Source organism: Ichthyophthirius multifiliis (assembly GCF_000220395.1).
Source record: "Ichthyophthirius multifiliis unplaced genomic scaffold scaff_1120509250983, whole genome shotgun sequence".
Taxonomy (NCBI): Eukaryota; Ciliophora; class Oligohymenophorea; order Hymenostomatida; genus Ichthyophthirius; species Ichthyophthirius multifiliis.
Window position 1 is genome coordinate 1 of NW_004086314.1, and position 70665 is coordinate 70665.

General features: G+C 17.7%; 15 protein-coding genes across 15 annotated transcripts, besides 99 other annotated features; 7 read left to right on the plus strand and 8 right to left on the minus strand. All coding sequences in view use genetic code 6, as the record gives it.

Moving 5' to 3' along the window:
* Positions 1 to 596: 596 nt before the first annotated feature.
* Positions 597 to 652: a microsatellite.
* Positions 601 to 656: a microsatellite.
* Positions 601 to 661: a microsatellite.
* A 59-nt stretch (positions 662 to 720) lies between these two features.
* Positions 721 to 832: a microsatellite.
* Positions 833 to 1292: 460 nt separating this feature from the next.
* Positions 1293 to 1351: a microsatellite.
* Positions 1296 to 1369: a microsatellite.
* A 145-nt stretch (positions 1370 to 1514) lies between these two features.
* Positions 1515 to 2183, plus strand: IMG5_124130 (hypothetical protein; the record flags this gene model as incomplete). Its single annotated transcript, XM_004032286.1, has 1 exon — positions 1515 to 2183. A coding segment is annotated over one exon (507 nt), but the record flags the coding sequence as incomplete, so codon positions are not given.
* Positions 2184 to 2657: 474 nt separating this feature from the next.
* Positions 2658 to 2794: a microsatellite.
* A 791-nt stretch (positions 2795 to 3585) lies between these two features.
* Positions 3586 to 3646: a microsatellite.
* Positions 3639 to 3682: a microsatellite.
* Positions 3683 to 4300: 618 nt separating this feature from the next.
* Positions 4301 to 4343: a microsatellite.
* Positions 4344 to 4486: 143 nt separating this feature from the next.
* Positions 4487 to 4545: a microsatellite.
* Positions 4546 to 4854: 309 nt separating this feature from the next.
* IMG5_124140 (hypothetical protein) lies at positions 4855 to 5415 on the minus strand (the record flags this gene model as incomplete). The annotated part of the gene is made up of 2 exons (XM_004032287.1): positions 4855 to 4895; positions 5088 to 5415. The coding sequence occupies 2 exons, from the start codon at positions 5413 to 5415 to the stop codon at positions 4855 to 4857; spliced, it is 369 nt and encodes a 122-aa protein (XP_004032335.1).
* Positions 5416 to 7072: 1657 nt separating this feature from the next.
* Positions 7073 to 7177: a microsatellite.
* Positions 7101 to 7144: a microsatellite.
* Positions 7105 to 7153: a microsatellite.
* Positions 7127 to 7213: a microsatellite.
* Positions 7127 to 7218: a microsatellite.
* Positions 7139 to 7224: a microsatellite.
* Positions 7225 to 7310: 86 nt separating this feature from the next.
* Positions 7311 to 7348: a microsatellite.
* Positions 7349 to 8001: 653 nt separating this feature from the next.
* Positions 8002 to 8061: a microsatellite.
* Positions 8006 to 8075: a microsatellite.
* Positions 8076 to 8110: 35 nt separating this feature from the next.
* Positions 8111 to 8180: a microsatellite.
* Positions 8181 to 10124: 1944 nt separating this feature from the next.
* Positions 10125 to 10207: a microsatellite.
* Positions 10131 to 10181: a microsatellite.
* Positions 10171 to 10209: a microsatellite.
* Positions 10174 to 10207: a microsatellite.
* A 358-nt stretch (positions 10210 to 10567) lies between the features above and the next one.
* Positions 10568 to 10597: a microsatellite.
* Positions 10598 to 10761: 164 nt separating this feature from the next.
* Positions 10762 to 10800: a microsatellite.
* Positions 10801 to 11905: 1105 nt separating this feature from the next.
* Positions 11906 to 11953: a microsatellite.
* Positions 11954 to 12741: 788 nt separating this feature from the next.
* Positions 12742 to 12766: a microsatellite.
* Positions 12767 to 14139: 1373 nt separating this feature from the next.
* Positions 14140 to 14166: a microsatellite.
* Positions 14167 to 14204: 38 nt separating this feature from the next.
* Positions 14205 to 14331: a microsatellite.
* Positions 14206 to 14310: a microsatellite.
* Positions 14238 to 14331: a microsatellite.
* A 618-nt stretch (positions 14332 to 14949) lies between these two features.
* Positions 14950 to 15080: a microsatellite.
* Positions 15027 to 15096: a microsatellite.
* Positions 15053 to 15097: a microsatellite.
* A 1710-nt stretch (positions 15098 to 16807) lies between these two features.
* On the plus strand, positions 16808 to 17257 carry IMG5_124150 (hypothetical protein; the record flags this gene model as incomplete). The annotated part of the gene is made up of 1 exon (XM_004032288.1): positions 16808 to 17257. Exon 1 carries the CDS (start codon positions 16976 to 16978, stop codon positions 17255 to 17257), a length of 282 nt encoding a protein of 93 aa, XP_004032336.1. The 5' UTR covers positions 16808 to 16975.
* Positions 17258 to 18854: 1597 nt separating this feature from the next.
* On the minus strand, positions 18855 to 19417 carry IMG5_124160 (hypothetical protein; the record flags this gene model as incomplete). Its single annotated transcript, XM_004032289.1, has 3 exons — positions 18855 to 18906; positions 19095 to 19308; positions 19387 to 19417. 3 exons carry the CDS (start codon positions 19415 to 19417, stop codon positions 18855 to 18857), a joined length of 297 nt encoding a protein of 98 aa, XP_004032337.1.
* Positions 19418 to 20308: 891 nt separating this feature from the next.
* Positions 20309 to 20359: a microsatellite.
* A 1413-nt stretch (positions 20360 to 21772) lies between these two features.
* Positions 21773 to 21816: a microsatellite.
* Positions 21817 to 21862: 46 nt separating this feature from the next.
* Positions 21863 to 21917: a microsatellite.
* Positions 21896 to 21927: a microsatellite.
* Positions 21928 to 21993: 66 nt separating this feature from the next.
* Positions 21994 to 22070: a microsatellite.
* Positions 22001 to 22047: a microsatellite.
* Positions 22038 to 22110: a microsatellite.
* A 66-nt stretch (positions 22111 to 22176) lies between these two features.
* Positions 22177 to 22214: a microsatellite.
* Positions 22180 to 22227: a microsatellite.
* Positions 22197 to 22300: a microsatellite.
* Positions 22200 to 22238: a microsatellite.
* Positions 22220 to 22264: a microsatellite.
* Positions 22301 to 24902: 2602 nt separating the features above from the next.
* On the minus strand, positions 24903 to 25975 carry IMG5_124170 (hypothetical protein; the record flags this gene model as incomplete). The annotated part of the gene is made up of 4 exons (XM_004032290.1): positions 24903 to 25404; positions 25441 to 25668; positions 25748 to 25856; positions 25905 to 25975. 4 exons carry the CDS (start codon positions 25973 to 25975, stop codon positions 24952 to 24954), a joined length of 861 nt encoding a protein of 286 aa, XP_004032338.1. The 3' UTR covers positions 24903 to 24951.
* Positions 25976 to 25986: 11 nt separating this feature from the next.
* Positions 25987 to 26070: a microsatellite.
* Positions 26001 to 26071: a microsatellite.
* Positions 26043 to 26090: a microsatellite.
* Positions 26091 to 26878: 788 nt separating this feature from the next.
* Positions 26879 to 26925: a microsatellite.
* Positions 26882 to 26925: a microsatellite.
* A 1645-nt stretch (positions 26926 to 28570) lies between these two features.
* Positions 28571 to 28621: a microsatellite.
* Positions 28622 to 28794: 173 nt separating this feature from the next.
* On the minus strand, positions 28795 to 30026 carry IMG5_124180 (hypothetical protein; the record flags this gene model as incomplete). Its single annotated transcript, XM_004032291.1, has 4 exons — positions 28795 to 29123; positions 29165 to 29474; positions 29561 to 29753; positions 29800 to 30026. The coding sequence occupies 4 exons, from the start codon at positions 30024 to 30026 to the stop codon at positions 28795 to 28797; spliced, it is 1059 nt and encodes a 352-aa protein (XP_004032339.1).
* A 690-nt stretch (positions 30027 to 30716) lies between these two features.
* Positions 30717 to 30985, plus strand: IMG5_124190 (protein kinase domain protein; the record flags this gene model as incomplete). The annotated part of the gene is made up of 2 exons (XM_004032292.1): positions 30717 to 30822; positions 30912 to 30985. The coding sequence occupies 2 exons, from the start codon at positions 30717 to 30719 to the stop codon at positions 30983 to 30985; spliced, it is 180 nt and encodes a 59-aa protein (XP_004032340.1).
* Positions 30986 to 33206: 2221 nt separating this feature from the next.
* Positions 33207 to 33257: a microsatellite.
* A 780-nt stretch (positions 33258 to 34037) lies between these two features.
* IMG5_124200 (nucleolar protein 10, putative) lies at positions 34038 to 35786 on the minus strand (the record flags this gene model as incomplete). Its single annotated transcript, XM_004032293.1, has 2 exons — positions 34038 to 35250; positions 35299 to 35786. 2 exons carry the CDS (start codon positions 35784 to 35786, stop codon positions 34038 to 34040), a joined length of 1701 nt encoding a protein of 566 aa, XP_004032341.1.
* A 587-nt stretch (positions 35787 to 36373) lies between these two features.
* On the plus strand, positions 36374 to 36934 carry IMG5_124210 (hypothetical protein; the record flags this gene model as incomplete). The annotated part of the gene is made up of 3 exons (XM_004032294.1): positions 36374 to 36511; positions 36563 to 36733; positions 36827 to 36934. The coding sequence occupies 3 exons, from the start codon at positions 36374 to 36376 to the stop codon at positions 36932 to 36934; spliced, it is 417 nt and encodes a 138-aa protein (XP_004032342.1).
* Positions 36935 to 36964: 30 nt separating this feature from the next.
* Positions 36965 to 37022: a microsatellite.
* Positions 37023 to 37243: 221 nt separating this feature from the next.
* Positions 37244 to 37289: a microsatellite.
* A 514-nt stretch (positions 37290 to 37803) lies between these two features.
* IMG5_124220 (hypothetical protein) lies at positions 37804 to 39220 on the plus strand. The gene has a single exon (XM_004032295.1). The coding sequence runs from the start codon at positions 38275 to 38277 to the stop codon at positions 39088 to 39090; it is 816 nt and encodes a 271-aa protein (XP_004032343.1). The 5' UTR covers positions 37804 to 38274; the 3' UTR covers positions 39091 to 39220.
* A 48-nt stretch (positions 39221 to 39268) lies between these two features.
* Positions 39269 to 39294: a microsatellite.
* Positions 39295 to 40301: 1007 nt separating this feature from the next.
* Positions 40302 to 40352: a microsatellite.
* A 605-nt stretch (positions 40353 to 40957) lies between these two features.
* Positions 40958 to 40994: a microsatellite.
* A 95-nt stretch (positions 40995 to 41089) lies between these two features.
* Positions 41090 to 41153: a microsatellite.
* Positions 41148 to 41187: a microsatellite.
* Positions 41188 to 41405: 218 nt separating this feature from the next.
* Positions 41406 to 41450: a microsatellite.
* A 48-nt stretch (positions 41451 to 41498) lies between these two features.
* Positions 41499 to 41556: a microsatellite.
* Positions 41557 to 42470: 914 nt separating this feature from the next.
* Positions 42471 to 42525: a microsatellite.
* Positions 42526 to 42616: 91 nt separating this feature from the next.
* Positions 42617 to 42674: a microsatellite.
* Positions 42675 to 43099: 425 nt separating this feature from the next.
* Positions 43100 to 43146: a microsatellite.
* Positions 43100 to 43149: a microsatellite.
* A 125-nt stretch (positions 43150 to 43274) lies between these two features.
* IMG5_124230 (hypothetical protein) lies at positions 43275 to 45520 on the minus strand (the record flags this gene model as incomplete). The annotated part of the gene is made up of 1 exon (XM_004032296.1): positions 43275 to 45520. A coding segment is annotated over one exon (2127 nt), but the record flags the coding sequence as incomplete, so codon positions are not given.
* Positions 44294 to 44359: a microsatellite.
* Positions 44347 to 44463: a microsatellite.
* Positions 44421 to 45063: a microsatellite.
* Positions 44726 to 45402: a microsatellite.
* Positions 45477 to 45540: a microsatellite.
* Positions 45497 to 45541: a microsatellite.
* A 1644-nt stretch (positions 45542 to 47185) lies between these two features.
* Positions 47186 to 47239: a microsatellite.
* An 82-nt stretch (positions 47240 to 47321) lies between these two features.
* Positions 47322 to 47411: a microsatellite.
* Positions 47324 to 47367: a microsatellite.
* Positions 47326 to 47379: a microsatellite.
* Positions 47327 to 47397: a microsatellite.
* A 3501-nt stretch (positions 47412 to 50912) lies between the features above and the next one.
* Positions 50913 to 50960: a microsatellite.
* Positions 50961 to 51477: 517 nt separating this feature from the next.
* IMG5_124240 (intraflagellar transport protein, putative) lies at positions 51478 to 56663 on the minus strand (the record flags this gene model as incomplete). Its single annotated transcript, XM_004032297.1, has 11 exons — positions 51478 to 52399; positions 52446 to 53020; positions 53065 to 53239; positions 53289 to 53892; positions 53936 to 54116; positions 54166 to 54692; positions 54742 to 54859; positions 54901 to 55646; positions 55753 to 55989; positions 56045 to 56242; positions 56627 to 56663. 11 exons carry the CDS (start codon positions 56661 to 56663, stop codon positions 51478 to 51480), a joined length of 4320 nt encoding a protein of 1439 aa, XP_004032345.1.
* Positions 53241 to 53273: a microsatellite.
* Positions 54702 to 54738: a microsatellite.
* Positions 55721 to 55747: a microsatellite.
* A 123-nt stretch (positions 56664 to 56786) lies between the features above and the next one.
* IMG5_124250 (lmbr1-like conserved region family protein, putative) lies at positions 56787 to 60289 on the plus strand (the record flags this gene model as incomplete). Its single annotated transcript, XM_004032298.1, has 6 exons — positions 56787 to 56831; positions 58045 to 58178; positions 58249 to 58529; positions 58584 to 58660; positions 58711 to 58759; positions 60222 to 60289. 6 exons carry the CDS (start codon positions 56787 to 56789, stop codon positions 60287 to 60289), a joined length of 654 nt encoding a protein of 217 aa, XP_004032346.1.
* Positions 58195 to 58239: a microsatellite.
* Positions 58195 to 58244: a microsatellite.
* A 2033-nt stretch (positions 60290 to 62322) lies between the features above and the next one.
* Positions 62323 to 62360: a microsatellite.
* A 381-nt stretch (positions 62361 to 62741) lies between these two features.
* Positions 62742 to 64543: a microsatellite.
* Positions 63407 to 64772, plus strand: IMG5_124260 (hypothetical protein). Its single transcript, XM_004032299.1, has one exon. It carries the CDS (start codon positions 63669 to 63671, stop codon positions 64209 to 64211), a length of 543 nt encoding a protein of 180 aa, XP_004032347.1. The 5' UTR covers positions 63407 to 63668; the 3' UTR covers positions 64212 to 64772.
* Positions 64773 to 64871: 99 nt separating this feature from the next.
* Positions 64872 to 64961: a microsatellite.
* Positions 64882 to 64960: a microsatellite.
* Positions 64907 to 64955: a microsatellite.
* A 330-nt stretch (positions 64962 to 65291) lies between the features above and the next one.
* Positions 65292 to 65342: a microsatellite.
* Positions 65343 to 65363: 21 nt separating this feature from the next.
* Positions 65364 to 65408: a microsatellite.
* Positions 65376 to 65431: a microsatellite.
* A 134-nt stretch (positions 65432 to 65565) lies between these two features.
* Positions 65566 to 65621: a microsatellite.
* A 374-nt stretch (positions 65622 to 65995) lies between these two features.
* Positions 65996 to 66049: a microsatellite.
* Positions 66050 to 67642: 1593 nt separating this feature from the next.
* Positions 67643 to 69189, minus strand: IMG5_124270 (isocitrate dehydrogenase, putative; the record flags this gene model as incomplete). The annotated part of the gene is made up of 3 exons (XM_004032300.1): positions 67643 to 67876; positions 67986 to 68742; positions 68790 to 69189. 3 exons carry the CDS (start codon positions 69187 to 69189, stop codon positions 67783 to 67785), a joined length of 1251 nt encoding a protein of 416 aa, XP_004032348.1. The 3' UTR covers positions 67643 to 67782.
* Positions 67667 to 67750: a microsatellite.
* Positions 67878 to 67979: a microsatellite.
* Positions 67878 to 67980: a microsatellite.
* Positions 67880 to 67979: a microsatellite.
* Positions 69190 to 70665: the final 1476 nt, after the last annotated feature.

A 70665-nucleotide genomic window follows, 5' to 3' on the forward strand; every position in this document is an offset into this window, starting at 1 on the left:
ATATAAGGATTTATCAAAAGATATAGTTTATATAATTTTTAAAGAAAAAAAACAAACAAAAAACACAAAACAAAATTTGGTTTTATAAAATAATAATTTTTATTTATTTTTTTAAAGCTTTTACTATTTATTTTATTATAAAAATATAAATAATATTTTAATAATAATTAAAAATTTTAACTTTGTATAAGAATAATTTTTTCATATTTAAAATTAGTTTATATTTTTTAATATTATATAAGAAATGTATACAAATGTTTTTATAAAGATCTTTATATTATAAAATTTTAAGATATAAATATTTTATTTTTAAAAAATAAATTGTATAAAAAAAGAATTATATTATTATATATTTATAAATGTAATACTATTTTTATTTTGATTAAATAAAGAAATTGAAAAAAGTATTAAGATTTAAAAAAATATATTTCGTTTAATATATTATAATATGAAAATAATTTATAAGTAATAAATGGAAATTTTTAAATAATTTTTAAAAATAAATTCATGATAATAAAATCTTAGTTTTTTATTTAATTAAAATTTTTTATAAAATAAATATTTTTTTTAAAAAAATAAAGAATAATAAATTATCTATATAAATAAAAAAATTGAAAAATATAAAAAATAAAATATAAAAAAATAAAAAAAATAAATTAAATTCAATATAATATAATAAAAAGAATCTTATGAATAAATAAAAGATAAATTGTAATTAAAAATAAAAATAATAAAGAATAAATAATAAAAATAATAATAATAATAATAATAATAATAATATATAATAATATTAATATTAATATTAATATTAATTATTTTAAAAATAATAATATCTTTATATTTATTATTTTAGACATATATATTTATAAAATTATTTTTATTTATCATATAATATTTAATTAAAAAAATATTCTTTACAAATTTATAATTTCTAAATTTTTATTTTATAACCAACATATACATATACTTAGTTTATTTTATATTTTTAAAATATAATAATTAGATATAATTTAATATATACTTATTTATCAGAAATTTATAAATAAAATTTCCATTATTAGATGACACTATATTTTTAAATATAATTAAACATTTATTAACCATAATTATATAAATATATTTCTTATGTTTTAAACGTACTTATTAATTTAAAAAATATTTTAATTTTTAATGCTAATATATACAGATAGGTTTGTTTTTTATATTAAAAAATAATAATACAGAAAATTTAGATTTACAATCTAGTATATTTTTTATTAATTTATAAAAAACAAAACTAATTAATTATTATTAAAAAATATACAAATAAATATAATATAAAGAAATATATATATAAATAAATAAAAAAAAAATGAATAAATATATAAATTATGCAAAAGCCTTAAAAAAAATAAAAATCGAAAAAGCTAATTTAAAAACTCTTCTTTTTAGGGATTTTCCATAAAAGAATATCCCTGAAGCATATGGAATTTTAATAAAAGCATTAAAAAATTATGAATAAATTCAAGAAATAGCTTAATAATTAAAAAAAAAAGATAAAAAATGTTCTTAAAATGTTCAAAATTTCTTCCTTTTTTGTATTTTGATTATTGAATAATTCTTTTCTGATAAAAAAAAAATACAAGGTGGTGGCTAATTAAAAAAATACATAATAGAAAACAAAGATTTTATACAAAAAATGTTAAAAATGGATTCAAATTAATCATATATTATCAAAAAGATATCTATATGCGCTTAATAGGACCTAAAAATGCTTTTTTTAATGAAAAAATACTACCAAAAGCCGAAAAAGATGACATAATACCAAATTTATATAAAATCCAATATAAAAACTATCAAGAAATAATCCAAAAAAATCCCATAAAAGACCTTTAAGAAAACAACTTAGTAATATAGAGTAAATCAAGTGCTATTCCTGCATTTTTTTTATATGAAAAATTAATAAAAAACTAAAAATAAAATAATGAAAAAATCGAAATTATAGACTGTTGTGCAGCTCCGGGAAATAAAACACTATAATTGATCGAATATATAGGAAAAAAAGGAAAAATTCTAGCTTTCGAAAAAGACGAGAAACGATTTCAAATTTTGAAAAAAAGACTTGAAATTTTTTTCAAAAACGATAATAATTTTGAATGTTTTTAATAAGATTTTTTACAAATAAAACCCGAGTATTATCCAAATGTAAAGTATATTTTATGTGATCCTTCATGTTCAGGTAGTGGAATGTTAAATCATATATATTTTGATAGTATATAGGAGGAAAAAGAAGAAAATTTAAAGGAATTCTTTATTGATAAATGTAATAAAATATACGAAAATTTAAACGGAAAGGAAAAAAATAGGGTGTTGAATTTAAGTATATTTCAAAAGGAAATTTTAAATAAAATAAAAATGTTTCCAAATTTAGAAGGTTTTGTGTATTCTACTTGTTCTATTTTTTAAATGGAAAATGAAGATGTGGTAGGAAGTTTTATTTAAGAAAATAAAAATTAGTTTAAATTAGTAGATTTATGTGAAAATTGGGATTGTAAAGGATTCTAAACAGATTTATTACTAGATGGAAATAAATGTTTAAGAGTTAATCCTTTTTAAGAAAGTTCTGATGGATTTTTTGTAGCTTTAATTAAAAAAATTAATTGAAACAAAATTATAAAATATATATATATTTATATAAAAAATTATATATATATAATTTATAATTATATAAATAAATATATATATATATTTATTTATTTATATTCATATATATATATATATTTATATGTATATATTTAAATATTTTTATATATATTCTTTTTTTTTAAATATTTAATAAAAAAAATTATATATATATTTAATATAAAAAATGAATTAAAAATTATAATATTTTCATTTATTTTCTCTTTTTTAAAAAGTTAATGAATATAAAATAAATATATTGAAACAATCTTTTTATATTATTAAAGAATTTAATTATAAATTAAATAAATTTTAAGATTTTCTTGACAAAATATCAACAAAAATTTTCATAAATTAATAGAAAAGTACAAAGCTTAAAATGTGTTAAATAATTAGAAATTTTATTTAAGCTGAACGAAATATTGAAAATAGAAAATATATTATATTAGCAAAACTAATTAATAATTATCATTTAAGAGCTTTTTATTATTTTAATAAATGGAATAATTACATGTAATATTAGAGGAAATATCCTTAAAAAGAAATTCACAAAATTTCTTTAAAAAATTATTATTTGAAATTTAAAGTAATTATTTTTAATTTTATTTATTTTATTTATATAATTAAAGATATTCGAAATATCAATAAGAAAAATAATAAAAAAATAATAGATAGGAGCTTTTTTAAAACTAAAGATTTTTTAATAATAAAAAAAAAAGAAGATTTAATAATAAATATTATCTATTTTGATACTTAATAGTATATTTAATTAAAATAAATAATAAAAAATGGCATTTGCATTTAATAAAATTAAAATTAAAAAACAAAAAAATAATAAATAATAATATGTTTAAAAATCTAATCATATTTAATTAAATATAGATTAATAAATTATCAAATCATAAGTATTTTTTATAAAAAAAAAAAAAAACATAAATATATATTAAAAAATTATGAATATATATTAACATATATAAATATATATATATAAATTTATTATATATTTATATATAAGTCTATTTATTTTTTATTTTATATTTTTTTTCATAAATTTATATTAATAAAGGCAATAGTATGTTAAAAAATTTATTTAAAATATAGAAAAACCTAATTAAAAATAACTGCATATAATATAATTTTTAAACATATGTAGTAAAGAATTAATAATTAAAATCAAAAAATTAAATAATATTTTAAAATTTGGATAAAATAAACTTATAGACTAAATTTAAATTAAAGAATTTAGTTAAAAAATTTACATTAATAAATATAAAATGAAATAAATAATGTAATTTCTATATTTGTTTGTATATTTTTATCATTTTATTAGTTATATGAAGATTTATCTTAAAAATATTAAATTAATTAATAAACTTCACAATAGAACTAAAACTAATGCATAATCCATAAAAAAAATTAAGAAAAAATTGATGATATGTATTTTTGTCAATTAAAAAATAAGTTATATGATGAATTTATTTCAAGTAAATAAATATAAAATACATCGTATATAATTATATAGCTGACGTTTTGAAAATGCTGGAAGCAATAGAAAATGAAAATATGTTATTAAAACAAAAATTATTAGAATAGGAGCAGATGAAAATCATAATATAAGATAATAAACTACCTAATAATGTATTTATAATAAATAAAAAATATATTTATTAAAAAAAAAAAAAAAGATATAAACAGATAAAAAGTAAATTAATATATATATAAAAATATTTTAAAAAAAATAAATGTATGTAATTAATAGTTTACAAAATAATGAAAATGAAAATAACAAAAATAAAATTTTAATAAATAACTTTTTAGAAGATTTTAATAAAAACAATATTAAAAATAATAATAATAATAATAATAATAATAATAATAATAATATTGAATAAAACGCTGAATAAAGACTAATCTTAGCATTTAATCTTCAAGAAAATTAATAATAAAAATCTATAAATGTTCCTTTATAATTTAAAAAGCTTATAAGAGATGGATATATAATTGAAAGAAGAAAAGTAAAAAAATAAAAAAACACAAATATATAAATAAGAATATTTAAAAAGTAAAATTAAAAGAACATGTAATAATTATTGAAATCATATTCATTCGAATAATTATATTAAACTTAAAACAGTCAATAAATCTGAAAAAATTAATAAAAAAAAAAAAAAACTTAAAATATAAAATAATATTTCATTAATATTTATAATCATAAACATATTCAATTTCATCCCCTGTATAATAAAAAAGCACACAAGCATACAATGGATCATTATCAACTATTTAAATATCTAATTTATATACTTAATCTGTTTTATTATCTTTTTAAAACTACACAAATTTTCCTATAGGATCATAATTTATTTATACAGTATCATTTTTTCCAAAATAAAAACCTTTTACCACATTATTAGCTTATGTCGTACTTGTAGACCAAGATCCGGCATTTGAGGACATCAAATAAGCTCCATGTCCTAATGCATTAAAGTTAAATCCATAATTTTTCTCAACAATTATATTTTTATGACAAACACCTATTGCAATCCAATTATTACCTCCAGCATTTCCTTATTTATTTTTAAAAGTAATTTTAATCGGTTTATTTTTAGGTAAAGGAGGTTCCATTAATGCAAATCGATAATTAGGAGTAGTTCCTATAGATTTAACTGTAAATTTATTAATTTAAGTGATTTAAGGGTGTTTTAAACTAAAAGAAAATTACATTTTTAACTATTCACCTCCTAATATATCCATATTCTATATAACTTCTTATATATATTTTTTTTAAATTTCAAAAACTTAAACTATGTTTTTTTATGTATTTTCGAATTATATCTATATATCTTTATATTAATAAACTATGTTATTTTTCAAGCTCTCAGTGGATATGTTTTCATTTTAAAATTATTCATTATTATTATTACAAACGGAAACAGGGACAAAATTAATTAATCTCATAACTGAGCTTTTTAAAACTTCTAAATCATTTCTATAATCATATATATTGTTAAAAAGCTAATTTATGGTATCTCCTTTTACACTATGTGATAAAATTTAATCTCTCATTCGAGAAAAATAACATTCCATTTATTCTTTTAAATTTTTAGTATGTTATTAAAAAATATAATTTAATTTCTCTATTTCTTTTTCTTATAATTTTTATTAGTTTTCTAATTCAACTAATAATTCATCAATGTTTAATGTCTCCAATTTTGCGGCTTTTGATGTGTTTTCTAAAGCTTAGTGTAATAAAACCTTTAATGGTTTCCATTACCCTTTTTTTTGTTCTTCTTGGCATATTACACATCCTAATATTTCTTCTTTATGTTATGTATTTAATTGAACATAATTTAATTTTTCGCCTGTATGGAAATCACCTTTTTGGCATTCTAAGTATTTCAACTATCTTGTTTCTTAGTTTAAAGAAGGATTTTATGTTTATTAGGGTTAAAATACTTATTCTTACATTTTCTATTTATTTTAAATTAGAATTATTATAAGTATTTTATTGTGTAAATATGTAGATTTATTTCTTGAAAAAAAAAAAATATTATAATATTTATTTTTGTTGAAATTATATATAAAATAAAAATAGGAAAATTAAATTTTCTCTAAAATAATATATTAAACTATTTTTTTATTTTTTTAAAATAAAAAATTATTTCTATATTAAATTTAAATATTTTTTTTTAATTGAAAAGTCTATAATTAGATATTTTATATATAATATTAAGTTTATTTCATTTCATTTTAAAAATAATTTTCATTTATAAATATCATCAAAATATATATTTTTGTTTCTATAAAATAAATTAATATTCAATTAATTATTAAAATATTTTTCATAAATTTTATTTTCAATACTTCTCATAATCCTAATACCTAAATCTTCATTTTTTGTACAAAATGGTCTCGTTTAAATAGAAATACATCCATTTAAATTCGCTAAAAGAATATCAGTTAATAATCTATCACCAATAAATCCGATTTCATGATTAAGAATTCTTTTATTCGGATTCTTTTATTTTAAAAAATTTAAAATATCATTAAAATTAAAAGGTTTTCTATTTTAAGTTAAAATACATGTCATATTTAAAATGTTTTCAATTATTTATTTTTATTCTGTATTTTTTACTGAATTAGAAATTAAAAATAAAGAATTGTTATCATATATTGATTTAACTTCATTTTATATGCAATGTTTTATTTTTTCATCATAATAATCAGGTTATAAATGTTATGTAAGTGTATTATCCTTATCAAAAATTAAATACTTTATTCCTTTTTAAAATAACTTTTCATAGTTTAATTAATCTATTCTGTTTATTTATATAATTGGAATGCATAAAAATGGACGCTTATACAAATATTTTACTAATTTATAATTTTTCATTTTTTTTTAAAAGAATTTTAAATTAAAAAAAATAAATAATATTAATAAATTAATAAAAAGATAAAAATTAAAAAATAAAATAAAATATTATAATAAATATATTAAATATAAATAAATATATATATATATAATATAAATATATATATATATATATATATATATTATTATATCCTTTTCCTTAAAAATATTATTCATTAGTATTTTTACCTTTTTTTATTTATATTTTTTTTTTAAAATAAATACTAATTGTATTTGATTAATTTAAATTAATTTGATTTTAATTAATTTAATTTTCTAATTCATTAGTATTTATATTGTATTATTTTCCTCCGTATTCATATATTTCTAATTTGAATTATTTATATGCTTAAAATGCAATATAAGCAGCAACAATATAAAATATAATTAAAAAAAAGATAATATATTTTAAATAGATATTAATTTATTTTCTGATTAAATAATTTCTTTTCCATTTTATACTAAAGTAAGTAAAAAAACTATATGCTATACAATACTAAATATACAAATAAAAACTATATAAAATAAGATTAACCATTAAGATATTTATATCCATGTTATATATAAAATTAAACATGAAAATAATTCAAATATTCCTTTTGTAACGCTTTTATATAAAAATATAAATAATAATCCGATTATTAAATGAACTATACATAGAAATTTTAATTATGTTATTTTTTTTCTAGATTAATCTTCCCTAGGTTCTATTTATTATAAATTAATACAAATCTTTAAGATTTATTAAGTAATAATAATAAAAATATATAATTAAAAATGTAATTTTATATTAATTAATTAATTTTTTTAGAAAATTAAAATTTTTACATATAATATTAAGTATATTTTTAATCTTATTTAAATAAATAAGATTGATTTTAATATTTACAATTGTATTTATTATTAATATTATTATAAAATCTTGTAAGATAAATATAAATATATATATAAATTTATATATATATATAAATATATATATGTATAAATATTGTATATAATATATTAGTAAAAATTTTCATTTAGAATTTTTATATTATATAATTATATATAATAATATTATTGATTAAATTATAAAATAATATTAATGATTTATTATAATCTTAATATTTAAATAAATATATATGTTTTAAAAAATATACATTTCATTTAAATATTATATCGTTTTAATTTTAAATTATAATAAATAAAATAAATTAATAATGATTTCATGTTAAAATGAATATGAAAAAAACTATAAACTATTAAATGAATAATCAAAGCAATTTTACGATTAATTAAAGCATTACAAAAATGTTCATTAACAAAAAAAATAAAAATTTAAAAAGATTATTTATTTATTTATTTATTGTTAAAAAAAAAAATGTAAAATAATATAGAAATACACATAAGAGAAAAATAAAAATTAATAACTTATATAAATAATATAAAAAAATTAATTTGATCTTGAATAAAATGAAAAGATAATATAACAAAACAAACAATTGATAAAAAATTTAAAATAAAATGAATCATTACATAAAAACTAAATTAAATACTTATAAGAATAATTAAAGTTATGTCAATAATGTTAAACAAAAATAATACGAAAAGAAGAATAAATAATAAAACCATAAAATAAAAATAATACAAGTCAAAATAACATAAATACAATGTAAAACATATAAATCTAATTTAATCAAAATCTTAATAATATATAATAAACTAACAATAAAGCCTAAACATAACTCTAAAAAGAAAAATCAAACTCAATTATAAGAGACTTAAGCCAAAGCTCAAATAACAATAATATTTCAATATAATATTTAAACCAAAAAACTACTAACTAAATTAAAAATCCTAACATTAGTAGTATTTATTTAAGTTATAATTCACGAAAAGTAAGCCAATAATAAATAAATATGAAAAAGCCTTTAAGTACAAGTACTTATTAGAGTAATAATTTAAATACAAAAAATGAAAATTTAAATAATAAAAGTCAAATAAAATATAATAATAACAAAGAAAATAACTTTTTTGTACTATATAGTTAAATAAACAATAGGCTTTTATAAAGTAGCGAAAATAATATTTAAAATAGCAGAACTAATAGTCAGTCAAACAGTCAAAGTTTAAACTAGAAAAAACTAAGTCTATTTTAAAATAAAAATTAAACAGAAGGAAATGAATTAAATTCTTATTTAAATGATAAAAATAATTAAAAGATATGTTCTAGAGAATTAAAATAAAATAAACTAATGAATAAAATTAAAATTTAGCCTTTAGGTAATATATATTAGAAAAGAAAATTCGAAAACTTCGAATAGTAAATAAATAATGAATCTTTTTAGCAAAAAGTGGCTATTAATAATAAATATAGTAGACTAGAAGAAGACAATGAATTCGAAGTATAAGAAGAGGAAGTAAATAAGTAAAATTTACTCGAAATTAATACATAAAATAATGTAAAATATAGCTATAAAACATATTTTTCAGAAAAAGAAAAAATATTACTTTAGCAAGGAAAAAACATTTATTAAGATAATTAAATTGAAAATTTATTAATTTCCTAAAGTGATATCAAAAGGGAAAATCATATAAATAAGTAATAAAATTAACTAAAGAAAAAAAAGAGTGATATAATATAAGAAAATAAAAATAATTATAGCATATTAAAATAATAATAAATAAAAAAGAAATGTGCTACTGAAGAAGATATAAACACTTTAAATTTAAATAAAAAATAAATTTAAAAAACATCTAATTTATATAATTAATAAAATAATGAAACGAACAATGAAATAATCAGTTTAATAGAAATGAATATATAAAATGAAGATATAAGTTAAAGAAATAGTATTACATGCGGAGATTTCCAAAATTTGGAATTAAAAATAAAAAGTAGATCAATCGCAAATTTAAATAAAGAACCAGGAAGAATGAAAAAAAATTTAGAAAAAATATAGATTTAAAATAAAATATAAATAATCCTGGAGATAAAATTTTTGAATAATTTATTATTTTCGGAATAAACGAAGAAAATATAGATAAAACAACATTTGCCAAATAAAAGTAAATATTAATATATATATATAATATATATATATATATATATATATATATTTATTTATATTTACATTTTTATTTACATTTATATTTTTTTTTCTTTAGTTTGACTTCTAAAATGTAATATAGATATCCGGAATATTAAATACTTGAAAACAATTGTGAAAACGTTTTGCCTTTTTTCGTTTTTCCTAATGGTGTAGAAACTTAGTAAATGAAAATTACAGATTCTTTATCTTAAATAAATGAAATCATGTTTGCTAACTACGATATTGAATATAATGAAAATAGTTTCACTTTTGTTGTTAAAACTGGCGATTCTTTTAAAAAAGTAAACAATTAATCTAATATATTATTAGATATTTGTAATCCTTCTAGGCTTTTATATGGAATTTGCTTTAAAATAAAGGATATAATTGATGATAATCCATCCTAAGTATAATTTATTTTAAAATATATATATATATATATATATATATATATTAAACTTATCTTTAATAAGGATTCAAAAAATAAAAAAAATGTTTTTGGGTAACTAAAAGAGCTATATGTTTTTTAACATATTATCCTTTTATAAATTTTTTCTTAGATATAATTTCTTCTATATTAAGTAATTTTTGTTTAAATAAAAAAAAATAGAAAATATGTTTTTTATTTTTTATTCCTTATTTTTTTTTTATTTTTTTCAGAAATTATTAAATAAAAGATTAATTGAAAATTCAAAGAATCAACTACCAAACCTAAAATTCTAGCCTAAAAAATAAGGACATTTTCACATAAATCAAATAAGAAAAACTAACAGAGGTATTTTTTTTTTTCTCTAATTTTATTTTATTTTTTTTAAATAAATAAAAAAAAAAAAAAAAGTTAATTTAAAAATATTATCTTGGATTTCTTAATCAATTATAAAATTTAACTACCCCAAATTTAAACTCCTATATATATATATAATATAATACCGAATTATTTTCTTACTAAATTCCTAATTAATAAAATGCACCATATATAGAAGCAGAAGGATCAAGTTCAATAATATTTTCATGTATTTAATGTGAAATGTTTGTAGAAATATACCTTAATTTAATGATAGAGCAGCATACTATTCTCGTATCATAAAATACCGCCCTTTTATCATCCGGAATTTTAATGTTTTATTCACTTTTAAAGCCTTTTAAATGGCCTCATCCAATTATAAGTATTCTTCCATTTAATTTAATGCATTTAATGGACTCTCCTGTACCTATTATGGTGGGTTTAAATATGTCAAAAAATGAAGTTTTGGAACTTGATTTACCTAATAAATACGATTAGTGTACTTTTGTATATTTAGATGAAAATCAGGTTGAAATATAAGGAAGTTTTTAAGAAATAAAAAAATCTTAATTATATAAAAGCTTAGTGGGTGATGTTTAATTTTTTTTGAGGAATTATGCCCAGTAAAAAAAGAGTTTTAAAAGGAATATTTAAGTAATTTGGATGGGAAATATTTAAAAAAGAACTGGTTATTTCTCCTAATGAAATATAGAAAAAATGCTGTCTTTAAATTATGAGTGGATTTACTAAGTTTTTATATAGATAAATTATTAATCATATACCATAATAGAATATTTTTTTAGATAATAATGTAAAATAAAACAATTATATTTTATTAAAAAATAAATAAATAGGAATTTAATTTCGAATAATTAGAATAGTATATTTATAAAAGTAGAAACGATAAAATTGAAGATGTTCTTTTATCTAAAATCATAAAAACTTAAATTTTTAGATATTATATAGAATAGTTATATGAAAATTGAATAATAATAAAAAAAAAATTAATAAAAATAAATAAAAAAAGCATATATTTTTTTTGTATAATAATAAAAATAAATATTTTTTTTATTTTTTTTATTCATGTCAATTTTTTTTATATAGAATTTAAATATTTTAAAAAAACCCGAGTATCTAAATTACTTTATTATATTTTATTTTTTAGCATTTATGCGTATTTTTAATAATTAATATCTGTTTATTATTAATTTAATTATTAATTATTAACTTATTAAATTCCATTTTATATGAAAAATAAAAAATTTAGATCTTATATTATTTATTAATACTACAAACCAAAAAATAATTAAATTTTTTTTTTAAAAAAAAAAAAAATTACCTAATCATTATTTTAAAATTGCTTTTCTTATTTATTAAAAAAATCTTTAAAATTATCAAGTAGTTACTTTTATAAAATTTAATAATATTTTAAGTTATTATTTTCTTCGGCTATATTTTCAATGTTTTTTTATAAAACCTAAATCATTTCGTTTTTTTATTTAAGTTCCATTTCCAATAAATAATTCTTGTTAGTAAGTTCCCTATTTTCGTTATTATTATTTGATTCATATGCTTATTCTAAAATACTTTCTACTTATTTACTTTTATTTTAATATTATTATTTCAAATAAGGCTAAACTTCATCTTAAAGTGAGCTTAATCTTATATTTTATTCCTTTCTGATAGTATTTTACCCTAAGTTTTCAAAAGGATCTTCTTTTTTTTTACTTTTGAAATAATTCGTTAGATTTGAAAGATTTAATGATGAATATTTTCTATGTATAGATTATAAAGAATTGCTTTTAAAATTTTAATTTTTTTTTTTTTTTTTTTTTTTTTCGTTACTCTGTTTTTAGTTTTATGAGTATCTAGATTATATGTTTTTGTAATTATTTTTTATGTACTAGTCTTTTACATCATTTCCCTTTCAAATTCTATCAATATAATTTTTGATTAATAAGGCTGTTTTTAAAAAATATATATATATATATATATTATATAGAACATCTATAATTTTTTACTATATCATATTTAGTTAGCTTTATTAAAGTCCCTTCAGGAGGTGTACATGAAAAAGGTTAATGAAAAATTGAAGTTTTTACCATATTTAATAATAATTTTGCATATAAATTTCTGTTTTATTTTTATATAATATTGCTATTTGATATATTTAATTTCTTTATCCAAATATTTATTCGAATTTGTTGATTTAAATGATATTTTTATATATATTTTTGAGCTTAGGATATGATTTCTTAAAATGATTCGTCTAGTTTATGGCTAATTTTATTAATTTTATTTTAAGTGTTATCGATTTAATTTTAATTATGTAATTCGAAGGATTACATTAAATTAAGTTTTTAATTTTAAATGCTATAACTAGTATTAATACTACTACTTTTATTATTTTTAAATGAATATGAGATTTTTCTTGAAGATAAATAATTATTAATTTTTTACTATTTTTTTTTTTTTTTTTTTTTTTTGGTAATAAATAAATATGTGGATTAATCAATTAGTTATAAAAAATAATAAAAAAATATAAAAAAAAATAGACATATGTATATATTTATTAATCATAATATAATAAAAACTAATAATGTTTCTAAAAAAAATACACCAAAAAAACTTCCGAAAACCACTAAATCATCTAAAGTGGAAAATTCCCTTTATTAAATTTCCGTTTTAGCTTAAAAAACAGACGGATCATCTGCCGCAGCATAATAATAAATTTTATACTAAGTATTTTTTTTCAATCCACTAAAATTTATATTTACAGGAACGTTATTATACACACCCATAAAACTTTAAGATATAGTATTGATATTTTTCTATAAATAATTAAAATAATTCGTTCTTATTTCTAAATGAGTCGGTTTACTTTTCGATGCGAGATCAACTAAAGCATAAATAAAGCAAATTTAATCACAAGCAATACCTATAATATCCACTTATTATAAATCTGTCTATATTTATATTTATGTGGCGTTTACAAACATAGGTGGAGTAAATTCTCCTACTTCAGGCTATCCAAAATACACTATTGTAGGAAGCCCTGTTATATTTGAAGTTGCATATTTTATAGCTTCAAATTCATTTATTCCTTTTATTTATATCTAAGGAGTTATCTTATCTTTTTCATCAGTATAAGATGGATATATGTAAAATTTCGTAACTAAAATACCACTATCATCGATTGCTTAAGTTAAAAATCTCCTTCTTCTTCTCCTTCTTCTTCTTTATAAATTACAATATTAATCAAATTAAGTTCTTAGTCTAAATATATATAATTAAATATTTATAAAAAAAAATATATATATAACAATATGTATAATATATATAATATATATATATATATATATATATATATATATATATATAAATTTATATTTATATATATATATTTTTATTTATATTTTTTCATTTATTTTATGTTATACAATGGTGCTGGAACTTTTAAATAAGATGATAAAAAACACGAAAGTCTTTAAATCATGTCTTTTTTTATAATAGATGCAAATTTTATTTCTATTGTCAAAAATTTTCCGGAATTACTTTTAGTAGTATACATTTTACTTACTGACTAACTCATTTTGTCATTTGTATTTAAACAAAATCCTGTTATATTATAAGTAGTGGAAGGTCTTAATTCTTTTACTTCTATTTCTTTTTAATTATATATATTCCCTTAATTTTCATCTTATAAAGTCATTTCTATATTTTAAAATCCATAATGATAATTATACACATCCATTATTTAAGGTTATAAAAATTTCCAAGAATTCCATATTATTTCTTAAAAAGTAACTCCTTTAGCTTCATCAGTTTATACAATATAATAAAAAGTACTTTCTTAATTACATTTAACATTCATTTTTATAGTCAAAGCTGTACTAGATATAATTTCCTAATAAATTTTAATTACTATATTATATTAATTAAAAAAATATTTACTAACTATACTATAGGTGAGTTTTATTTATTTGGAACTATTTCATAAGTGACTTAATTAGGCTTAAAAAAAAAAAAATTGTATATATAGGAGAAAATTATATATATTAAAAAAAAAAAGTAATTTATATAAAAAAACTATACAATTATATAAATGATATATAAAAAATAAATTATATATAAAAATATATATATATATATATATATATATATATATATTAAATTAACTTTCTCATAATATTTTAAAGCAGTTTCTGAAAAAGTTATCTAAACTTGTCCATTACCATTTTAATTAACACTATTTTCATTGGCTTTAACATATAAGAAATTCTATGGATTTCTCCAAGATAAAATAACACTACTTCTATTAACAAAAGCCAATCCAGCCGCCGGTTCTGAAGGTTAAGCTTAATCATAAATAAAAGCATCAATTTTAGTTTCATATACACTTTCACATTCCTTTTAATGAATTAATAAAGGCAAAGAATGTCCACTGAAAGGAATTCTTAGATGATAATTAGAAAAGAAAATATTGAATTTTTAAAACTTCAACTAAATTTTCAAAAACGGCACATTAGTATGCATATTTAAATCATCGCTTTTTTCCATTTCCAATAAAAACAAACCTGCAGACAAATCTTTACTTCCTGCTATAGAAAAAGAACTCTTTTTATACCCCAAATTTGCTTCAAGCACCCCTGGACTAGTAAAAAACTTCGTACTAGCCGAACTTATTTTAAAAGATCTCACAAAAGCCCCATAATCAGACGAAATAGCCAATTTAGAGTTAAAAATACCTATATAAGCATCTATTTTGGTAATTTCAGGTTCCTCCTTATTACTTAAAATTGAATCTATTATAGAATTATCATTATCATTGATATATTTAAGTACTATTTAGGAGGGATTTTTGATAAAAGCAATAGTTTTAATATTCCAAAAGGTTGAATGTGACCTTGCTAAGACTTCCTTTTGTGTATTTTTGGTAATAGAAAGTACCCATTTATTAATATCACAGGAGGAAGAGTCTGGATTTCTCAAGTTTTCGAGAATAAAGTAATAATTCGAGTTTGCCGATGTATCAGATTTTATAATTGGAAGCTTAATTCTATTTCCAAAACTACTACACGAATCTGAAAACAATGTCGTATTTAAATAATTATATAAATAGCACTAAGGTTTTACATTATTAATAATTCTTTCCCAGACAGAAGGAAAATCAATATAAAAGTAATTATTTTAAATTATTGTGCCTGAAGGTACTTATATTTTAAACTTATATGTTGATAATGACCTTATATATGTATTCTTTATACTTATTTATTGAACATTTATATTCTATGGGGGGGTTTAGGAAGGCGATATGTCCTAAATTTCACCATATTCTTCCAGATTATTGCTAGTGTTTCCCAAAGCTATCATTATTGTGGATGTTTCTGGATTATATTTGGCCGGCTGTTCTATTCCATGTACTATAATGTTAAAAAAGTCATTCATTTTAACATCAAAGGGCAAAGAAGTAATTTTTATTGTATAATTATCAACTAATTAGCAACTTACGAAAATATTACTCATCAAACAATATATATACTAAGAAGTAAGTTTCGGAGAATAGGTAGTAGGGAAATTAATTAAAATAAAAGAAGTCGCAGAATATAAATTTAGCCGAGAAGAAGTGATATTAAAATTAAATTAAACCGCAGAACCGTATGTATTATGTTATTTTTCCTATATATAAATATTCCTTACAGGAAATAACCTTTCGGGAAATAAATCAGATGAAAAGGAAGGAGAATTCCCGAAAAAAATAGAATTTACTTATCCCTATAAAGAAACGAAAGTCTTAATTTATTAAGGATTAAATGAAAAAGGAATACGTATTCCATCACAATAGAAGAGATATTTTTAATTTTCCTTTATTTTGAATTTCGGAATTAACCTAATTCCTTATAAATTTTATAAATTTAAAATTTCCCATTCATAAGAAATCAATATAGGCTCATTTTTCGAATTATATTTTCTTATTTGACATTATAAATTTTCTTAATTTAATAAATTGTCACTTGAAAAACCTCCCAAATCAATATTTAATTACTCATGTTAGGCCAAAATTCTGTTCACAAATTAAAACTCGAAATAAAAAGAAGAACGAGATCTTTTATTTCTAGTCTTCATTATAATGCTGGTCCCGAATACTACTTTTCCAAGTAAATCTCCAGAATTGTCATACTTTAAATCACCATCGTCATCCTAATTTGCAGAAATACTCTTATCTATAATATAATTAGTGTTCGTACTATCTTTAGAGAATAAAGTAAGGCCAAATCTACTTAATTTAGTTGCTAAATTAGACACCTTTACGCCAAAAACAGTCAATGAATATATATAACCAGCTGAATTAGTAGGACAATTACTACATTTTTCAATAATAAACTTCAATAAATTCCCATTTTAACTCACTGAGCATTTATAATTTAAATTAAAAGCCTCCGTTTTGGGATAACAAGTATTATTATATAAAAAAATTTAAAAAACACATAACGAATTTTCCAAATCTAGTCCAAACTCTGTACTAAAAGGACTTTTAAATTTCACCTAAACCATATTATTTTCCTATATAAAATTCGTACTTTAAAAAAAAAACTATATATATTCTTATTCTTTATCATTACTTAACGTTCTTTATATATTACAAACTTTTATTTCCCCACATTTCCCTATATGAAGTGCTTCTTCACTCTATTTTTCTATTCTGAGCAATCCTTCATTATTTGCCCATGAAAAATATGTTTTTTCGGGCAAAAGCCTTCCATTTTAAGCCGGAACCTATCCATTTTTTATTATTAAAACTGAATTTTTACTTATACTTCCAGAATCGAATGGGCAGTAAATTCCATATCTAAAGTTTATAGAAGAATACAAATATGAGAAAGCCAAACATCTTGAATTCGCTTATAAAAACTAAATAGTAGAAGATGATGTAAATAAGTTTCCTGAAGAACAGAAAGTAAACGCTGCCCCATTTAAATGTGCAGAATTGGCATCATTAGCCTATATAAAAGTTGGATTTATGCTCGTATGACCTATTTTTAATGAAATATCGACATTTTTTTGCCCTACTTTTAAACCAGATACAGAAGTATCCCAATCATACACTATATCAGTCAAAAAAGGAAGCAATTGGAAATCATTAGAAACTTTGTTAGGTGTAAAAATTTATGTATCCGCATTTATACTCGTCAAACTTTAAAAAAATTGATTATTTTTGATATTCTAACCCCCTGTAAGCCTATATATAGCCAAAATTGAACTCAAATCACTATCTATGGAATATAATGGAGAATTTCCTAAAGCAGCTAGATAGAGGGATATTTTTTCGGTTTATTTATTGATTAAAGTACTCACAGGGATTATTAATTCGAAACTATTATCTGGTCCAACAGGTATTTATCCAAATTTAATTTCTAATCTATCAAAATTTACATAAGATTAACTATTCGAATTATCTTTGGAAGTAAAATATTTACAACTGAAAGAAATAGACAAAGAAGAAGAACAAGAAACTTCATTTTCTTAGAAAGAGTCTTCCTAATTTTTATAAAAAGGTTAAAGATTTTTAAAAAAAAGTGCGATTTTTTAATTCGCTCCTTTTAATTCTTCCGCATTAAAATATCCAGAAACTCTTATTATAGCTGGTATTTTTTCCCCACTAACATTTCTATTACTCCCCGACCAATAATTACTGATTCCATATTTAATATTTTATAATTTTTCTAGATTAATAGTATACCCATTATATAAAAAAAGCTACTTAAAAATCGGTTAAGGACTATTTATTTTATCAAAACTGGCAATATAGAAATCCATTAAATACTAGTCAGCAAAAAAAGAAGAATGTTAAACAATTTTAGCGTTAATAATCTTAAAAAACTAGGCTTTCTTGGCATTACTTTCTTCTAACAATATCTTTAAATCATCAATATGACTTGCATAAATTTTTATTTTCAAAAACGAAGCTCTTTCCTTTTCTTTTCTAGAACAGAAAATCTTCAAGTCATTCTGTAAACCTGAATCATTACTACTTTAAACATAAGCTTTTTCGTCAATTTCTATTAATTTTTGATTTCCCAAAATTATTAAGCCAGCCTAATCTACTATAGTCCCACTGCTTGAAGTTATACTATTCGCAGCAATATTTAATGTAAAAATTAACTACTGGCTTCTATTTTCTTCCGAAACGAATCCTCCTAAAATATTCAAATCATCCGAATTTATAACCTTTTCGACATAATCAGCTGATAAAACAGTATAATCAAGCTAATTTTATCCACCTAAAACCGACCAATTTGGATTATTATCAGTAGAAATTAAAGGAACAGGATTAGAAGACACTGAAAGTGGATTTTCGAGTATTTTATTAGTGTTTATATCTACATTATATAAAGTAAGGGTTCCAAAGTTCGATTATAATGACGATGTAAACCTATCATAAGGAAAAGTTATTCTACATCCAATTGAATAATTTAAGTTTTCATACATTTTACCTATATTATCGCATATGATTTTCGAATGAGTTGGTTCTTCTAAATTATTTAAATAACATTTGACAGTCGAACCTACATAATTTGGTAAATTAAAGCTTATAGAACCTGGTAAAATGAATGTATTTTGAAAATTCGGTACTTATAATTCCAAACGAATTAAAATATCATCCACTAGAGTTTAAGAAATCTAAAAATTCCATCTAAATGCATTATATGGTATAAAACTTTACTTAGAAGACGATTATCGTAAAACTTATAAATTAAAAGGATAAAAAGAAACTGAACTACTGGAATATTCTAAACCCCATCCAAGGGATAATCTATGCACAGGAAATGTTATTTAAGAAGTTTCAAATATTGGAAGACTATCTTTTAATTCTATTATAGTATTAGTAAATCTAAGTAAAGATTTTACAATTAATTTTTATAATTTAATTATATATGTAGGGTTAGTAATTTCAACAATAAAACGGAATATTTCGTTTGTTTTTATTTACCTGTCTATATAATAAGTTATTAAATTCCTCTATTTATCCAGTTAACAAGTATATTCAATTAATTCAGGAATATAAGGACTTGATAAAGAAATTCCTGTGGAACATTATTGCGAAAAAACAAAGCCTTAATCTGAAAATGATATCTCAAAACGGGCTGAATCAGGTATTGATTGTTTAATTTAAACATCGATATATATTTACTATTAAAAATTTAATTATTTTCTTTATTGTTAATTTGTAAATATAATATTAATTTCCATTTCTGATAATGGATAACTGTGTAAATAAATGTTTCCGAAAATTGGATTTCGATCATAAATTATAGCATCAATATGAATATGTGATACTGAATAAATCTAAAAACATATAAATATATAAAAAATAAATAAATATTTATATATATATATATATATATATACATATTTATATATATACATATAATTTTTTTATAATACTTCTATTGGTTTTTTGGTACCTGGTGATTATGTTTATATATTATTTCCTGTTAAAATTAATTTCAAATAATAATATTAATCTGCTTCCAAACCTTATGGATTTCCTAAATTATCATAAAATGATATATAATATGACTTCTCTTCTTAATTTTTTCCGTTTACTATATTTAAATTAATTACCGCTAATTAATATTCATCATTTCCACATCCTACATCTCCAGACTATGCTTTGGAATACACAGCAATTAGATCTTCAGCAATATTTGCTTAAATAATATTTGAAATGCTTATATTTTCTTTTAAATGAAGCTTAAATGGGAAAACTACTTTTATGAAATCATTTTCATTTATTTAGTTTTCTAAAGAAAATGGTAATGTAATTTCAGAAACTTACCCAGCATTATTATAATCTAATTAAATATCCCACGAACTTATATGTCCTTAAAAAGATATATTTAAAAGATTTAAAAAGAAAATAATAATTATTTAAAACATATTTCTTTTATTATTTAAATATATTTTTCAATTCAATTTTTTTTACGATATTAAAAAATCTTTTAATATTTATTATTAGATATTATTTCATTAAAATAACAAAAAATAGATTTTTGTTAAATATTTTTTTTTAAAAAAAAAAAAAAAAAACATAAATTATAATATTATTATTTAGTAAAAATTTAATAAATTATAAAAATAAATAAGCATAAAAATTAATAGAATAAGGTTTGGTTTTTTTTTTTTTTTTAATAATTATTATATTAAATTTTTCCTTTTAATTAAATTATATATATTCAAAATAGATTTAATTTAAAATCTTATTATATCTTATTAATTATTCTTCTTATTATTTTATTTATTAATTTTTTTTTATATTATTACAAACTATAAAAAAAAAAAATCAATATAAATACAAAACAAAACCATTTAATATATCTAATAAAATTATTAAAAAAAAATATTTCCAATTAAAAATATTAACTAATACTTCCTTTATTAATATTAAGACTTAAGTTAATAATTATTTTATTTTTGAATAATACTTTTTGATGCAAAAATTGCAATTATAATTATTAAAACCTTTTTTTTCAAATAAAATTAAAGTATTTGCTTTTTTTTAATATAAAAATTATTAATTTTTAAAAGAATAAACTTAAATTAATTAATAATTTAATCTAAACTTTTTAATTTTTATTTTTTACAAAATTAAATAAGGAGTTTCAAATTTTTTTCATTTTTTGTTTATAATTATTTCAAACCATTTTTTTTTTTTATATGGAATTTTTAACTAATACTTTTTAAAAATACAAAGTATTATTAAGAAAATTTAAAATTTATTCACTTTTTTTATTTACAATACTGATTTAAATTAATTTTACGTAAACAAGGCATTTTAAAACAATAAAATAAAAAATATATGCTAAAATAAGAAAATATATTATAAAGAATACTTTTACTTATTTTTGTAATCAAAATAATAAACTTTAGGTTAAAATAATAATATAAAATAAATAAAAAAATAATACATAAAATCAAAAAAACATAAATCTAAAAAATACTGATTTTCAGCAATATTTTTTAAGTTTAAGATATGTAAGATAAATTTAATAGTCATATTATAAATATAATAATAAAATATTTAATTAAATAAAAATTTTAGATAAATAAAATATTTATTATTATAAAATTATATAATAAAAATTAATTTTATTAAAATATAATATAAGAAAAAATAATTTATAAAAAAAGGAGAAAAAATATCTGAAAATATAAAAATATTATTATTAAAAAAAATGTATAAATACATTTATATAAAATATATATATATAAATATTTATATATATTAAAAAATATATTTTTATATTAATATTATTTTATTATAAATATTTTTTAAGACTTAAAACAATAATATTTTATATATAATATTATAATAACACTATTCTTTCTTTCTTTTTTATAGTATATATGATTAATTTTTTTAAAAAAAATTAATATAATTTTTTTCTTTAAATATATTTATTTTGTAAAATTTTGAAAATTTTAAGTTATTTATTAAAGCATTTTATTTAAATTTTTACTATATAATGTTTTTTATTTTATACTTATATATAATTTTTATAAATCAGATTAAGTAACTATAATATCTTATTTTTTAGTAATTAATAATATTAGTAAAAATAATTTTTATATTTAAATATAAGTAAATTTTTCAATTTTATACCCTATTGTATTTAATTAATAAAATGAGTATTATTTATATTTTAAATTATTAAGTTTTTATAGATTTCCATAATTTATATATAAAATTAATTATATTTTACATTTTGATAATACTTTGACAGTTCATATATTTATAAAAGCATTATTTTTATCCTCTTAAGAAATCAATAATAAAAATATGAATTTTTAAAAATAAATACTTATATACATAGTCATTATAGACAATATTACTTATTTTATGGATTTCAATTATAAAATTGTATTCATATAATCCATTTTAATTCATAAATTATTTTGGATTAAAATATATAGAAATATTTTTTAAAATACTTTTAATCATTTGATGATGTAAAAAGCTTTATATTCCTAATTTAGTTTTTTATAAGAGATTTTATGAAATATTCATGGTGTTTGTTAATACATAAATATATATTTTTATTAATCAAATGAATTAATTGTTATATAAAGTGATTAATTAGAAAAGCTTAATAATAAAAGATTTTATTTAAAATATAAAATTATATATTTTGAGAGTATTTTTTTCTTAGTTTATAATGTATAATTTAAGTATTTTAATTAAATTAATATGGATAATAATATAAAGTTAATTATTATTATTTTTTTGAAAAGGAGAAAATTAGAAAATACAGAAAAAAAATAAAAAATAAAAAAATAATAACTACTATTATTTTATATATAAATTTTATTAAAAAAAATAATAATAATAATAAATCTAAATAATGAGTCAAAAAACAAACACAATATCATAATAAATGAAATAATTCTTACCTTAATTAAAAATATTATATAATAAAGTATTATAAACATAAATAATATTTTATAATCCAATACAAAAATATATAAATAGACAATAAAAAAAGTAGATGCAGAAGCAGAAAAGATATAAAAATTTAAAATACATAGAACAAAAGCACAAAGATAACTAGATCTATTTGCTTAACAATATGGTAAAAAAAAAAAATGAACAAAAAATTAATATTGAACATAAAAAAGATGTTCTACAAGTAGATTTAAATATCCTTTAGGAAAGACTTAAAATATTAAATTATTAATTATAGAATAACTAAACGAGGAATTTAACTAAATTAACAGAAGATGTTAATAACTTATTATAAATATTTGTTTATATATAATCCGGAAAACATATGACATTCTAAAACATCAAGAATTTTTTTTAAAACTAATAAAACATATTATAAAGCTTAAATTTTATGGATTATAGTTCTATAAATTTAAATGATATAAAATATATATGGAAAAACAGAGAGAAGATATTAAATTTAATCAAAAATAATAAATAGTTTTTAAAATTTTAACTTTTATTGGAAAATATATTGGAATGGATTTAAAATTTTTATGAAGTTATTATAAAATAAGATATTTAATATAGTATAGAAATCTAATACGAATAATCTGCGGAAAAATAAAAAAAGTATAAATAAGCATTAGATTAAGCTTAAGGATAATATAAATATTTAGTTTAATGTAAAAATAAATTAAATGAATACATTTAATAAATTTAAAATAAAAATACTTTAATTAATTAAAATTTTGCAGAAGAATTAGTAAAAAATACATATACATTTTTTTATCTATTTTTTATAAAAGACTAATTTAATATAAAGCATATTTAAAAATTATGAGAATTAAAATAATGTAAATGAAAGCAATTAACTAATAATTTATCAAGAAGATTAAATGATAATAAATTCTTAATAAAGAAAACAAGAAAATAAATCCAAAATTTCATCCAAAAAATTCAATGATAACGAAGACGATTAGACTAAAGAAAACACATAATGTAAATTACCTGAATAATTAAATAATGAATAATAAGCAATATACAAGCAAAAAACTATTGAGAAAAACTATTAATAAATAAGTATTAATAATAATAAACAATGTTAATCTTTATAAAATGAAATAGAAATTGCTAAATAAAAAATTAATAATAGAACCTATGATTAAAATAAATAACAAATCTAGAAATCGAATTCCACTTCAAGTTTAAATAATAATAATAATAATAAGTGTGAAATTATTGAAACCAAAAAGATTTTTATTAACCCTTAAAGCATAAATCAATATAATTATAAAAAGAAAAGATCTAATAGTAATAGTAATAGTTAATATCAAATAATATGTAATTAATTAATATGAACATATTAACAAAAATATATTATAATTTTTCAAATAAATCGTTTTTATTATAAGAAAAAGGTAAAGACAAATAACTTTCAATTATTTTTTAATAATTTTTGTTTTCAAAAATAAAGTTAAAAAACAAAACATTTTAATATTAATTATTTATTTTTATAATTATAAAATATTATTATTATTCATTAACCTATATATTCATATATATTATTTTCTTTTTTAATAACAACTTATTCTTCTATTAATTTTTATAAATGGACATCTATATTATTTAAGGCTCCCGTAATAAGATTTTCCTATAAATTTGGGTAAATAATATGTCTAATTTATTAATTAGAAAACATTTTTAAGCTTTAAGCTGCTTAAATAATTTATTATTCTCTTTTTAGTCTATGACTTCTATTACCAATAATATATTTTACACTTTTATCATTTCCAAATATAGCAGGTCCATGAGCAGAAAACAAATTTTCAATATCCAAACTTAAAGCTTTTTGGTAGGATTTCATTTAATCACTTAAATTCATAATGACTCCACTACTTCCTGAAAGAATAAAATCTCCACAAAAAAGAGTCTTTTCTTCTTAAAAATAAAATCCTACATGATCAGGACAATGGCCAGGCAATGTAATAACCTTTTTTTATTTATTTTATATAAAAATACTAATTACTTTTAATGTAAAATCTTATCCTTTAATAATTTCATTATCTTCTAGAGTTTTAATGTCATATTTAAAATTATATTTTTCCTCTAAAATCTAATCATTTTTATTATAATTGTATTTTCTAAAAATGCAATTCTTGCTTAATTAAAGGATATCAATTATTCCGTTAACATGGTCTAAATGATTATGAGTTATTAAAACTTAATTAATCTAACTATTTGTTTAATTTAAAACCTTTGATTAATAAAAAATAAATAATATTAATTAAAAATTATTAAAATAAGTAATATTGAATTGATATTTTTAAAAATACTCCTTAAAGAAGTTCTTTGTATCCTTACATATTTTAACCAGTATCTATTAACAATCTATTATTACCTTCTCCTATTAAATATGTATTTGTTCCTTACAATGTATATTAACTATTTTTTAAATTATTATCTTAATAAATTATAAAAATATATAAAAACCTCGGATTTAAACCTAATATTCTCCATACTTTATTTGTTAATCTTTCAACTTTATTTAGTTCTTATAACATATATGTTAAGTTATAAACAAATAAAATATATATATATATATATAATTATATATATATAAAAAAAATATATATTTATATATATATTTATATATATATTTATTTTTCTTTATATTTAAAAAAAATTAAAGGCATATAAATATATTTTTTTTAATTATTTTAAAAATAGACAAAATTTAATAATGTGTTAAAAAATTAATTATATATTAATTTTTACATTTTTATTTATAAAAGAATTTGTTATAATTTTTTTTTTTTTTTTTTTAAATTTTTCTTTAATTCTTTTTTATAAATTGTATCTTTATTAAAATTGATAAAAAATAGTAAAGTTATTATTATTTAACGAATTTTTTTAATAAAATAACATTAATTTACATAAAATAAAATATTTAAAATTTTAAACTAAAATTAAATACTTATTATATTGCATGATTTACAATAAAACTAATATATTATTATAACTCTATTAGTGTTATCTTTATTAATTAAATTATATTCAATATACAATAAAAATTTTTAATTTATATTTTATAAAATAATATTTTTATTTTTTTTCATTTGTTTTTTATATAAAATCATATCAGATTATAGAAGAAAATTTTTTTTTTTTATTATTATTTAATTGATTTCATAAAAAATAAAGAAAAAATAATAAATTAAATAAATGATTTTTTATATTTTAAATAAAAATTAAATAATATTTAAAAAATGAGAATAGCAAATAATATAATTATTTTAATATTATTCTTATTTTAAAGAAATAAAATATTATATTTTGTTTTATAAATATATATTTAATTGATAAATTTAGATAAATAAAAATGATGGTATTCATAAAATAAATATATATATATAAAATAATTTAGTTAATTTAAAAACATTTAATAGAAAATTAATTTTTAGGTTTTATATATATAAAAAAATATTATTATTATATTAAAAATTTATTATTAAATTTTATAATTAAACTAAATGGCTTTATAAAATTAATAGTTGAATAGAAAAAATTATTAAAAAAAGATAATGTATATAATAATATAAAAAAATTATATTAATTTATCAATTAATTTATCTATTTAAATAAAATATATTAATTTTTTTATTTATAAATATTGATATAATGAATATTTCTTTTATATATTTTTTATTTTATTTATAATTAATAAATAAATATTATTTTTTTTTATTTATTTAAAAATTTATTTTTTAATATTAACTAGATACATTATTTTAGAAATTTTTATAAATTAATTTTGTTTATATTTATTATATTTATATTTTAATATTAATATTAAATAAAAAAATCTATATAATTAAATCCTATATATCATAAAAATATTGATATTTATCCATTTATAAAGATTTTAAGATTATATATATATATTTTAAATAATATATTTATTTACTCCCTTTTTCTCTTTAACCTTTATATTAAATTTCATAATATTTTCCTATAGACACTAGAACTTTTTTTTTATTCGAAGATAAATTTAAAGATTTAAAAATCCCTTTATTATCCAAAAAGTTGTTTTAAATATTCCATAAACAAGAACTAGAAATCGGATATACAAAATATTTTAAAATAAATGGATATCACATACCTTTATTTAATGCAGAAGATTCATAAATGTTTGCTCTAGATGCTTTTTGTTTCTTTACGGGAGCTAATTTAGGTATTAGTTATAAATTAAAATTGAATTCGTGTATATAATATCCTATTCATAGTTGAAATTTTTACTGAAAAACCGTTATAGTAATCAATTATGAATATTTGGACAATAAAGTGACTATCTTTTACACTTAAAACAACTTAAATCAAACGTGTAAGAATTCTGATGGAACCTATATAATAATATAATAATGTTTCTAAAAATAAAACGTCAAGTACAAAAAAAACACGCTTGTGAATAAAACAATCTCTTACATCTTCTGGTTCAATCCAAATTAATTGCCTCCATAATATGAGATTTTAGACGTTACAAGAAACCCGAAAACAATAAAGAAGATATGGTGGTGTGAATTTATGGACTATATAAACTGATTAAATCCAAGAAATTACCGAAAACGGGGCTGATTTTAAACATTTTTGACTTCATTCACATTATTGGATTGAAACGTTGTTTCCTTTGGTTCGAATTAAAGTAGACTCTTATAAAGACAGAGAAAGCCCCATAGATAAAAATTTCGACTAAATAATGAGAAAACGCTGGCATAGAAGATTACTAAAATATAGAATAAAAACTACATAATCTAGTATAATAGATACTATTTAGTTATTTTTGATAAATACATTTAGAGACTGTGACTGTTTTATAATTAGGTCCTTATAATCTTATAATATTTTTAATATATTTTTGAAATTTTTCTTTTGTTATTTAACAGTCTTATAAAGTATTTCTCACTTAGAAAAAATCTTTTAATGGTACACCATATTCGTGCCTTGGTGGGTTCCATATTTTTTAAGTTTTTATATAATATAATGTATTAGTTTAAGAAGTAATTTATTCGCGATAATTTTATTTTGAATAATAATTTTTTTCTAATATAAAATTAATTACAATTCCAAATATATTTTCGATTCTAGGCATAAAACCTGGAGATAATGGTATTCATTAGTATTGATAATGGTATTCATAGTATTGATAATGGGGCTAAATAATTAGAATTAAAAATTAGATTGATAAAATATATATATATATATATGTATATATAATATTTTTTTTTAAAAAAAATACTGATTATTAAATTATTTTTTATTACTGTTTTTTATTTTTTTTAATATAAAAAAAATTTATTTTTTATTTTTTTTAATAATTTTTTCCTCATTTCTTTTTAGATTAAGATACATTGAATTTGAAAAATATAATATCTGCATCTTAAACTACATAATCTTTTCCTTTTTAATAATATTTTCCTTCCGATTTTAATGCATTTTCAGACCCAGCGGCAACATAATCATCATATTTCATTATTTCTGCACAAATGAACCCTTTTTCGAAATCAGTATGAATAACTCCTGCAGCCTAAGGAGCTTTTGTATCTTCTCTAATAGTCCATGCTCTAACCTCATCAGGTCCTGCAGTAAAGAAATAAATTAAATCTAAAGCTTTATAACCAGTTCTAATTATTCTACTCATCATAGAGTTCTTAGCTTTTTTATTTTAAAAATAATAAAACAAAAATAAATAATACTATCATTAGTTTCAATTAATTTTTTTTCATAATCAGCTGAATAAGGTATCATTTCTCCAGGACAATTATTAGTGACCCAATCTTTAATTTTCGGTAGCCATTTATTCTTTTTCTTCTAAAAATCTTCAGCACTTAAATTTACTAAATAAACGACAGTCTTAGCTGTTAAAAACATATACTTATTAATAATCTCAACTTCAAAAGGTAACCAATTTGCCGAAAATACCCACTTCTTTTATTTTAAAAGTATATCGACTTTATCTAAAACTTCCTTTTCATCCTTAGATTCTTTATCATTGAATCTATTAATCTTTGTATTTAATTCATTCAACTTTTTTCTAAAATTTCTTAATCTTTATAAATTAATTCATCACTAATAATCTATAGATCACGCACAGGATCTACCTCGTTTTCTGTATGTGCAATTTCCGGATCATCGAAAGCTCTTACTACATGAAAAATACCATCAGTTTCTCTAATATGACTCAAAAATGCATTTCCTAAGCCTTCTCCTTTAGAAGCTCCAGGTACTAATCCTGCAATATCCATTATACTTAAAGTTGCAGGAATTTTAGATTTAGGTTAATGCCTATTTTTTAAAAATGATAATTTATATATGCAAATATTTTTGTTACATTTCGCATAATTTATGGAAACGTTAGTCATCTACATATACTTTGGCTAAATTTGGATCTATTGTGCAAAAAGGATAATTTTCAGCTGGAATGTTCAACTTTGATAACAAGTTAAATGTTGTTGATTTACCGACGTTAGGTAAGCCAACAATACCCATTTTTAATGTGTTGCCTGGACGACCTAATTTGATTTTTTTTTCGTGGACTTCTTCTTTTTTAGGAGGCATTTTTTTATTTATTATATATATTTATTTTTTTGATATCTTTTATTTAATTTTATATTTTTTTTTTTTATTATTAATTATAAAAATAATTAGTTTTGAATTATTTATTTTTATATACTTTTAATTAATAAAATATTTTTAGTATTATAAAAAGTCATAGAAGATTGTATTTATTTCATAGATCTTTCATAAATAAATTATGATACTATTTATTAAATATAAAAAAATAACATTTAAATAATTTATTATTAAATATTACTTTTAAAACAGATTATAATATTTAAAACTAAATATTTTATAATTAATACATAAATTAAATTAAAAATAAATAAACTAAACATATCATTTATATGATTTATATAATTATATTAATTTGTTTAGGAAAAATGAATTTTTTTTAATTTAAAATAAATATTTAAAAAAACTCTTATATACACTTTAAATATATATTAAATATTATTTTAAATTTAAATAGAACTCAATAAATATCATATCAATATCCATTTTATCAAAATAAACAATATATTTTTAAATTTAAAAATTTCTTATGCATCTTTTTGAGTTATTTTTTTAAAAAATAAAATAAAATAGAATATTCTTATTTATATAAACTTAAAGTTAAATAAAGCTCTTAATTAAATTAATATATCTTTTTATAATTAAATATTTTTAAAAAATTTAAAAAATATTTTAATGGTCCTTATTAGTTTTACAAATATAGTTGTTGACGAGTTTTCATATGGAAAAAAGAAAGAAAAAAGAAATCAATATTTATATTTTCTTACCCATATGCATTCAGGTAAAAAATATTTTTCTAATAAATTCAAATTAATTAAATTTTTTTAAAAAAATAAAAATATAATTAATAATATACTTTTATACAAAAAGCAAACAAATTAAAAAATAGATCATTATTAAGGATTGACGCCTAAATGGGATTATGGCCCAATTTATTGTTCTGAAGTAACAGGAAAGATAATGTTAACAAGATTCCCGAATTTAAAAAATGTGGTATTTAAAAAAATCCAGATATAAAAAATAAAACAAAAAAAAACAAAAGATTTTTTTAGAATATAATAAAAAAACAAAAGTATATTTAAATATTTAAAATGACATATATATATACGTTTATTTATTTGATGCAAATCATTGCCCAGGTAAAAATAAAAAAAATATTCAAATAAATGAAAATCTAGGCTCTACAATATTTATGTTCGAAGGTTATTTCGGAAGAATTTTGCATACTGGAGATATGCGATTTAATGAACAATGTATATATAAAAATCCAATATTATTTCCTTTAGAAAAAAGGAATAAATCTTTAGAAAAATGTTCACTAGAAATAGACGAGTGTATATTTGACAATACATTTTGTGACCCAGTTTTCAAATTCCCTAAAAGAGACTTAGCATTTAAATAAATAGTCGAAATAATAGAATTACATAGGAAAAATCAAAAAAATCTACGAATTTTAATATGCATAGATTCATTAGGAAAAGAAGAAATATTAATTTGTTTAGCTTAAAAATATTAAACCTAAATAGTTGTTAACACTCTAAAATACGATTAAATGAAAAACTCGAATATAAGACCTGAACTTTTCACTACAAATTATAATGATGGGTGGATTGAAGCAATTCGAAAACATGAAAAAGACGAAAGAATGAAATTAAATGATTTTTATTATATTAGTATTACTTGTACAGGTTGGTTTAATAATTAAGATTATGTTACTTAAGATAATAGAAATTATGTATTTTTTATTTTTATTTTTTTAGTTAAAAATTAATTTTATTTCTTTTAGTTTGTTTCTTATAGTCTCCATAGTAATTTTGAAGAATTAGAATTATTTGTAAAAAGTATTTAACCAGGAATCTTAAAAACTGTTGTTAAAAATAATAATAAAAGTCAAAAAATCAATAAAATTTCACAATTTTCATCCTATGTTAGTACTTTATTACATTTAAATTAAAGAGGAGTTGAATATTTTCAATAAAATTATGTTGACTCTACTAGAATATCAAAATAATATAGCTATTTTTTATTCTGCTAAGAAAAATAAAAATAAATTTATAAAAAGCTTAATATATATGAAGATGATAGAAAAGATTTATAAAAGGAAAGTTCTAATAGTATTAATTTTTTAGAAAAATAAGTCGATTTTTTATAAGTTTAATAGAATACTTAAAATTATAATGATGATTTTTCAGATTGAACAAAAATATATTTAATTTAATTATAGTTTTGATTTATTTATGTTTAAATAATTAATTTATCTTAAAATTTTTTAACTTTAAATTAAAAAATCAATTATAAAACTTAAAAATTTTTTCAATATTTAAATTTGAAAGAAACATAAAATAAAACCATATTGTAACTTCATATATATTAATACCTCAATTATTTAATTTTTGATTTAAAATTTATGATAATAATTGTAACTTAAATATTTTTTATAATATATATTATTATAATTCATAATGTAATATTATAATAATGTAGTGTAGTATTTATAAACAAAAACTAACAATAATACTTTTTATATATTTTAAAATATTTAATAATAAATAAAATACTAATTTTTAACTAAAAACATTCATTTTTTAGTAACAAAAAAAATAGAATCATAAATTAAATATCTAATAATAAACCAAAAAAAATAAAAATACTACATTTAACTTACGTTATTTACTTAATTAGATAACATTAATAATTTTTAAAAAATACAATATAACAATAAAAACGTACACCAAAGAAAATTATAGGTAATATAGGCATTTTAAAACTATTTCCTCGGCTAAAAAAGCTTGAGTAAGTATAAATAAAATATCAGAATATTATCATTTAAATAATTAAATAGAATTATAAATATATAAATAGCAAATATTCAAATATGTACTTTAATTTATTTTAATTCGTAAGTAAAAAGTAAAATAAATAGATTCTTAACTAAATAAAGTATTTTAAGCCTAACAAAAATTTATTTTATGAAAAATAAATTAATAACACTTTATTACAAAAAATAAAATAAAAAAATTTGAATATTTAATTAACTAATATATTAAAAAACGATTTATTAGCGAATCTTTATATTATGGATTTTAATTTTTTCCCTAAAATCTATAGAAAAATTTAAAACAATTATAAAGAAAAGTACTAATGATTCTTAATTTAAATTAAAAATTTAGATAAAAAAATGATCTTTTTTATAAAACAAAATATATTTTTTGATAACAATTTTACGTTTTAATCCTAAAATAATCTTATTTTTTCTTTTTTCTAGAAAGAAATGTAAAAAAAACATTTATCATATTTTCCAATTTTTTTTAATTAAAACACAAATAATAAAATTTCTTTCGTTTAAACACTTATTTAAAACTTCTAAAAATATATATTTTCGAATAACTCTTCTTTTGTAAAACTTATATAAACGTTCTAAAAAAAATTTTTAATAAAAAATGCGAATTAATAGAAAAATAAAAATGTTAATTTTCCCAAATGTGCATTAGTGATGGAATCAAACTAATATATAAAGACTAGATAAACTAATAAATTTAAGATTTATTTTTTTTTTAAAAAAAAAAATTATTATTAAGGAATTATTTAAAAAAATGGAAAAAACCCATTCTTTAACTTTCCAAAAATAAATAATTTAAAATAAAAATTTTCATTAATATTTGATTTATAAAAAAAAAAAAAAAAAATGAATTTTTTTTATATATTTAAAATAGTAAAAAAACTATAAACTTTTCATAGAGAACTCTTTAATCTCCATTTTATTTAAATTCTCCTTATAATAGCTAAATTTATCATCAAAAATCTTATAAAAATATTTTTTCTATTTTTTTTCAAAAAATAATATGGAAGAGTTTAATTATTTTATAAAAGAGAATAGTCCATATTAATAAAATAATTGGAAAAATTAAATTAATATATGATTAATTATTTTTATATTTGAGTAAAATAATAAAAATCATTTATTAATAAAATACATATATAAATAAACTTGATTTCTCATTTTTATTTATTTTTGAAATTTTTTTTTTATTTTTTAATTTTATCTTCGAATGTATATTTCTTAGCTTTTTCTTTTTAAATAGCTTTACTTTTTTAAATTTTCTCCATTTTTTTTTATTACAAATCTAATTTTTTCCTTCTCTAATCCATTTTTATTTACAAAGTATCATCCTAACCTAAATTCCCCTCTTCATCTACAAAAAAATTATCTGATTTTTATCCTCTATTTCCTTCACTAGGATGTAATCTTAAATACTCTTCATTATTTTTATCAATAGCAAAATCCTCATTAATGAACATTCCTTTAAACCTATTATCCATTAATGGATTATTTACCTTATCCTTATCCTAAAACAGGTCTTAGTTATTATTTTTCTAGACTTTATTTTTCATCGAGACCCTACTTTACTGCTATTCACTAATTTTTTTCTTCACTAGATTTTTCTAATAATCCTAAAAGCTAAACAAATCAGCTTTCTGTAAAAGTTTATTATAAAGTTTCATATGCATCAAGTACCCATGCAAATGTACTTTTAACATTGCACTCCCTAATAAATTAGTCGCCTATAATTTCTCCAACTCATCATAAGTAAGGAATTTAAACTCATCATAGACTAAATTACTTTAACTTTCTTCTAATTCTTCTGTAATATTTTCCAGAAAATTACACCATCTAGGCGCATTATCCATCTAAGGAATAAAATAAGTACCTAATCTAGATTCTTCCTAGGCCACAAGTAGCAACCCACTATTGGGACACAAACAGAACCTATTGATTCCCGAATTAGGTTCTATAGAAGTAAATACCTTTCCATTATCTTAATTATTTATCTTAATAACTCTCTCATTACTACTGATTATGTTACGACTTTTTTCATGAAATGCTATAGTATTTATAGGTAATTTATAATGATGCTTTATTTCCAATATAGGGCTTTCTTAACGAATATCATATAACCTTACAAGTCCTTTATCACTTCCTGCTGCAAAAACCATACCAGAAGAATCAAATGTACAATAAGTAATATCTTATCCATTATTGAATATTTTATTTGAAGCTTTTTCTCTTTAACGGTAGTCCCATATTTCGATTATACCGTCATTTCCACCAGATGCAAGTATATTAAGTTGTTTATTGAATGAAAGAGTGTTTATATCACTACAGGCGCTTTCGAAACTTTTCAGAAACTATCCTTCTTCTAATGAAATTCTTTTTTTTTTAATCTTTATTCATATATATATGTATATATATATTTACCTATATATTTCTTTTGATGATGCTGAAATTAATAAATCACATGTATATGGATTATATGTTATATCTCTTGGAAATTTAGGAATTCTTGTTTTATAATGTTTTCCATATTAAGCATGAAATTCTATATTTCTATCACTTTAAGCAAAGGCTAATTTTGAATAATCTTAATCTAAGATTGCAAACTTTACTATTTCTGAGTCAACTCCTCTTAAGCATTTCATTGAAAGTTCGGCTGTTTCGAATATTTTTATTGTTGGTGCATATGTTCCAGTTGTTACTATATACTTTTCGTCTGGAGTTATTTCTACTTAATTACATGATATTGGAAATTCAAAATCTTAAATTAATTCTATTCTTTTTCTAAAATCTTGGTTGTATTTTAATGATGAATTTTTTTTTTTTGCTTCTTAGAGAAATTGTGGGAGGGTTTTTCCTGCTGATAAGTTGTAGGTTTTTACACCATTTACTTCAGTTATTGTATATGACATTTTTTATTTTAGTTTTATTATTTTATTTTTTTAAATTTGACCCTTTTTACTTTTTTAATTAATTATTTTTAGTTTTTTGTATTATTTATTAATATAAAAAAAATAGATCTTTTATCAAATATTTTATTTCGTTTTGATAAACAATAAAACATAGTTTAGTTTCTGATATTATAATTAAATAAGAACTTTAAAATATACATATATGTTTAAAAAATTATTTTTCTATTATATCTAATAATATATGTTTAGATTGATAATATAAAAGATAATATTTACATATTTATTTTATATTTAAAAATGATTAATTTTTCGAGTTTTAATAAGTATTTATAAACGTATTATATATATATTATATAATATTTTTATGAAAAAAGCATTATTAAAGTAAAAACTTAACAAAAAAATAAAAATATTAATGAATTATTTTAATTTATTTTAAAATAATATATGTTCTCTATTTTTTTAATAAAAATAAATTTACATATATAAAAATAAACATTGTTTATTGTAGTTTTATTTTTTTTTAAAAAAATATATTAATTAAATAATAAAAAAGTAAATAATAAAATATTTAAATAAATAAAAAAATGGATCAATATAAGCCTTATTTAAAAAAATCATTTTTAGTAATAGCAGTTATATCTTGTTTTACATGTTATGCGCGCGCAGATTACAATTTACCTCTTTTTGCATTTGCTTATCTTTTATGGGATTAAACAAAGCCAGTAATAATATAATAAAACAAATATAAAATAACAAAATATTATTTAAAAAAGAACTCTTAAAAAACAAAAATGCTTTATTTATTTATATTTACTTGGATTTTTGATTTTGTATGGCTTATATACTGGGGAACTTTTTGGGATAGTGCTGCTTTCGAAAAAAATTGGGCAAAAGGTGTTTAATCATTTGTTTTAGTTTTGAGTATTATAAATTTCATTATTAAAGTAACTAAAAATTAATATATATAATAAATAAAAATAATAATCTAATTTTTTATTTGTATTTTTTTTTTTAAAAAAAAAAAAAAAAAAAAAAAGTTAGGAGTTATTGGGCTTGCTATTTTAACAGATTCAGAATGTAAAGAATCACTTTCTCCAGAAAGATTTATTAAAAATGTTACAAATATTTTATAACCTGATTATTGAAATACATAATATATATTTATTTATTCTTTTTTTTATATATAAATAGATAATATAATTTTATATAAAAAGAAATATAAGTTTATCTAAATTATTTATAATAACTAAAATAAATATTTAATATTTTTTTTGTTATAATAAATATTATGATGTATATAATAAAGATTATATAAAATCTAGATTTTAAATTAAAATAAATTAAAAATTTATATTATAAATAAAAATATATAGTTTTTTTATATTTTTAGATTTAAATTATTTTTTACATTTACTTTAATATTTCTAGAGTTATATAAACAGTTTAAAAATCAAAATTATATATAAAATATTATTTTTAATTATATAGAAAAAAATATTTAAATATTATTTAAATATTTTATATAATTCATTATAATTATATTTTATATATTTATTTAAAACCAAATGTTTTATACTAAAAAAAGAATAAAAAAATATTAATAATAAATAAGGATTATTAGTTATATTTTTATTAACAAAAATTAAAATAATGTTTTTTTAAACTAAATAATTATAATATTTTAATATATTTTTATTTATTTTTTGTAAAACACAAAAATATATCTTTTAATAATGAATAAAACATATCATAATATTATAAACCAAATTAATATAAATAAAAATTTAGAATATTTATCTATATATTATATACTTTTTTCAAAAGATTTAACTATTCTCTATTTATGTTTATAATTATTAATAATAGAATTAAAACAAATAATTTTATATTAATTATAATAAAAAAAAAATATTATATACCTATATATATTTAATAAAATTCATTATTATTTATAAAAAATATGACTTTCACAATATTTAATATACTACTTTACATTATTATAAATATTTACAAACAAAATAAATATTTAGTAAAAGTAAACTCATAAAGATTAAATATATCCATATTAAACATAACTTTTTGAAATTTTTTACATAATTTAAATTACATTCTATTCATTACATTAAATAAAGCATTTTTTGCAAACTTCAATTATACTTTTACTCAAATTAAAATACACTTCAACTAAATCCTCAACATCTCTAGCCGCATATTCTAAATATTAAGGACAAATTGGTCTTTCTAAAAATGCAGATTAGTTAGTATTTTCAAAGATTTTATGCATTTCATTTTTTAAAATATTAATTCCATTTCTAGCATTATTGTTTTACAAAACGTCATTCAAACCTGGTTATTTTAACTCATCTATACTTTTAAGAATTGAAAAGTCATCCCTTTGAATTCCTAAATATTTTTCCATTTAGTATTTAAAAGCTTAACAAGCTGCAGTATCAAAGACGTTTTTAGGACAAGCCTAAAAAAATCTATGTAAAGCCAAAGAATCCTTCCTACAATCATGAAATATTTTAACAATTTTAACATTTTACATAATATTTTAAATACAAATTTTAGTTTCAATTTACAAATTTATATCACTTTATAAATTATTTATAAAATATATATCAAAAATGAAAATTTAAGATTTTAATTCATTCTTTTTAAAAATAGATATTTATATTAGTTAAATAAATCCTTCCTTTCTTAGTCTTCCTTCTAAATCTACTCCTATTTCAGTATGTTTATTTATCACAAAATTCGCATATTTCAGTGTTTTTTCGTCATCTATAATCACTATTCGTTCATTTTCGTATTATTTTAAAATATCTTCATTTATTTTTTCATCTAAAATACTTTTATTATTAATTATAGAACATTTACAGGTATGTATTTTGATATTCTTTTTTTATTTTATATCAAATCTTAAAGCAAAGTCTCCTGTTTAACATCTTGTAGTATATATTTTTTATGTTAAAAGGAACGATCTTAAATAAAATTTAAATTTTTATTAATTTCCAAAAGCTTTGACATTATTTTCAAATTATTTAATGATTTTTTCTTCGAAAAATGTTAAATTTATTATCGATTTTTTCTTTTAATAGTTTAGAATTTTAAGGACTTCTTCTTTTACACATTCTAATTCATTATCATACCCAAATACCTTTTCAACATTTGCAAAAACACTATTTTTTTCACAAATTTTCTCAAATATTAATTATTTATTATTTTCTAAATAATCCTTAAAATTAGTATTTAATAATTACATAATTTAATGTAATCCAGGCTAAAAATTTGTGTTTTATGAATAATATTATTTTCTTATTGAGCTTTCTAATATTGGAAAACCTTCATCTATTACATGTTTTTTACATAAAGTTAAAATTCTTTCAAAAAATATTTATTGTATATTTTCAGGATATTTTATTAATATAGTTACTTGGCCTTTTATTAAAGGAGGTAATAAAACCTTTTTATATTTTGTTTAAAAAAATAAAAAAATAAAAAAATATTTTTACTTTTGCTTCATAAGCAATATCTTTCAAAACATTAACCACATAAGAAAATTATAATTTAAACCCGATTTTATTAAAACCTACTCTATTATATTCTCTTTCGATAAAACTATCAGTAAAATAGGTATCCGGGTATTCTTTTAAAAGTAAAAAATAAAATTTTTTAAGTGCTTAATTATGCATATCATTTCTTATTTTCTACTTTATTAATTTTGTTCTTTCTATATATTCCAAAGAATATATTTTATCTAACTTCTCTACCATTTAAAATTAGTGATCGTATATATTTACATAACTTGGTCTTCTTTCTATCCATAAAGGCTTCTAATTGAAATCTTTATTTGAGTAATCTAAATCCATATTTTTTAAGCTCTTTGTAAAAATTAGGTTATCTATTCCATGTGCATATTTACAATCATTTAACGTAAATAAACATAAACCTCTTAACCAGAATCTACATAAAACCTATTTATCTTCTGGTTTTTTATTTTATAAATATTCCAGAATCTTTTATTAACGTTCTTATGGATTTGGTGGGCCGTATATCTTTTGGGGAGGACGAGGTTCTTCTGGACGTTTTTTTGCCTGGAATTTTTCTTGTTTATCGTTTTAAACTATTTCCATTTTTTTATTAGATATATAAATTTAATTTTTTTATCAATTCTTAATATTACATTTAAAATTAATTTTTGATAATTATATGCAATTAACTCTTTTTAATCAAAAAAAAAAAGAATTATTATAAAAATATTAATTTTTTGTTGATGAATAAAATTATTATATTTACTAATAAGAAATAATTCTTATTTTAATATCTTTAAATAATTATTAAGAAAATATATTATAATTTTATTTTAATTTATTAGTTAATTAAAAAAATTTTTTTCACAGAATATAAAAAGCTGACGCATTAAAACGATTTTTTTTTTTTTAAAAAAAAAAATAATTAATTTTTAAAGTATGTTTATTTTTATTATTCTCATATTTTTTAATTATTAAATACTTATTTTTATATATAATTTATTTTTATTATATTTAGTATTTTATATTATTTTGTAAATATAATTATTTAAAATTTTTATATCATTATTTCTATAAATAAACAAAAAAGTATTTAAATTTTCCTTAACAAAAATTTATAATCATATTCTATTATAAACCAAATATTTATTTTATAATACATACTTAAATTGTTAGTTTTTAAGTTTTGATTATAAGTTAAATATCTCTTTTTATATTAATTTATTTTAATTTATTAAAGTATAAAAAAAGAAAAAAACTAACATTAGAAACAATAAGAAGATTATAAAATTAAATTATAAAATTCGCATAAAATAAAATTCAGTATGTAAACTAATAATATAAAATTGTTTTATCAAATTTAATATAAGAATATTTATGAATTTTAGAAATAAATATTGTATTAAAAAAATAATTTAGAATTGAAAAACTAAATTATAAAATTAAAGATTTTCAAAACTTAAATAAATAAATTATTTCTTTTTGACCAAATAAGGAACGAATATTAAACATTTATAAAATTTGATTAATTTATTGTATTTATAATAAATAAAAAAATCAAATTATTAAATAAAAAAAATTAAGAACATTAATAATAAAATAAATGCATTAATTCCAAATAAAATTAAAATATTATATATATATAAAAAATAAAAAATATATAAAAATTAAAAAAAAATGTAGAAAATATATATATAATATTATATAAAAATAAAAAATTTAAGAAAGTAAATAACATAGAAGAATTATTAAAATATTTTATTATTATTATAATTTAATTTAATTTAATTTAATTTAATTTAATTTAATTTAATTTAATTTAATTTAATTTAATATTTATAATTTTTTTTTTATTATTTATAATTTTTAAATATTTTTTTTATATTTTCATTATATATTTATTTACAATTTTTTTTTTTAATATAATATTTTTGCTCAATTTTTGTCTTTTATTTTATTTTAATAAGTTATTTTTTTTTTTTTTTTTTTTGCATTTAAATTTATTTATTATAATTTATTTTTTAATTTACAAAAATTCTTTATATTTTTCTAACTTTAATATTTTTTAATACTATTTTCTATCTTTTTTTCTTTTTTAATATAGTTTTTTTTTTATTTTAATTTTTTTTTTTATTAGCTAAAAAATTTTAAAATCTAATACTTTTTAGTTTTCATAGTTTATTAACATTAATTTTTTTTTTTTTAATATTAATATTTAATATATTTATTTTTTTAATCAATTTTATTATTTTCCTACTTATTACAAATGAATCTGTACATAAGTTAATCAAATATTTCTCGTCAATAATAATTTTCTTTTAATTTTATTTGGAGATAATTTCAGTTTTCGTACTTTATTTTCTTTTAAATTTAATATATAAAATATATTATATTTTAAATATTAAATCAATTAATTTTTATTAATAAAAAAAATAATTATAATATATTTGTGTATATTTATATATAATTTAAAAGATAAATCTGTAAATAAATTCATAATATTAAAATGAAAATATTATAATAATAAGTAAAATTATATTGGTATTTAAAAATAAAATAATATTAATATCATATAACATAAAATTATTTTAAAATATTTATTTTTAATATATTAATAATTAAATTATCTTTGATAACATTTCTTTCACATAATAAATTTTAATTTATTTAAGATAATGACATAATTAAGATTTCATTAAAATTAATATAAGACTCCATAATTTACTTCCTCAGCTTGTAATATGTAATATCGCTTAATTAAAAAAATTATAGGTAGTTGATTCAGAAATATATTTCATTGAAAATTTAGTTAAGTAAATTATAGAATTAGGTATAATATAGACGGATTAAATGAAATAATAGTAGTAAAGGTTAGAAGAAAAAAAAAATATAAAAGTAGATAAAATATTTTATATTTAAGTCATTAATACATAAGAAATTTTGTTTAATATTAAATCAAAAGAAATATGATGAGATAAATAGTATGATAAAAATAAATAAATTTTTAAATGCTATTTATATATAAATATATATATTTAATATTTTTTATAAAAAAAAAATCTTATAATATAATAAACATAATTAAAGAATTAAAATAATGTTAATTTATAAATTATAAAAAATAAGTAAAAAAAAGAGAATTAAAATTAATAAAAGAATAATAAAATATGAAAATAAAAAAAAGAAGAATAATAATATAATAATAATCATAATATTAATTTAAAATAAATGAAAAATTTGAATAAATAATTAAATATAAATAATTAATTATTTAAAAGACGAAAAATAGAATACATAATATATATTATATATATATATATATATATATATATATTATTTATGATAAAATATATATTTTTAATGCTCATTTTTTATATATTTAAATATGCTAAAACATTATACCAAGTAATTAAATTTTTATATAATATCTAAATTATATTTTTTTTTTATTTTAATATAAAATAAAAAACTAATTAAATTTATTAAGATTAATTTACTTTAAAAATATATATTAACTTTAAAATTAATCAATTAATTCATCAAATTAATATCTATAAAATAGATTAAACATTAATATTTTAAGATAATAATTTACATAATGAGACTATTTAACATATAATTATTTATGTTATATTATAAAAAACTATATAATAAAATTATAAAATTTATATGTAAACAAAAAATATATAATTAAATATTATAAATTACTTATAATAGGAATAATATGATAAAATATTTAAAAAAATAATTTATAGAGAAATTATTATTTATTTACTAAAAATATAAAATTAATTAAATATATATAAAATTATTTAATTTATATATAATTAGAAAAAGATTTTTATTATTTAAAACTTCAAAAAATTATAAATAAAAAAATTATTTTATATAAATGAAAAAAGAAATTTCTTATAAATACCTAATGAAAAATAATTAATTAATTAGAGCTATTGATAATTTATATAATAAAAAATTAAATTATTATTATAAAAAATAATTATAAAAAAATTAAATAAAAATTTAAATAATTTTACTAAATATATATTAAATAAAATTCAATGAAAAAAATATATTCATCCTGTATAATAAAAATTCATGTTATATTTTTTATCAGAAGATTTTAAAATTAAATAAGAAACTTATTGTTAATTAAAAATATAGATACCATTATTATCACATTCAATAGATTATGTAAAGGCTATTTATTATCCTTAAAAATTTTAGTTAGAAAAGAAAGTAATTTTATGACCGGTAGGTATCTTTATACTCTTAATCGTAATATTATCAGTAGAAGGAACATTTTCACAAAATTTATATGAAGCTCCTTTAAAACCACATTCTGAATACAAAATAGGACATTCACTTTCAGAAACTTAATCTTTATTAATAAGTGGCCATGAAATTTCATTATTATTTTCATTAGCAATAGGAATAGATTAAGCTCTCAATTAATAACCAAAGCTATCTATTTCTTTACTACTTTCATAATTCCATGAACTCCAGGTAACACCACCACATCCAGCAGTTTTACAACACATTTAAGCAGCTTCTTATAAAGTAGCGTATTTTTAACAATTGTCTCCAGCAACGCATCCTTCTAAATAATGGTTACTTTTTTTAGCCCCAAATTAGCATTATAAATTATCTAAATTTATTTCATCAATGTTATCTTCTTTTACAGTATTTTATCTTGAAATAAATGGCCATGAAATTTCTTTACTAGTTGCATTAGAAATTAGATTTGATTTTGCTCTCATTTAATATCCAAAGTTAACCATATCAGTTCCTTTTTCAAAGCTCCATGAACTATAGGTAACACCACCACATCCGGCAGTTTTACAACACATTTAAGCAGCTTCTTATAAAGTAGCGTAATTTTTGCAATCGTCTCCAGCAACGCATCCTTCTATGTAATGGTCATTTTTTTAAGCTCCAAATTAGCATTTTAAATTATCTAAATAAAATTCATCAATGTTTTCTTCTTTTACTTCTTTTACTTCTTTTACTTCTTTTACTTCTTTTACTTCTTTTACTTCTTTTTCAACATTTTATTTTGAAGTTTCATCTAAATTTTCTTCTTTTACAACATTTTATATTGAAGTTTCATCAATATTTTCTTCTTTTCCAACATTTTAACTTGAAGTAAATGGCCATGAAATTTCTTTATTAGTTGCATTAGCAATTGGATTTGCTTTTGCTCTCATTTAATAGCCAAAGTTAACCATATCAGTTCCTTTTTTAAAGCTCCATGAACTCCAGGTAATACCACCACATCCGGCAGTTTTACAACACATTTAAGCAGCTTCTTATAAAGTAGCGTAATTTTTACAATCGTCTCCAGCAACACATCCTTCTATGTAATGGTCATTTTTTTAAGCTCCAAATTAGCATTTTAAATTATCTAAATTAATTTCATCAATATTTTCTTCTTTTACAACATTTTATCTTGAAGTAAATGGCCATGAAATTTCTTTATTAGTTGCATTAGCAATTGGATTTGCTTTTGCTCTCATTTAATAGCCAAAGTTAACCATATCAGTTCCTTTTTTAAAGCTCCATGAACTCCAGGTAACACCACCACATCCGGCAGTTTTACAACACATTTAAGCTGCTTCTTATAAAGTAGCGTAATTTTTACAATCGTCTCCAGCAACACATCCTTCTATGTAATGGTCATTTTTTTAAGCTCCAAATTAGCATTTTAAATTATCTAAATTAATTTCATCAATATTTTCTTCCTTTACTTCTTTTTCAACATTTTATTTTTAAGTTTCATCAATATTTTCTTCTTTTACATCATTTTATATAGAATTAAGTGACCATGAAATTTCTTTACTAGTTGCATTAGCAATTAGATTTGATTTTGCTCTCATTTAATAACCAAAGTTAATCATATCAGTTCCTTTTTCAAAGCTCCATGAACTCCAGGTAACACCACCACATCCGGCAGTTTTACAACACATTTAAGCAGCTTCTTATAAAGTAACGTAATTTTTACAATCGTCTCCAACAACGCATCCTTCTAAATAATGGTCATTTTTTTTAGCTCCAAATTAGCATTTTAAATTATCTAAATTTATTTCTTCTAGATTTTATTCGTTGACTTTTTATTTTATCGATTATACACTTACAAGTATTAATACAATTATTAAGATTATTTATTTATATTTTTAGATCATTTTTTATATTAATTTTTTAATTATATTTTTTTTATAATTTTTTTTTTGTATTATAATATAAATATTGTCTATTGTTTTCTTTTAATTTTTTTAAATTATATACGTAATAATTTTTATATTATCAAATAAAATTTTCATGATTTTTTTAATATTTTATAATAATAATTCACGTAATTTTTTATTTATTATAAATGAGATAAATATACAATATATTATTCTCATAATAATTTTTTTAAATCCATAGATTTTATAAATTATATTTATTGAATTATTAATAATTTGAATTTTGGTAAACTAATTTTAAAAAATTATTAAATTTTTTATACTCCTATATACATAAAGCTATTTTTATTTTATTTTAGAATGTAAAAAATAGAATAAAATATCTATTATAAATTTTGGTTTTAAATATTTTATTTTAACATTATTAATAATATATAATTTTTGTTTCTATATGCATTATTTATATTTAATTCAATAAAATATCCTATTTTGTCAAAATAATTATTTAATATTTAATTATTATTAAAAATCTATCGAATTATATATTTTTAATTAATATTAATTTTTTTCAAAAACATATTTTAAACTAATAAATAATATAATTTAAAGTTAAATATAATTTTTACTTTTTAATATAAGTTATAAATTTTATATCTTTTTTATAATAATTTTTATGATAATTGTTTGAATTTATTAGTTTTATTTAATAAAAAAATTATAAAAAATATTATAATATAATTTTACTATATATAAATATATATTTTTTCTTTATTTATTTAATTTTCCTTTATTAATAAAAAATTATAAAAGTTATTAATTTTTTAAATATATATAATATATATTATAATGAGAGAAAATTCTTTAATTTTATTAATATTACTTTATAAGAACTTTATATATAGATTTTAATTTCAGTAAATGCTTATTTTTTCTATTAAAAATTATTTTATATCAAAAGTTATTTATTAAAATTAAAAATTAAATTATTAAAATTAAAAAAAACATCAATAAATAAATAACCAAAAGATTTATTATATATAAGTATATATTAAAATGTTATTATAATTTATATTAATGAATTATATATTTTTTTTTTAATTTTAAAAAACAAAATAAATATCTATATAAAGATTTAAATATATATTTGTATATTAAATTTATTTATTATAAATCATTAATTTATATACTTTTTTATATAATAAAAAAATCTAAATTGTTTCTTTTGTTTTTATTTTTGTTATATATCTAAAACTAAATATACAAATTTTTAATATAAATATAAATTAAATATAAAATAAAATAATTAACGAGAAAAATATTTATTAGTATTTATATAAAATTTATGATTTTTACATTGATATATTTAAAAAAAACTTATAGATTTTAAAATATGATTCATATATTTAATATATAAATAAATTAAAAAATTAGTTGCCAATTATTATAGCTTTCACTTTTTTAAATTAAAATAAATAATTACAAATATAGTATCTGATAATGATTTTAAAAATGACTAAAGTTAAAATAATTAAAAAAAAATACTTCTTCTTTATATATTAATAGTTTATATAACAATAATAATTAATAATTTAAATATTTTATAGGCTAAAATAAAAAATTATAAATAAATTTTGTCTACAATCTATATTTATATAAAAAAAAATGATAAATAAAAAGATTACTAAATAAAAATAAAAAAGTATAATAATTAAAAAAAAAAATTGTAATAATAAAAAAATTATATAAAACAATTTTTAAAAGATAATAGCAATAAAAATATTAGTATTATAAATTTTAAATTTTTTAAAAATTTTGAAGTTTTAAATAAAAAAAATTAATATAAAAATAAAATAATTAAAAAAAAAAATAAGTATAAAATATTAAATTAAAAAAATATTAATATATAAATATATATATATATAATTAAAATAAATTATAAATAATATATTTTAATAATTAAAAAAAAAAATATTTTTAAAATTAATATACTATTTAAAATATCTAAAATATAAGACACAATATAATAGATTTCTAATTAATATAATTATATATAATATGAATATGAAACAATTTTAAATTATTTATACAAAGTAAATTAATAATTATATTTTTTTATGTATTAGATTTTAATTCATTATTATTTATTGGATTTATTTTATTATATTTAAATGAAAAAATATCTGTAAATATTTTATAAAATTTTGTTAACGAATAAATTATATTTTTACTAATTTTTTATTTTTAATTAATCTATATATAATTATATATTTACTTTAATTTTATCTCAAAAATTTTTTAATTTCTAAAAATAATTTTTAAATATAATAAATATGTATAAATATTATTTTTTTAAATAGATTTTTTACCTTCCCTTCCTAAAATTCTGATTTCAAAAAAATGTTTAGCATAAGTTCACAATAACATAATGAAATGAAAATTTAAAAATCTACGACTTAGTTTTAAAATTCTTTTTTTTATTTTAGTTAAAAACTATATAAAAATATATATTATATACAATGCAGAAAAAATTTCTAAAAACATCCTTAGCTTAATCACGGTGCTATCTTTTTCTAAAAAATTGTTTAATCCTTAGAAAAATAAATTAATTAATTATTTTTACAAGAAAAATGGAAAATTAAAAATAACATAGTTTCATATTATTATTATTTTTAAATTTATATTAATTTAAATATAATTTAAATTTTTATATTAGATTTAATTGTTTTAAACTATAATAAATATAAAATTACATATATTTATTTATAAGAATAAATACTTAACTTTCTTTTCAAAAACTTAATATAAATTATTTTAAATTTTTTTTTTTTTTTTTTTTTCTTAAATTTTTTATTCAAATAAAAGATTATTCAAATTAATTCAAAAAGTTTTATCCATCCAATCCAAATTCTTTAAAAATATCACAAAAAAACTTATATTCAATTTAATATTTATCCTAAATGTTAGTTTTTATTTTATTTTTTTTAATTTTCGAAAATTAGTTTTAGTTTTATAAATTAAATTCTATTTTCCTAATTATTTCTTCCGATAAAGGTTTTTTCACATTAATTTATATTTTTTTAAACATAACTACTTATTTTAAATTACCCTTTTTGGCTTATTTGTTTTATTTTTAAAGTTTTTTTTAGTTATTATATATTTATAGCATTTATTCTTCGAAACTTTTATGTTTATTGTAATTAAAGAGACTATTAATATTAATCAAAAGATTAAAATTAGAAAAATCTTTAAATTTTTCAATAAATTGGTTTCCTTAAAAGAATTTACCAAATTTTTAATCATCATAATATTTTTAATAACTACAATCATAGTAATTAAAGTTAGTATATCCTTTTTATTAATTTATTTATTTATTTTAAATATTTTTATTTTTCTATTTAAAGTTTTTAAAGCTTTCTGAATTATTTACATTTAAATCATTATTTTATTAATAAAAAGTTTAATTTTATTACACTAAACAATTTTTTTGCTTTAGTCTTTATTCTTATTATAATATATCTATTTTTTTTGTTTTTTTTCTGAATAAAATAAATATTAAATAATTTTAACCTTATCTATTAATATTTTTAATCAAAATAATAAATTTTTGAGATATAAGTTCAAAAGTTACAATTGGCTATTTTTTTAAAAAGTCCATATAAACTTTTAAATTATTTCTATCTAAATATTTTTCTAGCCAACCTTTACTGGCCTAAAAATACCCTTTATATATTGTAGTTTTTAAAGCTTAACTTAACTATTATTATCTTGATGGAGCCTTTTAATTTTTAACGAAAAATATGCAAATCCATAATCTTAATTTCTATTCTAATTAAAAGTCTACTATTTTACGTCCTCCCCCTTCAAGCCTAGAAGGCTTAAAGTTATAAATCCATCTTTTAGCACATTTTATAGATATTTACATCTTTTTGGCTATTTCACATGGTATTTGCTTTTCTATACATTACTATAGGAAATCTTTTTTTTGTTATTCACTGTACATGTTATACTTACTTCTTTTTGATGTGTTTATTTTTTTCTATATTGATTTTAGAAATTATTAAGTTTTTTTTGTTAAATATTTTATTATTATTTACTTAATTTTGTTCTTGAAACATAATAATTTAGTTTTCAATATTTTATGAAGAAATTTAAATGTCTTTACTGCTTTAAAACTAGTTTAAGTAAAATTTGTTTTATTAAATTTATTCAAATTTCATTTTAAATTAATTAGGATATTTTTATTTTATTTTATTAATCTAATATATCTATATTCTAAAAATTAGAAAATTATTTATATATTATATATTGAATTTAAAATTCTATTATTGTTATTTTAATAAAATATATTTTAAATTTATATATAAAAAATATAATAAAACAAAAAATTATTATGATTTTTTTTGTTATATATTTAGAATGCTTTTTAAATAGAAAAAAAAAAAATATTTTTGTGATTTTAAATATTATTTATTTTTAAGTTTTTCTTTTTATTTTTTCTGTCATTTTTTTAAAAAACTCACAACCAGGAAAAAAAAAAAAATCGGAGAAAAATTGCTAATGAATGTATTGTTTTTTTTATTAATTGAATTTTTAAAAATTTATTAAAGTAAATAAGAAAAAAAAAATATGAATATTTAATATTTCAAAGTAATAATTTAACTTTATTTTATAAAATAAAAAAAACTTTTAATATTCTAAATTTATTTTATTAATAAAAATACAATGTTTTTATGATTTTCATTTTTTATAAAAAAAGCTTAACAAAATATATTCTAAATATTTATTTATTTTTCAAACATAATTTTATAAATAAATTAAAATTTAATTTATTTATAAAATAAATAAATGCATTATATTATTTATAATTTGTATTTTTATAATAATAATCAATTTTTTATTATAATTAGAATAATTTAATAATTAATTTGTTTGAACATTTTTAATAAGTTTTTTGTATTTAAATCTATAAAAAATTTATATTTTATTTTTTAAATATCGTAATTATAAATAATAGCTTTCATGAATACAATTTACTAAAATGCTCTTTTTTTTTTCTCTTGTATAAACTCTATTTTTAAACTAATTTTTTTTATATACTTCTCATGTAAAATTTTCTTATATTATAAATTAAAATCATTTATAATAAGTTCAATATAAATTTAAAAAACAAACTAAAATAAAATTTAAAATATTTACAATATAGTGAATATGTATAATTATATGAATTATTAATAATAATTATATTTAGATTAAAAAATAAATATTAAGATTTCTATAATTTTCTCTTTATGAGATTAAAAATTTATTATAAACTATTAACTTATAATAATCTTTCCTCATGAAAATTTAAATTTTAACTTAAATATAAATAAAAATTAAATCTTAATATTAAAAGTATAGTTTAATAAACTAAAATAATATTTTTTTTTTTATAAAAATTAATTATTTTTTGTTTTTATTATATTTAATATTAAATAAAATATTTCCTTTATTTTCTTTACTAAAATTCTATGGATTCAGTTTAAAAAATCAATAATTTTCTTAAATAGATGAATATTGATTATTAATTTTCTAATGAAAAAGATTTAATTAATAATTTAGATAATTTAGAATATAATTTATAAATTACAAGTGAGTAAAATTACCATACATTGCTTTATGCTCAAAACTAATTCGAATAAAATAGAAAATTATGGCGATAAGTTTATTAGAATTAGAATGAAAAGCAATTTTATGAAACAGAAATGTAAAAAATATTTTTATTAGAATAATAAATTAAAGATTACGACTAAAATTTTAACGAAATAATGCCTTAAGTAAATATAGAAATTTATAAAATTATAAATTTAAATAATAAATGAAAATAAGACTTTTTTTTATTCGAAATTAAATTTATATCTTACTTGGTAAAAAATAAAATATAAATAAATTTTTTATAAAAATATTTATTATTCTTATTTAATAAATAAATAAAATTCATAGTTATAAATTTTTGAAAAAATAAATAAATTCAACTATCATTTACTTCTTCATCTATAACTTCTTCATCATCGTTATTATTACTTTATTTTTAATGTTTATAATTAGTGATTCCCTAGCTTTCTAAAATTTGTTATAGCTTTTAAATAATTTTAAATAAATAAATTTAAAATTAAAATTATAAAATACCATTTCATTATCTAAAAAGGGAGCCAAAACAATTTTATTTTATTACATTTTCTTTATATATTCAAAAGCCTTTTACATATTTTAGGAATCATAATAATATTCAATAATATGAGCATATATATCACCACATTTAACGTTCTAATCAATCCCTGGTTAATTTAATAAATCTTCACAAATCTTTATCATTTACTAAGAATCACTTTACGTTAATTATTTAGCTTAAACAAATCTTTAAATATGATGGATTTTCCCTTCTAAATACTAAACTCTCATATCCTTATTTTCACTAGTTGATTTTTTAGCATGTTTTAAAGCTTCATTCAAAGCAGCTATTGCCTTTTCATAATCTCTATATTCATCTATTTCTACAGTACTACAAACATCAAAAAATCCCGCTAACTAATCAAAAGCTTTAGCTTTATTATAAAAAGTAATAATATGTTTCATCAACTAAGGATTTTTATGCCAATCGGCTGTCTGAAGGAAATTTCCAGCCAAAATAAATAATTCAGGCATACGTGCCATTGTTGCATAATTAACTACCTCATCTATTGCTCCAAGGTTTATAAGACATTTCATAGCGTCGATTTAATTTCCGAGTTTTGTATATATTTTACTTGCTTATCTAAAATCTCCTTATTTTATTAATGCATTTGCTATTAATTTTAATAAGTCTTTCCTTTTACTTTCCTCTGCTGCATTTTTAGGAGGATCATTTGGAATAATTTTTCTATTTTTAAAATAATTTGTTTATTAATTTTTTTATTTTTTTTTACTCTATAAGATCTTATGTCATGGGTATATTATAATTTAAACATGTTTCAATTGCTCTTTCAAATTGTTTTCTTTTAATCATGATAGGAACAGCTCTATCAGCTTATCCTTTTTCCATAAAATCATCAATTATTCCATTTAAATCACTTGGATCTCTTTTTTTATTTCTTACTTCTTCTTCTTATTCCATTAATTTCCCTATTTCTTTAGCTTCATCAAATAGTTTTTCTTCTTATGCCAAATTATAAGCTTTTATTAAATTTCCTCCTTTTTTATATAACTCAACTGCTTTTGCTTTAAATCCTATTTCTTCAAAATATTAAGCGGACTATAGTTTAACTAACTTAGGTCCTTATAATGAAATACTCATAACTTCATTATTCAAGTTTCTTTCTTTTGCCAAGCGAACAGCCTGTGCATAATGCTATGATTTCCAATAATACTAGATAGCCTCTTATATAGACTAATCATTTTATTCCAAAAATTTTGCTAAAACATAATAGGCGGAAGGATCTTTTTATTCAGAACAAATTTATTTTGCAGATTAAATATCACCACGTTATAATAAAATTCTAACCTTTATTATATTTATTTTATTAATTTTTTATATAATTTTGTTACCATTGAATCATATTCTTATGATTATTTGTAATATTTTAAAGCTTAGTCAAATTATTTTTAAGATTCTTAATATTAGGCCCACCATTTAAATAAAGGTTTTTCATTTTTTTCATGTACGTATTTTTATAAATAATCAATTTAACCAGCTTCTAAAAGCATTCGAGGTACTTCTTTTCTAAAAAGATAAAAAAAATATAAAAAAATATAAATAATTAAAATTTTACATATGCATATCAGATTTTTCATAAAAAATAATAGCATCTTAATAATTTTATTCAACTTCATGCATTTAAGCAGTTCTATAATATGTATTTTTTAAATTAATTCTGTCTTAGTTTTCGGCAATTTCAATTGCTTTATCCCACTAATCATCTGCTTAAAACATTTTATTTAATAAATCAAATCTTTTGCTTTATTAATATAAATTTTAAGCTTCTTCTTTCATATTTAATTAAATTGCGACCATAGCTAATTATGCGTCTAGTTCTGATTCTTTTTTGGCTTCCCTTATTGCTTTTGCACCTCTTGCAAATCTCATATTTCCTAAACAAATTTCCGCAACATCTATTCTTCTTGTTTTTACACACATTTAAGCCATTTTTTCCCAAATGGCAGGATTTTATATTGATTTTACAGATTTATATGCCTCATCTAAATTATCAGATGTTAAATAAAAAGAGAAATTCATAATCGCTTCTTTTATAGTTAAATCAATTTTATCTAAGCCTATGAAATCGTTTAGAAATTCTTCTTTAATAATATAGTTTTAGCTTGATTTCGAAGAATTTTAATTTCTTTTAATGAAATATAATTTCGGAATATCAATTGCTTTAATTTTTTATATTTATAAAAAAATAAAAAAAAATTATACCAAAAATTCCTTCAATATAAACATCTAATTTGTACGAATCTTATTTTTTAATATTGCTTTCTGAAGTTACAAAAAATGTAAATAATTCTAAATTTCCTAATTCTTTTTCTTCTCCTTCTGAATCCTAAGAATTTCTGGATTAATTGTTTTTTTCTTATTTTTCTTAATTGCTTACACTTCCCTTTTTTTATTTATATTTTAGTTTTTACTTTTAAATAACAAAAAAATACATCTTTTATAACATTACAAAGAATTCCGAAAAACTTTCTATCTTTTCTATCACAAAAAGCCTATAAAGGAATATATTCTTTTGAAAATTAATAAGAAATAAAATTATCCATGTTAATATCATAAATATAAAACTTATTATCCGCATTTGAACCTGCTTTTCCTTTCTAATCAGCTGTAATAACTATTTTTGTTCCATCCGCATTAATTGCACAGTTTCTTATATGTCCTAATGGCCCTGAAGAGTCTTCAAAACGACGTGTTACTCCATTTTATTTTAATTCTCTTCTACTTATATCAAAAAGTCTAATATAATTATTTGTTGTCCACATCACTAAAAAAATTCCTAGAGTATTTAAGTCGACCATTTTTCCTTCACTTTCTGAAAACTTTTATGTTTATTTACAAACTCCTTTGAAATTTAAAACATTTAATTCATAGTCTCTAGCCAAAACAAGATTTTCTTTAAAAATAATAGCTTTAAGACATTTTTCATTCAACAATGCTATTTTTTTTGTCTATGCATCCTCTTTTATTATTATTTTTTTTATTTATTTATTTAGTTTATTTTTTTTTACTTAAATTTGTAACAATTTCATGAACTTCTATATGTTTACTTGTCCAAAATAACATATATTAATCGTTACAATCTAATCCTTTTATATTTTCATCTGATTCAAATATAAATGAGAAATTCTATATAATTATATTTTATTTATTTCTTTAAAATAAAATACCTAATTAGATATATCATTATTAATCTATATATTAATAGTGTTAGAACTTGTTTATAACAATTTAATTTAATCAGTCATTTTTCCATTAATAACCGTCTCTTAAACCAAAATTATTTAATTCGCATTTTAAACAGCAATCAACCCGTTATTTTATCCAACACTAATACTTACAACATTTTTTGGAACTTAAATATAAGGAAGTAGTTTCCATTCATCCACTCCTAAAGGACTTTCACTCCCTACTGCAAGATTTTTCCAAAAAATAATTTTCCCATCTCTTGTTCCTCCAATCAAAACTTTTCCTTTTTTATCATATTAAACAGCAGTTATTTAGTCGTTCATAATTCCTCCAGTTTAAATCGCATTAGAACCTTTAGTACTACCTTGTAATTGTAAGTTATGTAATGTTAATACATAATTATCATCCTAATCTAAATGCCACATTCTTAACATATTTTCACACGAACATGTCGAAAGTAAGCAACTTCCTATCCAAATTGATTAAAGCTTCTAAGGATCTCCGGCTATTGATAATTTTACTCTTTTACTTGGACCATTTTTTACTGATGTGGATATTTTAAACATCACTAATAATAAAGTACTAGTTATTATAATTACGCTGTTCTCTTTTTCGTAAAATAATAAAGATTTTATACTTCCTCCTACTTTACATACATCAGAACAATGATTTACATCATCAGCTAAGCATACAATACCAGATTTTCCACCAAAAAAAAATAAATTCCCTTATTTTTGAAAAAAAAAAAAAAATTAAATTAATATAAAAAAATTTTATTAGATTTTATAATTATTTGCTATCTATATATATATATATATATATATATATTTTACCAGTTTTCATTTTACTATCAATATTTAATTCACTAAATATTGCATGAGTTATTATACCATCTTTTTTATATTAAGAAACGATATTGATTCCTCTCCAAACTGATACATTTCCACTTATGTCAGCCGTTACCATTCTAGAACCACTTGGATTATATTATATTAATGTAATTGACTCTTTATGTCCATTTAATTCTTCTTTTGCAGTTTTCGAGTCTTCTGCCCACAAAGTAATAGTACCTATTTTTTATATATTTATAATAAATCTATTTTACTAGAAATTATGAATAATTACCATTTTCCCATCCAATAGCTATAGTAGGTAATAAAGGATGCCATTAAATATATGTAGGTCGTATATTTCTTGATAATTCATAATCATGTTTTTCTCCTGATTCATTAAAAAGCATAATTTTATTTGCTGTTGTTAACGCTAATGATGGATTCATTGAAACATTAGATACAGATATTTAAGTAATTTATTCATCAGTTCCTGTATTTAAATTAATTTAAGAAAACAAACTCATGTATATTTATTTTTAGAAATTTAAAAATAAAATATATTTTTTTAATAAAATAAAAATTTTATATTTTTAAATATTTAATTATATAAATAAATATAAATTATTTATATTTATATAATTGTTGTTTTATATTTTATTCGAATAATTATATTTAATTTTACCTTTATTTTTTTATATATTTAAAATATTATTTATAAAATTATTGATGATTTTAATAATTATTTAATTAGTTTTACTTCTTTCTTTTGTTTGGTATTTAGTAAATAAGTATTCTTAAAAAGAAGTAAAAGTTCACATTAAGCTAATATCTTTTTTTGCATGGACTTTATCATTTGGATTTACTTTTATATTACCCTTAGATATTTTTTAGGTTTTGAAAAACTCAAACATAATATTAAAAAAAATATATATATATATAAAATAGACAGTAGAATATTAAAGAACAAATCCATAATGTCAAAATAATTAAAATTGTGATAATTAATAATTTTATGAGGAACATTAAGCAATTATATGGACTTGGCGCTCTGTCTATTGGCTAACTTTTATATTTTCGATGTAAAATATAATATTAAATAATCATAATTAATTTATTATATTTTTATATAAATTAATTTTTTAGATTTATTTTGCCATTTTTTTAAGATTATGAAGATGCAGGAGATTTCACTCATATTGAAAAAGTTAAAAGATCTATCAAAATAAATTTTTTGATATATAGTGGAATATGTGTTTTAGGCTTATTATTTATTATATATTTAGTGTTTACAGGAAAAATTACAGGGTATTAAAATATAAAAAGTAATATTAAAGGAAAAAAATAAAAATATTATATAGGGACAAGCTTGAAGGATTTTTAATAGGATTAGCAAATGGATTGTAAAACAAATATATATATAATAAACTCATTTTATAATTATAAAATTTATTTTTTAAATAATAAAAATTAAATTAATTTATTACTTTTTTATAAATTTCTTATTTAGTGGAATTTTCTTAGTTGTAATATTACTTGGATATGGATTAGTTTCGATTCCATAATAAATGTGGAGAGAAAGAAACGAAGAGACAATCTTAAAGTAATTGGAAAAATAAATAAAATTATATATTAAATAAAAAAAAGATATTGTGAATTTTAAGCTGAATAGTTAGATGAAAGTAAAATTGATTTAAAATATAAGCTTGAATCTAAAATTAAATTAATAAATTATTTATCTTAATATTATTCTCAATACCAATATTAATTTGATATTATTTTAAGCTAAGTTCCTCCTGAAATTTTAGAATATTGTAGAACTTAAAACACTATTTCTTAAGATTTTATTAAACAATAAGTAGATGAATTAGGAACTGTAAACGAATAGAAATTAGTTAATTTAAATACTGAAATTAAAAAGTAAGTACAAGAACTTTAAAGAGAAGAAACCAAATGGGATAATTTACTTGATACCTATTTTTTTACTGAAGATATTATTTCTAATAAATATTCATCTGTTTATAAAATGCAAGGGATTTTTATTATTTAGAGAAAAGGCAAAATAGGAGAATTTATTGACATGCTTGAATGGTTTTTTTTTTGCAAATTAAAGAGAAATGTTAAAATATTTTTATTTATTCTTTTTACTTTCCTTTCTTGTATTATATTATTTGGAGAAATATCTATATTTACTGGAAATTTTATTAATCCTTTAGGATATATATTATAATATGAGAACTAATTTATTACATAAGTAAGTAAAATATATAAAAATATATAATCATATAAAAAAAGATTTTAGTATTAATTCCCTTAATATACATTTCAATTTGTGTTTATTATGGTCTTTTTAAAGTTAAAATATTCGGTCTTTTTGGATTATATAAATATCATTAAACAGATGCTCCAAGTCTAATGTTTTATTCAATGTAATATATAAAATATAATAAAAAAGTATGAAAAAAATAAAAAAATAAAAAAAATAAAAAATAAAACAAGAAATTTCGCAAGAGTATCAGCCCCTATTTCTTATAATTATTTGAAAATTTTAGGATTAAAAAATTCCTGTTTTGAAAAAATAATTGGCACAATGGACGAAGTTCCTATTTTAGGTTAAGCAAATGCATATTTTTTCCCAATGATTTTAATTATTCTTATACTCTTTAATTTATTTGATGTTTATAAGAAAATTTTGTAAGCTTTAGGCTTAGAATAGTTTGATTTTTCTGATAATTTCGATCACTAAAAAATTAATGCAGGAAAAGGACTACTTTAAAAAGGTTTTCTTTTTATTTTTATATTCTTTTAATTCTTTTTTTTTTTTTTTTTTACAGCTAGAAATTAATGGGAAAAATAATTTGAAATTATTAAATCATAAGGACAAGGAAATTTAGAAGGATATAATAATGCAGTAAAATTCTTTTTATATTTTTAAATAATTCTTATATTTATTTTACTTAGTCTTCTTTAAGAAAACATAAAGCTTTGCAAAACATTGGAAGGGAATATAGTAAATAAAAAGATTATAATGGAACAAAATAATAATTATCAGTTTCTAATATACCTTCGAAAAATTAACAGACTTCTAGAAATAAATTTCTTAACTTAAATAATTTTGATGAAATATTAAATATATGAAAAAAGGATTAAAAAATATATAATATATAGTTTTTTTGAAAAATATAAACTATAAAAAAACATAAATTTTTAATTTATTATATAAATATTTATATTCAAAATAAAGATATATATATATATATATATTTATAATATTTATTTGATTAAATAAATATTAAAAGCTTTTTTTATTATCAATTAAAATTCGTATTATGCTTTTTATAATATTTTATTATAAACACTTTCATATTTCTATATGTTTTATTTTTGGTTATGTTAATTAATTTTATTTTTATTCATCATAATTAAATTCTAGATAATATATTCTTTTATTTTTTTACTAAAAGATAATTATAGGTTATTATAAAATTAAACAAGAGTTAATTTAGACTTCATTTTTTTAAACAATTTTTATATTCAATACATTTTAATTATTAAATTAATTTTCCAAAACATTTAAACTCAAAGTTTTATTTTAACTTTATTCAATTCCTCCGAAAACATATATTTTATCATTAAATTCAATACTTCCACTTAAATAAGAAATATTTAATTTCGAATATTAAAAATTTTCATTTGTAATCCATTAGTCAGTTTAAATATCATAAATTTCAAAAAAATAATCTACAAAATAATTTTTAATATCATTCTATTTTTTATTTTTTTATAAAAAGTTCTTATTAAATATTTTTTACCTTGTTTTTGTACGCAATATGCTATAATCCTCCAAATTTAAATAGATACCTGTCTTTGTAACCTATTAAATTCGCATTCATTGCTTTTTATTATAAATTATTTATTGGATAAGTTACATTTTTATTATTTTCTTGAATTGAAAATTTCTCACATTTTGATAAAGTACCTTTTATATAATTATAACCACCAACAATATAAATAAATTCATTTAGGCAACATATTGAAAAAGAATGCCTTAAAGTAATTAAGCTTCCTACTTTTATTAATGCTTTAGTAAAAAAATCCAATTAATAAATATATCTGAAGTGATTTTCATTATCAGAATTAATAATAAAAGGATCATAACCTCCTATTAAATATATATGTTTTCCTGCATATATTGATCTTTTATTATTATAATTATTTTAATATTAATATATAATAAATACCTATGATTACAGTGAATATTGAAATCCATTTTTAATTAAATAGTATTAAATTATGGGTTTTATTTATTAATATTTATATAGTGAAAATTTTTCGTTCCTGATTCAAAGTAAAATAGGCATTTTTTTAAATCAACTAACTAATCTTCATTTATTATTAATTATTTTTGATTTTCAATTTATTTTTATTTATCTTCTGGAAAGTAAATTAAATTATTTAACTCTTATTAAAAGGTTCCAATAAATCTTAAAACTACATCATTATCAAGAATTCCTTCATATCTTTATATATATTTAAATGAAACAATGTATATTTTTTCATTTAAATATAAATAGATTTTATATATATATATATATATCATTATGTTTACTTTTAAGATTATCTTTCGAGTATTAGTTAATCTAATCTTGCTTTTTGAAATAATACTTAATATGGAAAGTCATTCTAACAAATTATTTTCATAGTGTCGTTTATGTCTTATGCATTTAAAAATTAAAGTGTAATTCCTAGTTTTTAATTTATTTCTTCATAAATATCTTTTAGTTTATTTTTTATTGGATTTTCATATTTTTCTTTCAAATTTTATATAAAAGCATCAAATTCTTAATTAATTTTATTTTTTATTTCTTAAATTTCTTTTATTGTACTTTCGATTGGTATATCAGGACCTTCCAATGTATTTAATTCTTTAATAACAGTATTTTATAGTTTTTCAAGATCTTCTCTTATTTTTATTAAAATATGCTAGACCTGATTTTTTTTTTCATCAAAAGATATTATAAAATCATTTTTTATTGGCTCATTATCGACTTTAACTTAAAGATGCCTTTGTTTATGTGTATTACAACAATCATCACATAATTCTAAATAATTCAAACATAATGTATGTTAACAAATCCATTTAATAGGTTTATTTTAACATTACTTCTATTTACAAAACCGTATATTTTTCATAAATAATTTTTTAAAATTTATTTTTTATAACTTTAAAATAAAAACTTAAATAAACTTGCAAAATTGTCTATTATAATTAATTTGTTATAATTGATTATATAATACATAGATAATTAATAATTATTCAATATTGTATATTAATTAGTATTTGTTTATAAAAAAGCAACAAAATTATATATTATTTCTATAAATAATAAAAAATTTAATATTTTTTCTTATATTTTCATTGTAAATATTTAACTTTAATTAAATCAAATAAAATTAATAAATAATGATAATTTATATATTTAATTTTAATTATAATTGATTTTTTTTTATACTTAAATAAAAATATTTAAAAAGTTATTAATAATTTATACACTATTTATTTTGAAAAAATATTTATAAATTTTTATAAAAAATTAAAAAGTTTTATATAAAAAATAAATTTCAACTAAAATACTTAAAATACAATAATTAACTCATACTAAAGAAATTAAATAAATTTTAGGAAAAAAAAAAACTAAATTTAGATTGATAGTTTAAATAAATATTTTAAAATATTTAAGCATGCCTTTTCTCGAAGTGTTATGTTCTTTTAAATATATGCAACATTAAAAATATCAGTCAATATATTGATATAGTTGAAGTATAGATTAAATTCTACTATATTTTTTGTAGTATATTACAATAAATTATTACTCATTTATTATATTTTATTTTAATATTTTTAATTTAAATATCTTAATACATATATATTATTTAATTTAATTTTTTATATAAAATAAATTATATAAATAAAACATTATATTTAATTTTAATATTATAATAATTATTTTATTATTTTCTTTTTATAAATTTATATAATTTTTTAATATTTTAAAAATTATTTGAAAACATTATATTTTTTGATATTTTCTTTAATTTTTTATTTTTTTAAAATTAATTTTTTTAAGTTTGGTTTTTATTAATAATAAGTTATATTTGCGTACTACTTACCAATCTAAAAATTAAAAATAATGTGAAAAAAGATTTTTTAAATATTATTAAATTTAAAACGAATTTATAACTATAAATTATTAAAATAACTTCTATAATTTATAAACCATTATTTTTTTAAAAAAATTTTAAATGCAAAAATATTAAATTTTATATTAAAAAAAATATAAATTAATTATAATATTAAAATTATCTTGATTAAAAAATATAATATAAAATTTATAAAAGTTTTTTAAAAAAGCAAATAAATTCATACTTAAAATACTGTAATTTATAAAATTAAAAACTTTTAAAATATATAAGAAGAAGAAAAATTTAATCTTAGATATTTATTATATCAAAAAAAATTTAAAAAATAAAATATATTAATGATATTAATATTAAAAAATTAAAATTTTTAATATAAAATAAAATTATATATAATAAATTAAAATAATATAATTCATTTATAAAAATATTTTTTTAAAAAAGGGATAAATAAAATATAAAAAATAATTTTAAGATTCAATCTTATTTTTTAAGATAATAATGTTAATTTTTTTGATTATAAGCTTTTTAGATCATATGAGAACCTTTTAATTAGTTAAATATATAAATACCATTATTATCACATTCAATAGATTATGAAACAACTCTTTATTAACCTTAATAATTTTCATTAGAAAAAAATGTAATTTTTTAGCCTGAAGGTACTTATATACTCTTAAAAGATGCATTAGCAGTAGAAGGAACATTTTCACAAACTTTAAATTATGTTCCTTTATAACCGCATTCTGAATACAAAATAGGACAATTATTTTAGATAACATTATCTCTTTTAGTAAGAGGCCATGATGTTTCTTTAGTATTTGCAATAGGAGTAGGAGTGGATTATCCTCTCATTTAATAACCAAAGTTAACCATATCATTTCCTTTAGCATTACTCCATGAACTCCAAGTAATACCACCACAACCTGGTGTTTTACAACACATTTAAGCAGCTTCTTATAAAGTAGCATACTTTTTGCAATCATCTCCAGCAACACAATCTCCTAAGTAATGATCATTTCTTTATGCTCCAAACTAACATTTAAAATTGTCTAAATTAATATCACCAGGATTTTCAACTTTATATACATTTTATCTAACATTAAGAGGCCATGATATTTCTCTAGTATTTGCAATATAATTAGGATTTGATTATCCTCTCATTTAATAACCAAAGTTAACCATATCGTTTCCTTTAGCATTACTCCATGAACTCCAAGTAATACCACCACAACCTGCTGTTTTACAACACATCTAAGCAGCTTCTTATAAAGTAGCATACTTTTTGCAATCATCTCCAGCAACACAATCTCCTAAGTAATGATCATTTTTTTAAGCTCCAAACTAACATTTTAAATTGTCTAAATTTAAATCACCAAGATTTTCAACTTTATGTCTTACATTAAGAGGCCAAGATGTTTCTCTAGAAGTAGTAATAGGAATAGGATTTGATTATCCTCTCATTTAATATCCAAAATTAACTAAATCACTTCCTTTACCATTAACCCATGAACTACGAGTAATACCACCACATCCTGGTGTTCTGCAACACATTTAAGCAGCTTCTTATAAAGTAGCATACATTTTACAATCATCACCAGCAACACAATCTCCTAAGTAATGATCATTTTTTTACTCTCCAAACTTACAACTGAATTTTTCTTAATTAATATCACCAGGATTTTCAACTTTATATACATTTTATCTAACATTAAGAGGCCATGATATTTCTCTAGTATTTGCAATATAATTAGGATTTGATTATCCTCTCATTTAATAACCAAAGTTAACCATATCGTTTCCTTTAGCATTACTCCATGAACTCCAAGTAATACCACCACAACCTGCTGTTTTACAACACATCTAAGCAGCTTCTTATAAAGTAGCATACTTTTTGCAATCATCTCCAGCAACACAATCTCCTAAGTAATGATCATTTTTTTAAGCTCCAAACTAACATTTTAAATTGTCTAAATTTAAATCACCAAGATTTTCAACTTTATGTCTTACATTAAGAGGCCAAGATGTTTCTCTAGAAGTAGTAATAGGAATAGGATTTGATTATCCTCTCATTTAATATCCAAAATTAACTAAATCACTTCCTTTACCATTAACCCATGAACTACGAGTAATACCACCACATCCTGGTGTTCTGCAACACATTTAAGCAGCTTCTTATAAAGTAGCATACATTTTACAATCATCACCAGCAACACAATCTCCTAAGTAATGATCATTTTTTTACTCTCCAAACTTACAACTGAATTTTTCTTAATTAATATCACCAGGATTTTCAACTTTATATACATTTTATCTTACAGTAAGAGGCCATGATATTTCTCTAGTATTTGCAATATAATTAGGATTTGATTATCCTCTCATTTAATAACCAAAGTTAACCATATCGTTTCCTTTAGCATTACTCCATGAACTCCAAGTAATACCACCACAACCTGCTGTTTTACAACACATCTAAGCAGCTTCTTATAAAGTAGCATACTTTTTGCAATCATCTCCAGCAACACAATCTCCTAAGTAATGATCATTTTTTTAAGCTCCAAACTAACATTTTAAATTGTCTAAATTAATATCACCAACATTTTATGAATATCCATTAAATACCCAAGATTTTTCTTTAGTATTACCAATTGCATTTAGTTAATTACCTGCTCTTAATTAAAAACCGAAATTTCTCATATCATTTCCTTAAGCACTACTCCAAGAACTATAAGTAATACCACCACATCCAGCAGTTCTACAACAAACTGATTTAGCTTCTTCTAAAGTAGGCCATTTTTTACAATTATCTCCGTTTACACACCCCCCTAAATAATTGTTATTGTATTCATTAGAGAAATTACATTATACTTATTTATTTTTTATTGATTATACACTTGTTATTGTTAACGCAATTAATAAGATTATTTATTTATATTTTTTTATCATTTTTTTTTTAATTTTTTTTTTAATTAATTTATTAATTTTTTTAAATTTTTTATTTATTTTTTATTTATACTAATAATGCGTTTTTTAATAACTATTTTTGAAAATAAAAAACGTATTTTAAATTTATTTTAAAACGTAAAAACAAAAAAAAATTATTTATTTTTAAAAATATTTATTAAATATCTTATTTATAAAATTTTCGTATGATTTTATTGTATAATTATCAATAGATTTATGGATAATTTATTATTAAATAAACTAAATAAATTATTTTAATTTATACATAAAAATATTCTATGATTTTTTTTATAAAATCTAAAAATTAAAAAATATAAAAAAATAACAAATTATAATTGTAATAATATAATTTTATATTTATTAATAATACGTATTTATTAATATATATATATATATATATATATATATATATATACATACATATTTATATAAAATTTTAGATATTATGAAAATAATAATTTATAAATATATTTTTTAATTATTCATATAATTATTTTAGTATCAATATATTTTTTTTATTTTTTTAGTTTTATGAAAAAAAATATTATTTTTTTAATACCTTTATATAAATAATGAAATAATCATTTTTTTTTTTTGAAATATCCTTTAAATATCTATAATTTTTTTTTTATATATACTTTTTTATAATAGTTTTATTTTATTTTTTCTTTTTTTCTAATTTTTTTTTTTTGTTTTTCTATACTTTTTTTAAATTAAATATAAAATATTTTAAATTTGAAAAAAATTTAATATTTAAATTTTTATTCATTTATTAAAAATTATACATATATTGTTTACTTTTTATTTTTTTTGAGGAAAAAATAAAAAAATTATAAAGAAGTAAAACACTTGATATTTTAATTAATAAATGAAAATAATAAATAATAAATTAATTAAAAACATTTATTACAGTTTTTTAATTTTAAAAATAGATTTATTTTTTTCTTGTTAAAAATATAATGGATATAATAAAATCATTTTTAAATTTTAAATTTGATAATGTAAATAAAAAAACTAAATTAATATTATAATTGCCAAAATTTACAAAATGGTTTTATAAAAACAATTATTATAAAATATATATAAAAAAAATATAATTTGTTTTAAAGAAATATAATAATTTTTATTTAAAAAAAAAATAAAAAAATATCTATATATTTAATAAAACAATATAAAAATCATTATGATTTATATATTTTAGTATTTAAAATCCATGGTAAATTTTAATTGTCATTATTTACTACTTATTCTTTTTTTAATTAAACAGAATTATTTAACAATAAAGTATCTGTTTAAAAATTGTATATATGACTTGATCTTAATAAAGAGCTTAAAATTGCAATACTTCTTCTTTCAATATTAATACTTTGTCCATAAACATTTTTTATACTTTGAATATTTTTACACTTAGGATCATTTGTTATTAGATTATTAATTTCTTTTGCATATAATCTTGTAATCTCACAACTTTCAAGCCAAAATGAAGGAGTCGCCTAATTTTAAGATAGTAATTTATAATTATCATAAAATTCTTGTAAATTAATATTCTCTTCGTTTTATGATTTCACCAATATATTGAATAAAACATAAGTACCTCCCATTCTAAAACTTTTTTCATATTTAAAATTACTGCTATCTATTAAAAAGAAACCAGAGCTCTCTTCATATAATTCTCTACTTGCAATATCTTAAGCTTTTTCATGCTAATCTATTTTTCCACCAGGATCAGTATATAAAATTTAATCTTTGTACTTGCCTTTTTTTTGTTTTTACCCAAATAATATTATCGAATATCCTTCGTTTTGATAATCTGGAAGAGGATTTTCGTTAACAAAATATTCCCATAAAAAAACTCCTGCACCTGTTAACTTTACTTTGGGTTTTTCTTAAAAACTATTTTATTTATGCTTCTTTATTTTTTTTTCTAATTGCTAAGTTTTTATTTATGTATTTATTTCTTATTTTTCTTCTTAATACTATTATTTATTGATATCCATTATATTTATTTTTGATTTTATTTTTAATATTTTATCAATTAATAATTTAGTAAATATTATTTTTATAAAATATTATATATTTTTGACTTTGTCATTTTTTTTATATTATAAAAATAAATATATATTAGAGTATGTCAATGTAAAGGTTTTTTATGCATATTAGTATAATTTTTTTTTTTTTGGACTTACTAGAGCAGTCCTTTTTTTAAAAAATACATCATGGTCAGTATATAATAAATCAGTCCATAACTTTTATTCGGCTTGACACTGAACATGCTAATAATTTATTTTTTAAAAGTGTTGAATTTTTATTAAATAAAAATAAATCTTTATAATAATATTTTATTTATTTAAATATAAATAAAATTATTAATATAAAGTTACAATACCATTATCAAAATAAAAGGTATTTTTATTTTAATTTAAAAAATAAATTTTATAATTAAATATATTCAAAATTATTTCTTTTTAATTATTAAAAAAGGATTTTCATATATATAGCAAAGGAAAAAAAATTATTTTGGTCCTTTACATTCGCTTGATAAAATAATTTTATTAGAGTTCCTTATATTATAGAATAGTGAAAAAAATTAAATTTTAAATGACATGTAGTATAGTTCAATCTATACATAGTCGGTTATTGTATTAATTATTTTTACTACTCCTTTAGTATACAAGGTTTAATATATAAAAAATTTATGTTATGTTAATTCAAGATAAAAAGACTATAAATTCAAATTAAATAATAAATTTTCATTTAAATATTTTATATAATAAATATAACAAAAAAATAAAAAAAATATTTAATTAAATAAAAATAAAAATAATAAATATTTTTAATTTAAAATTAAATTTTAATTGATAATTTTTTAAATCATAGATGAGCAACTTTATTTAAATTATTTCTTAATAATTCCGCAACTTTATCAATAAACTATTAAGTGTTAAGATATTTTGATCTATCAACACTAAAAATATAAAAAATAAAAGATAAAAAATAAAAATAAAAGAATAAAAAATAAAAATAAAAGATAAAAGATAAAAGATAAAAGATAAAAGATAAAAATAAAAATTAACTCATTTGATCCTTAGATACAAATTGCCAAATCTTTAGTCATAAATCCAGCTTCAATGCATTCAATAACAGATTTTTCTAAAGTTTTACAGAAAACATCTAATTCTTTATTTCCATCAAGTTTAGCTCTATGGGCTAACCCTTAAGACCAAGCAAAAATGGATGCAACAGAATTAGTTGAAGTTTCTTATCCTTTTTAATGTTATCTATAATGTCTAGTAACAGTTCCATGAGCAGCTTCTGATTCAATGACATCATTTTCAGCAACCAAAACACTAGTCATAAGTCCCAAACTTCCATAACCTTAAGCTAAGCAATCTGATTATACATCTCCGTCATAGTTTTTACAAGCCCACATGAATCCTCCATCTGATTTAATCATATAAGCGACCATATCATCAATAAGCCTATGTTCATACCAAATTCCTGCATTTTCGAATTAAGCTTTGAACTCTTTTGTGTATATTTCTTCAAAAATGTCTTTAAATCTTCCATCATAAGCTTTAAGGATTGTATTTTTTGTAGATAAATATAAAGGTACATGTCTTTATAAAGCATATTTAAAACAGGAATAAGCAAACTCTCTTATAGATGCGTCTGTGTTATACATTCCCATTCCTACACCACCTCCTTAATATTCATAAACTTACATTGTTTTAGGAGCGCTACCATCTTTTGGGGTAAATACAATTTCAAATTTTCCGGGTTAATTTACAACAAAATCTGTTGCTCTATATTAATCACCGAAAGCATGTCTCCCTTTTATTTATTATTTAATTAATATATATTTATTAAAATAATATTACCTATAATAATTGGTTTCTTCCATTAAGGAATTAATTTGGGAACATTCTTACATAAAATCGGTTCTCTAAATACTGTTCCTCCAATATGGTTTCTAATAGTTCCGTTTGGAGATTTCCACATCTTTTTTAATTTAAATTCTTTTACACGAGCTTCATCAGGAGTTATAGTGGCACACTTTATTCCTACTTTGCATTTTAAGATTGCTTCAGCAGCTTCTAATGTTACTTTATCATCTGTTGCATCTCTGTTTTCCATACCTAAATCAAAGTATTAAATAGGTAAGTCTAGGAAAGGGAATATTAATTTATCTTTTATCAACTTCCATATTATTCTGGTCATTTCATCGCCATCTAGTTCAGCAACAGGATTATGTACTTTTATTTTATGCATTTCAGCCATTAATTATTATTTCAGTATTTTTATTTTATTTTATTTTTATCAGAATTGTTAAATTTCTACAAAAAAATATCTTAATATAATTATATATAATTACTATTTTTTATTATTAATAAAAATTATCACTTATTCATTTATTAATTAATTATTTATTTTTTCTAGAAATAATTTATATATGAACCAAAAAAAGTAAAATTAATATAATTATAATTTTTAATCTTTTATTAAAATAAAAACAAAATTTTGGTAAAAAATTTTCAAATTAAAAAAATTTTTAATAGATTTTACTATATTTTAAAATATATTATTTGATAATATAAATTTAGTAATTTTATTGTTTATAAAACAAAAACATTACAATTAATTTTTTTTATTAGAGGTAACATTTCATTGATATAATAAAACTGATAATATTGTTTTTTAAACTTTTTATTATGTTTATAATTAAATACTAAATTCATTTAAGTGACCTTTAATTAAATAAACCCTAATTTTAATCATAATTAAATTAAAAGTTTAAATTTTAATAAGAATTTTAAAATAATGTTATTCTCTTAGTGAATTATTAATTTATTTAATAAAGTTTTTAATTTTATTTTATTATATATCATATCCTAATTTTTCTACTAATCTTATATTTATATTCATCTTGAAAAGTGTTTAAATGATTTAAATATTATAATTACTCTTTATTTATATTTTATTTTAATTAAAACTTTTAAAGAATATTTAACTATCAAATTTAGACTTGCTATTCCTAACTTAACTATTAATAAATAAGCCTTCTTTATTATTAAAGCCATCATTTAATTTATGAACCTCTCCAATTTATTTAAAGTCACTTTAAATAATTTTAAGAAGAGTATTATAATTATTTTCTTATTCTTTTTTAACAAGTAATTTTTTGAAAGCTAGAAATAAATTTCTAAGCAGTTTTTTTTCTTCTATTTATATTCATATCTGACCTATATAGAAGTTCTGATCTCATATTTTTTTAATTTAACCACAAAATTAAGCACTAAATTAGATTTTCTACTTTTTATTTTTTAGAGATTCTATTTACTACTTATTTATTTTTCATTTTTCCTGTATACTTGATAATAATTTATCTAATTCAGGAATTGTTCGATTTACGTGCATCTTTAATATTTACATTAATATATTTTTAATTTGAACCACTTAAATACCATATATATTTTAATGCACCTGCTTCTATATTTTTTCCAATAATAATGTATAATCATTTTGTATATTTTTATACCCTATTTATTTTATATACATGAAAATAAATCTTATTAAAAAGTATATTAAATAAGATTTTACTTGCTTAAATTCAAGAATAGCAAATACATATTTTTATTTTCTAAATTTTATTTATAAATTTTTAATAAAAAAGAAATCTTAATTTTTTATTAAAATCTCTTTCGCCTATTCGCCCCTTCTAATAGATCAATAATTGATTTTTTAAAAGATTAAGGG